Source organism: Notolepis coatsorum (genome assembly GCF_963971535.1).
Source record: "Notolepis coatsorum genome assembly, chromosome: 1".
Lineage (NCBI taxonomy): Eukaryota > Metazoa > Chordata > Actinopteri > Aulopiformes > Paralepididae > Notolepis > Notolepis coatsorum.
In genome coordinates this window covers 130140773-130212861 of record NC_140165.1, presented here as the reverse complement: position 1 = coordinate 130212861, position 72089 = coordinate 130140773, and positions in this window count along the sequence as shown.

The window sequence follows — 72089 nt, the reverse complement described above, 5'->3', positions numbered from 1 at the left end:
CAAGGAGAAAAACTGATGGGATCAAACGTCTTTATCAATGAGCATCTTACAAAGCGCAACGCCGACATCGCCAGAAAGGCTACAAGGCTGTAGCGGCTCCACCATTGACGGGTGCTACAAGCTCATCTGACCACAACTCCATCTTGTTATTCCCCGCTTACAAACAAAGATCACATGACGCCGTCGTGTCACGTGAGACAAAAAAATGGACCGACCAATCAGAGGCCACGTTTCAGGACGCGCTCGCGGACACGGACTGGAATATGTTTCAAGGAAGCGCCAGTGACGTCAGCGAGTTCGCGAGACAGCGTTGTATGCTTCATAACAACACTCGCTGACAGTATTGTCCCCATGAAAAAGGTGCAGGTTTTCCCAAACCAGAAACCGTGGGTGGACAGTACTATCAGAGAAGCTCTGAACTCTCGCACCACTGCTTACAACCTGGGCAGAGAGTCAGGAAACATGGAGGAGTACAAGGCTACAGTCTATACTCTGCGCAAGTCTGTAAGACTTGCAAAACGGACATATGCTGATAAACTGGAGACACAAATGGCACAAAATGACACAAGAGGCTTATGGCGGGGACTGAGGACAATAACTGACTACAAAGTCAGCGCCCCCTCAATGGGGAGCGACGACGCCTCTCTCGCGGACAAACTCAACTCTTTCTACGCTCGGTTTGGTGTAGACAGTGGCGCCGCTGGCTCAACGGCTAGTGACGTCACTGGCGCGCCGGCTGTTGTGGAGGGGGGGGGGGGGGGCAACCGCGGGGGGCGGGGACGCTCTCTCGTTGTCGGAACACAGTGTGAGAAGAGCATTTATGCAGGTGAACACCAGGAAAGCGGCTGGCCCAGATGGTATAACAGGACACATACTTAAGTCCTGTGCCAACCAGCTAGCCCCTGTGTTCACCGCCATATTTAATCAATCCCTGGCGGAGTCAGTGGTCCCTGCCTGCTTCAAGATGTCTACCATCATCCCTGTACCGAAGAAACCCTCCCCAACATGTCTCAATGACTACAGACCGGTGGCATTCACCTCTGTGGTCATGAAATGTTTCGAGAGGCTGGTCAAGGATCACATTTGTGCCTCCCTCCCCAGTGATATGGACCCTATGCAATTTGCATACAGGACAAACAGGTCCACTGACGACGCGGTCTCCCAGGTACTGCACAGCACCCTCTCTCACCTTGACCGCCAGAAGGGGGGCTATGTGAGACTGTGGTTCATTGACTACAGCTCAGCGTTCAACACCATAGTCCCCACCAGACTGGTGGACAAGCTGATCGAGCTGGGTCTGAGCTCCGCTCTGAGCGCCTGGGTACTGGACTTTCTGAGTGAAAGGCCCCAGACGGTCAGGGTGGGGGGTCAGACCTCCAACACCATCACCCTGAGCATCGGGTCCCCCCAGGGCTGTGTTCTGAGCCCCCTGCTGTACTCACTCTACACACACGATTGTGTGGCCAAGTTCAGCTCCAACTCCATAGTGAAGTTTGCAGACGACACGGTGGTGGTGGGGCTGATCTCGGACAATGACGAGAAGGCCTACCGGGAGGAGGTTGAGGTACTGGAACGCTGGTGCCAGGACAACAGCCTGCTCCTGAACATTGGTAAAACCAAGGAGCTGATCGTGGATTATAGGAGAGGACAGCAGGAGACACACACACCACTGAGGATAAACGGGGCTACCGTGGACAGGGTGAGCAGCTTTAAGTACCTGGGGGTCCACATCTCAGAGGATCCGACATGGTCAACACACATAGACACAGTCGTAAAAAAGGCGAAGCAGCGCCTCTACCACCTGAGACAGTTAAGGAAGTTCAGAGTATCTGGGAAGATACTCCAGTCCTTCTACTCCGGAGCTGTAGAGAGCATCTTGACTGGAAACATCACTGCCTGGTATGGAAACAGCACGGCACAGGACAAGAAGGCCCTACAGAGAGTGGTGCGCTCAGCCGAGCGTACCACGGGTATTGCACTACCTCCCCTGCAGGTTCTATACAACAAGAGGTGCAAATCGAGAGCCTGCAGAATCATGAAAGACCCTCACCACCCCAACAACAGCCTGTTCCAGCTGCTGAGGTCAGGCAGACGCCTGCGAACCCCAGCTACTAGGACAGAGAGGCTTCGGCTCAGCCTCTTCCCCCAGGCCATCAGAGCCTTGAACACTGAACACTGAGTGCCACAGAACACTGAACTCTCCACACACAAGCACACATGAGCACACACACGACACGCACGCTGTACACGCTCGCACACTAGCAGCCACTTTAACATGAGCAAGCACACACTCATGTTGCACACGCCCACACTTATGGCCACAAAGGAAAGGTCACTTTAAAAATAGTATAGCAACAGTAACAGTGTATTGCCCTACCAAAGGACCTAGCATGTCCTCCATGCTCTGTAAATAACTTATGTACAAATACCGAGATGCCCCACTATGTTACCTGTTTATTGCACAATGTTGTTTTATTGGATTCTATTATATGTTGTACTACTGTATTGCACATCATTGCGGGCAAGACCACCCGCATTTCATTGTATACTTGTATGCCGTGACAAATAAAACTCTTGACTCTTGAAAGGCCCGATACATGAGGAAACAGAAATCAATTTAATCTACATGGACCTCTAGCTGCAAAGTATTCATCAAGCTGAATGGACCACCGGAGGAGGCCAACGTGCTACTCATCAGAAACATGGACGAGCTGGACAAATACCAATATTAAACATCATGACGGGACTGTAAGGTAATAGAGACACACTGGACACAATTACACAACTTACAACCATGACGCATAGGCCTACGGAAATAATCAATTCACCTACATCTGGAGATGATGTGGATTTGACACAGTGGATTCTTGAACACGAAAAAATGAAACTTAAAACATTTGAATACACTAAGCACAATCTACAGGATATAGAAAATGATATTGACCCAGACAATAATCTATTCTTCAACATCAACGACAACTGCTGCTACTATACTGAAGATCAGTACAACCGGACAATTAAGACAGTTAACAAACTATCAATAATTCACTTCAATTCAAGAAGTCTGTACGCAAACGGCACAATTAATGTATAAAGCAAAAAGTCATGCACTTCCAAGAAACATTCAAGAACTGTTCTTTGATAGGGAGGGGGGTTATAATCTGAGGGGAGAACTCAATTTAAAAGTGCTAAATGTACGCACTACCATGAGAGGACACTGCATCTCGATATGTGGAGTGAAACTGTGGAACAGTATAAATGTGGTGCTAAAGCAATGTCCAAACATGAGACAATTCAAACTGATGTATAAGGAAATGATGTTCACAAGGTACAGGGATGAGGAATGGACTTGATATTCACAGGTGTTTACATTTTATTTGATTTCTTTCATGTTTTACATGTTTTTGTTTTTTTGTTTTGCATATATATATATATTTTTTTTTATGTTTTAAAATAGTACACTCATTTGAGTAGTGGAAAAGGGGTAGGATTAAATAAGTGTATACTTCTTCCTACTCCTTTTCGAACATGTAGATTGAGTTGTGTTTTGCTTTTGTTATTGTTTGTTTGTATTCATTGCATGTATTTGAATGTTTGAAAAATTATAATTTTTTTTATCCACTTTTTCTCCTCCTATTTTTCTTGTATTTTCCTCCCATCCCAATTTAGTCGTTATGCCAATTCCCCCCCTCCCCTTCCTGGTCGTTGCGCGCATTTGAATAGAATAGAATAGAATAGAAATACTTTTATTATCCCGTGGGAAATTTGACACTGCAAATCGCTCAACATTTAAACATTTAGACAGGACAGGTCACAAATTAGAATAATAACACAAATCAAATCAAGTTGCCTAGGATAAGAGTAGAGTAAAATAGAATAAAATGAAATGAAATAAAATATACAGAAATAAATACAGTAAGAATATACTGAGCATGGGGGAAGCAGTGTAAACAATTTGGTCAATATAATTATAATTTAAATCTAACTAAATGAAATATATATTCCAGTATTCACAGTGTCACAAGGTGCAGTATGCTTCAGGTAGTGTATTGTCCTCCTTGGGTTCCTATAAGTCCTAGATCAATGTCTGGCAGCCGTCGCTGCCCCCTGTTGTGGAGCCTGGTCTGTGCTCAGTGATGCAGTGAGGCACAGTGATGCATTATATAGTCTGATGGCTGTTGGAATGAAGGACTTCCTGTGCCGTTCAGTGCTGCATTTGGGTAGTGTGAGCCTAGCACTGAACATGCTCCTCCTGTCAGCCAAGTCTGTGTATAGTGGGTGGGTGGGGTTTTCCCTGATGGCCTGGAGCTTAGCAAGGCTCCTCCTCTCCGCCACCCTCGCTAGAGAGTCCAGCTCCACCCCAACCACGCTGCTGGCCTTCCTGACCAGCTTATCCAGCCTGGTTGTGTCCACTGCTCTCAGTCCGCTGCCCCAGCAGGTCACAGCGTACAAGAAGGCGCCCGCCACCACCGACTCATAGAACATCCTCAACATCCTTGTACAGACATTGAAGGATCTCAGCCTTCTGAGGAAGTAGAGTCGGCTCTGGCCCTTCTTGTATAGTGCTTTTGCCCCCTACTTGCCGGTCTAGGGAGCCCTGAAGTCTATCACATGCTTACTCCGATACATAGGAGACAGCCAGCAGCCTCTTTTCACCTGGCAGCGAGGACTCTCATTGGGTGAGTGTAACGTGTGGGAGGTCACACTACCTTCACCCAGATCCCTTCCTTGCTGTGCAGGCGCCCTGACCGACCTGTAGGAGTCGCTGTTTACAACGACCAGATTACCACCCACCGGCTTCCCTCCCGCTGACACTGCCAATTGTGTCAGTATGACGACCGGCCAAACCGGAGGCACCACTGACAGCTGGATTCGATACCAGTGGTATCTCTTCGGTGGTAGACAGACGCTTAGTCCGCTGCGCTACCTGGCCGCCCCTATATTTATTATCGTTATAATTATTTAATTCCGCGGATGTCTGTAGAATGTAAGTGACCGCAATCCTCAGGGACCTGTAAATAAAGGCGTTAAAAACACGGGCGCACACTGGACTGTCCGACTTACGACCTTTTCGAGTTCATAAATCCTACAAACAAATGTACAATACAAAGCCATTTGAGAATGCCAAGTTCGTTAATCGAGTTACGAAGGAATTTCTTGGTAACTTATTCGTATGTCCGTTGAAGAATGAGGACCATTATTTGTAAATAAAAATAATGGTTAAAAAAAAGCAGTAATAGCTAAATGATATAGGGCAAAAACTAGCAGAAACAATTGACACCAGTTGGAGTATTTTGGCAATTATTTTTACTCTTTTAAAATATGGCTTGATATCTGTATGGGTTCTTGAATTATAGCTTGGTTGGATCTAAGTGCATGTTGGCTTACTTGCCTGTGCATGCACGGGTGTCATCTTTCAGAAGAGAGACAACAGTTTATCTTACCCATCACCCCCCGCGGTGGTCGACCCAGAACGGAACAGAGCAGAAGCAGAGGCAGGCTGTTTGAGCCTTACAGGCACCTCTCCGCAGGCGGTCCCCAAGCCTGCACCCACACTGATAAGAGGGGATGGATAGAAAAAAAGGATGGGAAGAGGGGGAAGAGAGGGATGAGGGGTATGCAATTTTAATCACCCCTGCGCTCTTTTCAGCTCGTCGTTCTTTTTCTTTTCTCTTTCTTCCTCTCCCTCTTTCTCACTGTTGATCTTTCCTAGCTCTCTCGTTCACACTCTCTCTGACTGTTGTTGTATCTTAGTTCTCACTCCCTCACTCGCTTGCCTCTCACTCTCTTTCTCTCTCTCTAGCTTGCTGTTGTCGGATCTTATTCCCACTCCCTCACCTCACTCACTTGCCTCTCACTCTTTTTCTCTGTCTCTCTCTCTCTCTAGCTTGCTGTTGGATCTCATTCCCACTCCCTCACCTTGCTCACTTGCCTCTCACTCTTTTTCTTTGTCTCTCTCTCTGCCTCTCTGTTATTGGATCTTAGTTCTCACTCCCTTACCTCACTCTCTTTCTCTCTCTCGCTTTCTCTCTGCCTCGCTGCTCTTACAGTAGTTCTTACTCCCTCGCCTCACTCACTAACCTGCCTCTCACTCTCTTCCTCTGTCTCACTCCCTTGCATTGCTCCCTCGCCTACCTATCACTCTCTTTCTCTGCCTCTCTCACTTTCCTCTCAACATGAAAGGGGAATTAGATGAGTCAGGGCACTTTAATTCCCCCTTCCCACCTCTTTTCTCACCCCCCCCCCCACTCTCCTTTCTTTTTCTACCTTCCTCCTCTTTTCCAACTCTCATCCGGCCTTCCCCTTCCATCATTGAATATGGTGTTGTTGTTGTTGTTGTTGTTGTTGTTGTTGTTGTTGTTGTTGTTGTTGTTGTTGTTGTTGTTGTTGTTGTCATACCTTGATTAAGTCAACACTGAAAGTGCTGACCTTCAGTACCTTTGTGTGTGTGTGAGTGAGAGAGAGATAGAGAGAGAGAGAGAGAGAGAGAGAGAGAGAGAGAGAGAGAGAGAGAGAGAGAGAGAGAGAGAGAGAGAGAGAGAGAGAGAGAGAGAGAGAGAGAGAGAGAGAGAGAGAGAGAGATAAAGAGAGCAAGACTGGGTTTGACCTTCAGCAGGTCATTGTCCTCTCTGGATAGTTTCTTGGAGACTACCGTTATTGGCAGCTCTGCCAAGTGCTGAGAAAAGATTGAGAGAGTAAGAGAAAGAAATAAAAAAGAAAAGATGGGAAGAGCTTGGGGAATGAAGCCTGAAGATCCGTCTATATCCCTCAAATTGCCATAGCAACTTCTCAACATTGAGCCAGCAAAAACTCTTTTGAGGATGCCTCAAAAGTTGTTTCTTTTTCTTTATTTTTTCTTTGCACTTGTGCATTGAGTAGGCCTAAAGCCATAGGTTGAATTTCCGGTGCACTTGTTTCCCTGAGTGATTATAAAAAAGTAAATGCTGTGTTCTTTGTGGATGTGACCTGGTTTGAGGAAATTCTTTTTTTGAGGAGTTTCCCCTATAGCTGTGTGCCCAGGACTGTGAAAACCAACTAATCAGTGAATGAGTAGGCCCAACTGTGTGTGTTTTGGATTGACCGTCTCTCATAGGTGCACAATGAGATAATGACCTACACACCTACAGTACAGTACACACATCCTCTATCTACCGACGTCTGCCATCTCCAATCCATCTATACTGCTACAAGTTCAGATATCAAGACTGGGGTCCCCTATGCATCATCTTGCCCACAGTTAGATGCTACTCTTTGCTACTACATGCAAATGATTGGATGTTAAACACGCCACCTCTATGAGGTGGACTTACGCTGTGGGACTGACCAGATGTGGCCGGAACCATAGGCAGGACCCTTCTGTTTCGACAGAGCCTTTTTTGCTGCATAACTGTTGTTTTGGATGACTGCCGTGTGTGTCTATATGTGGGTCAACTGTGGCAATGTTGGCCAGTATTTACACCACCCGGGCAGCGGCATTCATTTAATTTCCCTATCCCCATACCATTAAGCTGTCTACTCCGTGTCTGTGTTTTTCCCTGTCCCGTTTACTCTTTTGTTGTGTTTTTAACACTTTCCGTGCCAGCCATGCGGTGCCCCGGAACCCTGTTGCGTGCCACCACCCACTTCAATGATAGAGCTCTCATATTTGCGAACGCATAAACTATATCTTAAATCATGGCTATGTGTCTAATATGGCCGTCGCTTATCAATGACTTGTTTGCAGTCAACATTGTCGAAACGGATTGTTTTTTAATCGGTTCATTTCCGTTTTATACAATTTTGAAAAACTCGGTTTTTGAAAGTTTCAGGAAGATATAAAGATTCTGTGATAATCGCCCTTTAGTGGAATACACTGGAATAAAAAAAAAACGTTGTAATTTTTCGGCCTATTTATGAATAGTTTTCAAATAAACACTAGATTATCGATAGTATATGTGTACTTATGGACGCTATAGAAGCGGGCTGAAAAATCGATTATCCATTTCCTGATCACGCACACACACACACACACACGCACATAGGGCCCACGTTGATATATCTGTGAAAAAAGCTCTGATTATCCCAAGACTGGTCAAATAGATTCCTTAACTCAGATCAGATGTTCTCCAAAAAGATTATTCCAATTCCTGATCGCCATTCCAAATATCGATCGCGTTTATTGATCCAACGCTGGGTACTGGAAACACACATTATCCGCTGTTCTGGTGGTCGGCAATGACTTTGATCGTCTCGGGTTACTTGTCTGACAAGTAAAATGTGGAAGCAGGATTTGTTTTTCTTCATGCGTTTCATTCAATCCAATCCAAAGGGGTGCAGTACCATCCGGAGAGACGATAGGGGGCGTTATTTTCCCAATGGAGCTCAGAGAGTTCCAGTGGTTACGTGAGGCTAGATTGATGAAATATGAATGGAAATCGCTAATAATAAAATAACAAAACCAGATCTCTCGTCGTTGGCACTGAGCGGTTGGCATGAACTAACGAGAAATCTCGTCGTTGGCACTCAAAGTGTTAATGTAGGTAAATGTTTATGTCAGGTAGTATATTTTAGTTTCCCAGTGTTTTTTTCACCGTAGGGTGGAGGGCACCTCCGTGACCGTAGCAGACCGTAGTAGCATTGTTATCATTCACCAAGCAGAGTTTGTTTTGCATGAGAGTGTAAAACCTTCGATATCCTCGACCTGTGACATTAACACAAAACTATAAATAAACAATCTCTACAGCTAAGCCAGACCAGGCAGGGTTGAATACAAAACATAAAGATGTGCAGCAACTATCCCCCTGGATTTCTATTGGAAACCGTGTTTAGACACAAGGTAAACAACTAATATGGGCAGTCATGGGACTACCAATTGACCTCATCAATACCTTCCTTTCTGAATACTTGGGTGACACTAAAGCTTTAGACTGTAACCTATTCAAATGACTAAATGAAACACTGCTTATTATTCGTACTGTTGTTATTGTTTTATTTTATTATAAAACAATTATAATAAACGTAACCTCTTAGGACAAAGAGAGCATATCCTGCATACTGTATTCAGCTTGCAAGTACAGTACACTGTAAAGTTGAGTCAACTAGAAAGCTGTATTTTACATATTTAATTTAACTACTTTTCATGTAAGTTGTTACAACTAGCGATTCAACATCAAATCCTACAGTATAGTGAATCAGGATTCATCTCTGAAGTTGAAACTATGTCAGATCGATGGTTGAACCTGTGCATTCCTGCCAAGCTCAAAACACAGTAGAGGTCGCCATTAGACACATTAAAGGGGAATGCTGCCAATTTTCAACATTGAAATAAATAATTTACTTACCTTCGGGGGGTATTATGATGATAAACAGAAAGTGTGACTCGGTTCCAGAGCTGAGAGATTTGAAGGCCCGCTGGGTCGGGTCACTTGAGCGTCTTGCACACCTGGGAGGTTATTTTCACATGCCCACTCTCTCACTGCAATGCAAAGTCAATGGGAGTTTAGAATACAAGATGTGATATGTGCGATTTGAGGGCAAACAATGTTTATTTAAGTGTTTAAAACATAAATGAATAAAAATGGTGCGTTTATATAGCTTTTATCCAAAGTGCTTTACAATTTTGTTCTTCGCGTTCACCTATTCACTCACACATTCACACACCGACGGCAGAGGCAACCATTCAAGGTGCCAACCTGCTCATCGGGAGCAATTAGGGGTTAAGTGTCTTGCTCAAAGACACTTCCACACGCTGCACGTTTTCTTGCTTTTAATCCCAGGAACAAGATTACGTTTACACAATCCCCCGCCTTTTTAGCCGGCAAGAAAATGGCATGATTACCCTCTTCAAGGATGTCTCACCTTATCTGAGCCAAGCAATCCTTAGAAGGATGTCATAAGGAATATAACTTGTTGAAAGAAAGACAATCTTCCTCAAGTCTCTACAGCAAACCTTACCTCCACTGTTTCAACACTCACAAGATCAACTTTCCGCATAGACTTTCAAATTAATGTGATGGTGGGTGTAAATTGTGAGGTTTTGCCCGCTGCTCACCACCTTTTCTCTGTTTCTTTAAAGCCTACTGTTAGAAATTCCCTTCTCACTCACTCTCTCTAGCCCCCACCCTCTCGTTCTTTACTCTCGTTTACTCTCAGTGGCCACACCTGGACTATTATCAATTACCTCTCGCACCTGTGGTGGCAGGCTAATTAGTTCCCCTGTGGGCTTTAAATACCAGGGCTCTTCCCCTCGTTTCGGGGTGGGGTCGTGTTGTATACTTGCCGAGTCATATTCCCTAAACATCTAGACTCTTTCGGGAGATCCTCTGTCTGCCTATGCTGTTTTATCTCCGGCGTGAGACGAGGTGCAAGCTTTGGCCACCTGTCGCCGTTTGCCTGGAGGGAGACATTGTACTGCGCTCTCTAATCCTCTACGGGAGGTATTCCAGTGTTCCACTCCAGACCAGCGCGCCAGATGCGCTCAAGCCTTCGTCTGCTGTCGCCGTAGCCTGTGGAGGAGACTGTTCTGCGCTCCCTGTAACTTCCACGGGAGGCACCCCAGCGTTCAACTGCAGACCCCAGCGCAGCTGTTCGTCCTGACGCACATCCAGACCAGCGCGCCAGATGCGCTCAAGCCTTCGTCTGCTGTCGCCGTAGCCTGTGGAGGAGACTGTTCTGCGCTCCCTGTAACTTCCACGGGAGGCACCCCAGCGTTCCACTGCAGACCCCAGCGCAGCTGTTCGTCCTGACGCACATCTAGACCAACGCGCATCTTCCGGACCCTCGGGCTTGGCACGCTCTCCAGTCACCAGCGCGCATCTGCAAGGGCTTGGCACGCTCTCCAGTCACCAGCGCGCAACGCGCATCTTCAAGGGCTTGGCACGCTCTCCAGTCTCCAGCGCGCAACGCGCATCTTCAAGGGCTTGGCACGCTCTCCAGTCTCCAGCGCGCAACGCGCATCTTCAAGGGCTTGGCACGCTCTCCAGTCTCCAGCGCGCAACGCGCATCTTCCAAGGATCCTCGTGCTTGGCACACTCCTCCTCGCAGACGCACCCCGAGGCGTCTCTCGGTTCCGACGCGCACACCAAGGTGTGGCGCGCACTCTGTTCCTCGGCTCCGACAGCGGCTACCCGGTGGACGACACCCTCGCCACCGCCACTGTTCCGACGCGCACACCAAGGTGTGGCGCGCACTCTGTTCCTCGGCTCCGACAGCGGCTACCCGGTGGACGACACCCTCGCCACCGCCACTGTTCCGACGCGCACACCAAGGTGTGGCGCGCACTCTGTTCCTCGGCTCCGACAGCGGCTACCCGGTGGACGACACCCTCGCCACCGCCACTGTTCCAGCACTCTGTTCCTCGGCTCCGACAGTCGGCTACCCGGTGGACGACACCCTCGCCACCGCCACTGTTCCAGCACTCTGTTCCTCGGCTCGGACAGCCAGCCACCCGGTGGCGATGCCCTCGCCCCGCTGCTGTCCCTGTACCTTTACGCATACGCCTGGGTGAGTTTTGATTGTGATGTCACTCACCCAGCGTAGTGCCCTTGCCCCCGTTCCCGCTGCTGTCCCTGTACCTTTACGCATACGCCTGGGTGAGTTTTGATTGTGATGTCACTCACTCAGCGTAATGCTTTTTGCCCCCCGTTCCCGCTGCTGTCCCTGTACCTTTACGCATACGCCTGGGTGAGTTTTGATTGTGATGTCACTCACTCAGCGTAATGCCTCTTGCCCCCGCCTCGCTGCTGTTCCTGTACCATTACGCATACGCCTGGGTGAGTTTTGATTGTGATGTCACTCACCCAGCGTATTGCCTCCTTTAGTTCTCACTTAGTTATTAGTTTTGGACATTTCATCTCCCACTCTGTTTTGTTCTCTCGTGGATATTATTTTGGACATTTCATCTCCCACTGTGTGTTTGTTCACACGAAGATAGTATTTACTTTGTTACTTTGTTATTTGGACTGTTCTGCATCTGCTCTGTTTGTTCCCTTTGAATATTAACCCTCTCCTCTGTTCTGCAGAGCGGCCCAGATGTTTTCCCACCAGTCCCCAGTTCCTCCCTGTCCCCAGCCCGCCTCCGCGGTTCTCTGTCCCCAGTTCCTCCCTGTTCCCCAGCCCGCCTCCGCGGGCCTCAGTCCCCTCTGTCCCAAGTTCTCCCCTTCTAGTTCCACCTAGTCCCTAGTCCTCTATCCCTAGTTCTCCTAGTCCCTAGTCCTCTTTCCCTAGTTCTCCTAGTCTCTAGTTCCTCTTTTCCCTAGGCGTTCCCTTAACCTTCCCTTAGGCGTTCCCTTACCTTCCCATAGTGTTCCCTTTTCCTGCCCGCCTCTTAAAGGCACTTTACCTTCCCCTCTTGTGTTATTCCAGTGTTTTGTGTTTTCTCCCTTAAAGGGACAGTGCCCTTTTTCCCTGTTCTAAATAAATATCTGTTTCTTGGCAAACCATCATACCTGTCTTGTGTTGTGCGATTGGGGTCGGTTACAAACCACAACATAAATAAACAGATGAGCATGCAGATGGGTGAACCAATCTTCCACAACATCACCACATGTGCTCTGCCGTGTCAATGTGAATGTGAGTGTGGGCTCATTTTCCCTTCAAGTTTTCTTTCACAGATGAATATTCAACAGTTGTGTGTGTGTGTGTGTGTGTGCGCGCACCCATGTGTATTTTAGATGAGTTTGTATCATAAGCAGTCCATTGTTTCTTTTAACTTTTCCCCCTAGACTTAGTACACATGAAGACGTGTTGTTTTCAACATTGTACAGTGATAGAATACCCTGGTCTACTGAAATTTATTTCCCAGAATACTGGCGTGAATCCCAAAACATAAAGCACATATGCATGCACATGCATAGAACACACACACACACACACACACACACACACACACACACACACACAAAATGGCCGAAGCTTTGGGTTTTGTCATTTTATTTTGATCCTCCGCCAAGGAAAAATTGTTCAACCAATGCTAAGCAATGGACATATTTGCTTGCTTTCTTTCAACATCCATCCATGTGATTTACCAAAGAGAACAAGTGCAAAGATTCACGCAACAGTAATCTGCGTTCTTCATAGTGACATCATAGTAAAATTATACAGTTGATTCAATGTCCCAACATAAACACTTTCAACTGGGCCGTCCACTAGGGGTGTAACGATATGTGTATTCGTACCACGACTTCACGGTACGGACGTCACGGTTCGGTACATCCAGCCATACGACGAATACGTCTCATACAACACTATGTAACCCAGGTTTCAGATTCATAACTATTTAGTCATAGGCACATAGATAGTTGATGCCATTGAATAGGAACATAAATAGTTAATGCTATTGTGTAAGAACATAGTTTTGTTTCGTTATGGATCTCGCTCAGCATCATACTGCACTGTACTTCACTTCGTGCACGAGCACTGAATAAAAAATTCCACCATGTACCTTTACATCCCAACATTCGTCTGGCCACACCCCCATCCGCTTACCTTCATAAGCAGGTGTGTGGTCACCTACTCGCCTCCTTCTTCACTTTCACCACAAGGAAGTGCCTTCGGTAGATCCCCACTTGACGAGGTTGTTAGTAGAAGAAAGTTGGAAAACAAAAAAACGGGAAGATACATTGACATCATATCTTTATTTTCTCTCTCACTATTTCGAGAAAATACAGCAATATTGTCTTCGTTACTGGAGTGTCTGGAAGATGATGATCATTCTGACCTTCAACGGCTTTTTCATATTAGGAGCTCACGCCGCTGACATGCTCCCCAGCTACAGTCCTCCTTGCTGCGGCTGGATGGGGTTGCCCTCCGGCCACACAGCTGGACTGTGGGAAGCACCGACTGTTGTGAGAAGCGGTTGTTTCCAGAATGGGGTACGTACTGTTTTGCTTGCGAGCTCTGGTTGTTGTTGATGCTGTGGGGGTTAGCTGACAATTTACGAAAAGCCGACTCCAGGCTGGGGTCCTCTGCTCGGCTTAAACGGCGGTCGGAGGATCTTGGTCTGATGCCCATGATGGTCAATCTAGTGGGCCGCGACCCGGTCCTGGTGAACCCAGGATTCTCGAGCGGATGCTTCTCTGTCCCGTGCAGGCCCCACCTTTCATATAAAAATTAAATTCTTTATCGGGAGTTCCATGCTCAAAGTCGGCTGCAGCCCGAAATGGGAACTGTGCTGGCCCCGCTGTATGTCTGGATCACCGTTGAAAACTGTGTTTGACATTCTTTTTCTTTTCCCTCTTAGGGGAGGGACTTGGACAGCGGCCTGTCTGAAGTGTGGCTTGTTATGTCGTTGTGTACAGTTCAGGTGATAGCTGCTTAGCTGGCGTGCTAGTTGTGGCCTACTGTGTTAGCCAGTCAGCTGTTAGCTGCGGCGCTAGCCCGCTGTGTTTACCAGGCTAGTAAACGTTAGCTTGTTGCTATCAGTCGGATAGCTGCTTAGCTGGCGTGCTAGTTGTGGCCTACTGTGTTAGCCAGTCAGCTGTTAGCTGCGGCGTTAGCTCGCTGTGATACCAGGCTAGTAAACGTTAGCTTGTTGCTATCAGTCGGACGGCTGTTAGCTTAATGCTACACTGTTGAACGTTTTCTATGACTATAACATGCCTTAAACACTCTGAAGAGGTAGAGAACACTCTGAAGAGGTAGAGAACCTGTCACAGTGGTGTCAGGAGAACTGCCTCTCCCTGAACGTCAGCAAAACAAAAGAGATGATTGTGGACTTCAGGAGGTCGGGGGTCAAGGACTACAGCCCCCTCAGCATCGACGGGGCACCGGTTGAGAGAGTGAACAGTTTCAAGTACCTCGGAGCCCACATATCCAAGGACTTGACATGGACCACACACATTGACAGTGTTGTGAAGAAGGCACGACAACGCCTCTACTTCCTCAGGCGCCTAAGGAAGTTCCAAGTCAGTCAGAAGATCCTTAGGAACTTCTACTCATGTACAATAGAGAGCATCCTGACCGGCAACATCACCTCCTGGTTTGGGAATAGCACTGCACAAGACCGTAGCAGACTACAAAGAGTGACACGCTCAGCCGAACGCACAATTGGAGGGGGGCTTCCCACCCTCCAGAACATTTACAACAAGCGGTGCAAGGGGAAGGCTAAGAGAATTATTAAGGACTCGAGCCACCCGAACAACTGCCTCTTTGAACTGCTGCGGTCAGGCAAGCGATACCGGAGTCTTAAGGCGAGCACAGAAAGACTCAGAAGAAGCTTCTATCCCCAGGCCATCAGGCTGCTAAACGAACAATAATCGCTAAACGAACAATAATCACTATGCAACAACCATCAAATGCACACAGCACACACACCCACACGCACACACTCACTCAAACAAACAACACACTGCAGCACCCACTCTCCACACTTTAGATCACACAAACACACTTACACTTTATATTTATTGATAAAGGATTTGCACTGCAACTCGTACACCTACTGTGAATTGTACCTAAATTGCACCTCGTCCCATTTCCCCATTTCTGCCTTGCACTATATATTATTGTATATTAGTACACTGCACAGTATTGTATATTGTCTGGTAGCTACGTCTATTCTGCATCGAGCATTGTACATATGTCTAAACTGAACACTGTGACCTCTTTTTTTTTTACTTCTAATTTTACTATGTTTTTATTTCATACTTATCTTGTCTTGCACAGTCTCTGGAGCGCAACAGTAAGAAGCATTTTGTACAAAAGTATTCTGTACTTCTGTATGACAACTATTAAAGAAACACTGAAACACTGACTACAACGTCATCTTTTACAGAGGATGTTAGTTGAACCTACACCGGGAGCCCTGCCAGCGAGGACTGCGGCAACATGGAGAAACGTAGCGGCTGGGTGGCGCAGCGACGCTACCCTCGTCACCGACACAGGAGATGCTGTGTTCAACTTCGGTGTCCCGTTAGCCAGATTGCAGTTCTCTTGGCCTGCGCTCAGGGTAGGAAGGTCCCGACCGGACTTTAAACACTTCTTCTTTCCTTCCCTTCTAAATGTTTTGTAATAACGATGTTTTCCAAAACGTGTGTTGCTGCAATACATTGAGGATACGACGCGTGTTGTGTGTGAATTGTCTTGTCACTGGTATAGCTTCTCTCTCCTTAGAAATCGGGTTGTTGTTTACATGTGTAAAAATGGTCTGGTTAGTTGTGATGAGAACATGTGTGTTCATGTAACGTGAACTCACAACTAAGGGGGTTAATTAACCTATGAAGCTATGCTTAGTGACATGTGATTGAGGAATGAATTCTTTTCTCAGCCTGTAATGACAATGAACAGTGTGTTCACATATTAACAGGGTTACCTGTTCAACTTGGTCGTATCAAGGGTAAGGAAGGAGGGGTGGTCCCCCCGGTTTCCCTGGGGCTTCCCCACCCTCCTCTCAGACATGTTGTTTACAATATATTGTGTCACTGTGTTTGTGGGGATACGATGTAACCCTCTGCTTAATTGCTGGGGTTGTGCCTTCCGCTTGAGAAACTATTTTTTCCTAAAGACAAGATTGTTTGGTCACTTATCATGTGTGCTTGGCAAGGCCTGTGGCCAATACGTAATCGAGGATTCTGTATTCTCTCGTTATGAAAAACGGCGTTCCTCTGTAGCAAGAGTGTACTTTTGCCATTTTTTGTTGTGATGAAGGGTTGTGTGTGTCTTGTGATCTACAACTCGGTTAGGTTTGGCCCACAGAAGCACATATGTAAGTCTGGTACCGGGGCTCTTAAAGGGGGCCCTCTCTGTTCTGTGTTTTTTCCTTAGTAAAAATCAGATAGCAGGTTAGCACATGAGTTATGTGAGGCTTTTCGATGCTTCATGTAGCGGGCTATGACTGTGTCATGCTCTACTTGTCATTACATCGTATCATGGGTGTGGGGTCGTAAAGGGGTGAACTGGTAATCCTTTCCTCCCCTTTTCTGATTGGTCAGGGGTTAAAACCTCCTGTCCTTCAAGGTTCCTGTTACGTTGCTGTTCGGCACGTTACAGGGTAAGAGGGGGGGGGGGGAGTTTCCTGGTCCCACGCCCTGGAAGATTGGGCGTGTGCACCGCGGAAATTCCCCCGCCATAGAGTACGTCACTGAGCATGTCTCTGTTGGTAAGACTTCCGTGGGTTGTTCAGGTCCATGTTATGATATGTTTCATGGAGTTGTCAGAGCTCCTCCTCACGAAGCTCCTCCTCGGGCCTTCTGTGAGTTCGGACTCTCCTTCCCTGTGAGGGAGCCTCCTCAGAGTTCAGAGCCTCCTCCTCAGATTGTCAAGGTGAGTAGAACTTCAAAAAGGAGTTCTGCTCTATTGTGTGTGTATTCGATTCAATTAGATGTGCAGCGATAACACTGTATATTGACTGTAGAACGGGAGCTCTCTCTCGCTCTCTCGCTCTCTCTCTTGCTATATGTTGACTGTATCATGCCCAGCCTCGGGCAGCGCTATTATTTAAGAATATGTTGACTGTATGAAAAAAATAATATATATATATATATATATATATTTTTTTTACCTTTTAGGGGGGGGGGGGGGGCCTCACGTTTAAATCTCGCACAGGGCCTCGCATTTCTCCCAGGCGGCCCTGGTTGTGGAGTAACGTTACACACACACGTTGCGATCGAGGTGAAGTCATGGTTGGATCAAAGCAGGATTGATATAATTTAGTCCTTACCTTCACTAGGAGGTACCCCAAAAAGAATCTTCCAATTGTCTGATCGCGAGTCAAAGTATTGGTGTCCATTGTGTTGCCAACATAATCCACCACAACAGATACATCGGGGGAATTTGACGTTTCTCAATGCGATCGGGATACCCGCTCGACTAGCCTGACAAATAAAACTGCACCCGGAGACATTTGAACGTTGCACAGGCCAAGATATAAGGTTTCAAAGGGTGCTCGATAGTGCCACCTGGGAGGATGTGGCCGGTATTGCACTTTGGCATTCTCAGGATGATTCCCCATGTTAACCCCGAGTCTGTGTGCCTGTAATGAATAGAAATATCAATAAAAGAAATAACGATGAAAACCCGACTATACTCGGTTTTCGGGGGTCCTGGCGCTCAACGCATGGCGAGATAACCCGACTATCCTCGGGTCTGGCGCTGATTGAGTTAAGAGGTTAACAGCTCTGCCCAAGACAGCTAACATTTTGACCAAATCCGGATATTGCGACCAAATTAGAAAAAAGAAGCAGTGAAGCTGGACCAGCACTCTCAGGTTCAAGTATTTAATTGCAGCCTGAAACAAACATGTTTCGGAATTCTTATTCCTTCGTCAGTGTTATAGCTTGCAATGCAAATGCAGTCAAGATGGTGGTTATATACACAGGTGGTTAATGACTTGGCAGGAAATGGCATCACGGTGCAGGTGTGCCTGAGTCTATTGGTCCTCAATGACCAAAGGAAAGACCTATCAAAATAGAGTCTGTTAGTAAATACAAATTATACAAATATACAACATATATAAAAACTAAAATACATTACATTACCAGAAACTTGATATGTAACATGCCCGTAGTTTATAGGGCTAATTGAGCCCCTTTACTTATTTAAATAAAATATTTCTCTATTGAGAATCATAGGATAAACATACCTCATGCGTGAAACAACATGAATTAAACCAAAATAATAATATTATAGGTAAAAGGTACTTAAAGGAAACAGGTTAACACGTTCTCTTCATTCATTCCTCTAGGTTCTATGCAATTAAACAGGTGGATATAATAACATTCCCGTTGCAATAGTAACTTGTGTCTGTCTCCCCCTCTCGCGGGCCTGTGGACTAACTCAAGTCCCATGTATCTGAGTTCGTTAACGGTATGTTTACACCTGGAAAAATGTCTAGCTACTGACGACTTTATATCTGAATTTCTCACAGAACACTTGTGTTCACTGATTCTTGTTTTAAAGGCTCTGGTTGTTTTCCCCACATAAGAAAAATTACACTGGCATTTTGGCAGATACACCAGATTGGATGAATTACACGTGATACGCCCTTTAACAGGTTTTCGGGTGCGTGTAAAATTTCTCTTTGATCATGCCTTGACACTGTACACAGGCTTGACAAGGAAAATTTCCATCAGGGATATTCGACAAAAAATGTGTAGGTTTCCTTACGGGCAAGTCGGTTTTGACTAAAAGGTTAGATACATTCGCTTGTCTCTTATAAAAGTAATTAGGCGAATGTTGAAACGCTGTCCCTATTATTGGATCAGACTGTAGAATATGCCAATATTTATTGACGATGCTCCGTATGCCTCTCGTAATGGGGCTAAAAGTGGACACGAAAGATACTTTGTCTGTGTTTTCTTTTTTCTTTTTGGGGATAAACAACGTGGCCCTATCGATCAGATTGGTTTTGTTCAGGGCTTTACGTGTCAAATCGACACTATAGCCTCTATCGTGGAAACTGCCACGTAGAACTTCTGCTTGTGCAATAAATCTATCTTCCGTGTCACAAATTCTCCTATAACGGAGTATTTGGCTGAAAGGTAGACTATTCTTCAAGGCAGGGGTGTGGTAACTGGAATAATGTAAGAACGAGTTACGGTCTGTCTCCTTTTTGAAGACCTCTGTATGTAATGAGATACCATCAGGGGCTTTCTTGATCAAAACATCCAAGACAGCTAACATTTTGACCAAATCCGGACATTGCGACCAAATTAGAAAATAAATGCAGCTACAGTATAACTTTGAATTGAGTGCATACGGAGTATCACAAATAACAGATTAGAATGTCAAAAAAGTAAACGGATAGTTCTACGAAACCATGACTTTATGGCTGCGTTCATCATCATTTCCATGGACACAGTGAATAAATAAGGCTGCACAGATGCTGTGAAATTCTGTCAACAGTCAGATGTGAATCCCACCACTGTATGCATTATACTGTCCATGCGTGTAGGCCACAGTACATTAGAACGCTGCAATCCCACTACATGTATCCTACTGCTCCACAACAACGACAGTTAGCTAAACATCAGTTCTTCTGTACAGTCCTTACCAGCATCTTCACCATCTCAGAACGAAGCTACTATGACATGAGCACCACCTCCAAATGCAGAACTACCCGGCTTCCCCTGTGTGATAAATCAAACATGACGCTCCTTAAATAGGGAAATTAATTATTTACACATCATGACAAAATAGCTTGAAGGAGAAGGAAGAAGGAGAAAAAAAAACTGTGACACATTATAACTCATTTTCAGGTCTGAGAGATTGACTATTCTATTACCATAGTTATTAGAGATTTATAATGTTCCCATTATTTGGCCGGGTTGGAGAGTTAAGACAGTACAGTGCACTAACTTTTTCTGCAGGTTCTTAAGAACAAAATTATACATTTGCAGAGAATACAAAGCTCTGTGTTGTGAACTAGTGGGATTCTGCACACACTCCCATTGTTCTATGATCTACATTTAGTCATTTAGCTGACGCTTTTATCCAAATCAACTTACAAATTGTGTCAGCAGGAGGGATACACCTCTGCCAGCAAAGGGTAAGTGGTATTGTTCGTCAAACAGTACCAAACGAAGGTTATCCTATAACCCTAGTTACAAGTTTCAAGTTTCAAGTTTCTTTAATAGTTGTCATACAGAAGTACAGAATACTTTTATACAAAATGCATCTTACTGTTACGCTCCAGAGACTGTGCAAGACAAGATAAGTATGAAATAAAATAACATAGTATAGCATGTAAATTAGAAGTAAAAAAAAAAATGAGGTCACAGTGTTCAGTTTAGACATATGTACAATGTTCGATGCAGAATAGACGTAACTGAGTTACCATATAATATACAATACTGTGCAGTGTACTAATATACAATACTATATAGTGCAAGGCAGAAATGGGATGAGGTGCAATTTAGGTACAATTTACAGTAGGTGTACGAGTTGTAGTGCAAATCCTTTATCAATAAATATAAAGTGTGTTTGTGTGATCTAAAGTGTGGAGAGTGGGTGCTGCAGTGTGTTGTTTGTTTAAGTGAGTGTGTGCGTGTGTGCTGTGTGCATTTGATGGTTGTTGCATAGTGTTTATTGTTTGTTTAGCAGCCTGATGGCCTGGGGATAGAAGCTTCTTCTGAGTCTTTCTGTGCTCGCCTTAAGACTCCGGTATCGCTTGCCTGACCGCAGCAGTTCAAAGAGGCAGTTGTTCGGGTGGCTCGAGTCCTTAATAATTCTCTTAGCCTTCCCCTTGAACCGCTTGTTGTAAATGTTCTGGAGGGTGGGAAGCCCCCCTCCAATTGTGCGTTCGGCTGAACGTGTCACTCTTTGTAGTCTGCTACGGTCTTGTGCAGTGCTATTCCCAAACCAGGAGGTGATGTTGCCAGTCAGGATGCTCTCTATTGTACATGAGTAGAAGTTCCTAAGGATCTTCTGACTGACTTGGAACTTCCTTAGGCACCTGAGGAAGTAGAGGCGTTGTCGTGCCTTCTTCACAACACTGTCAATGTGTGTGGTCCATGTCAAATCCTCGGATATGTGGGCTCCGAGGTACTTGAAACTGTTCACTCTCTCAACCGGTGCCCCGTCGATGCTGAGGGGGCTGTAGTCCTTGACCCCCGACCTCCTGAAGTCCACAATCATCTCTTTTGTTTTGCTGACGTTCAGGGAGAGGCAGTTCTCCTGACACCACTGTGACAGATTCTCTACCTCTTCCAGGTAGGCCCTTTCGTCGTTGGCAGAGATCAGGCCCACCACTACTGTGTCATCAGCAAATTTGATGATGGTGTTGTTGTTCCGCTGTGCTACGCAGTCATGTGTGTACAGGGAGTAGAGGAGGGGGCTCAGAACACAGCCCTGGGGGGCCCCTATGTTGAGCGTGATGGATGAGGAGGTGCAGTTGCCTGCTCTTACCACCTGGGGTCTGCCCGTCAGGAAGTCCAAGACCCACTGGCAGAGGTCATAGTTCAAGCCCAGGTCCCTGAGCTTGGCTATGAGTTTGGAGGGGACTATGGTATTGAATGCTGAGCTGTAGTCGTTGAACAGCATTCTCACGTAGTTCCCCTGCCTCTTGTCCAGGTGTGATGCTGCTGTGTGCAGCACATGGGCTATGGCGTCCTCCGTGGACCTGTTGGGGCGATATGCAAATTGCAGAGGGTCCAGGTTGATGGGGAGGGAGGAACAGATGTAGCCCTTCACTAGCTTCTCAAAGCACTTCATGGCTATGGAGGTGAGGGCTACAGGGCGGTAGTCGTTGAGGCAAGCGGGCGTAGATTTTTTGGGTACAGGGATGATGGTGGACTTCTTCAGACAGGTGGGGATGACAGCCTGTTCCAAGGACAGGTTGAAGATGTCAGTGAATACCGGGGCCAGTTGGTCGGCACAGACTTTTAGGACGCGGCCGGGGATGCCGTCCGGTCCTGCTGCCTTCCTGATATTCACTTTTTTAAAGATCCGTCTCACCTCATGCTCTGTTACCCTGAACACTGAGTCTCCATCAGCAGACCCCCCCCCCCCCCCCCCCATTGCCGTGGTTTGTAGGCTGGTGTTTTTATTCACAGCCTCAAACCTCGCATAGAAGGAATTGAGATCATTTGCTAAGGAGATGTCACTGTTCAGTTTGAGGGAGGTGCCTTTGTAATCTGTCATTGTTCTGAGGCCCTGCCACATGCCTCTAGTCAGCCTGTTCAAACTGAAGTTCAACTTTATCCCTGTAACGCCGTTTTGCCTCTATTTCTGCTCTCCTGACGTTGTATCTTGCCATCTTGTGTTCTTCCATGTTGCCTGTCACCAGCCCGGTGTTGTATGCTGATGTGCGCACATTCAGAGCCTCACGGACGGATTTGTCTACCCAGGGCTTTTGATTTGGGTAGATTTTAATTGTGGTGGAGGGGATTGTTTCTTCTACCAGAGTACAGACATAGTCAAGCACCGTTTCAGTGTATTCGTTAATATTGGCTGTGTTATCACGGAATACACTCCAGTCTGTGCATTCAAGTACAGCTTGGAGTGACTCCTCTCCTCTGACTCCTCTGACGAGTTCTTGTGAGCGTCCTGCTCTAGTGGGAATCAACCTCATGACCTATATATCACTGAAAAACTTTCGCTAGTTGCACCCATCATTTGCCCGGCCACGCCCATTTCCGCCTATGGATATAAGCGAGGGCCGTGACTGTGCTTCATCCTTCCAGTCTTGACCTTCATTCGGAAGACAGTCAGGGGTCCACAGTGAGTAAGAGCAGGATGCTCACAAGAACTCATGTAACTAGGGTTATAGGATAACCTTCGTTCCATTTCGCTCTTGTATCACGTCGTGCTCTAGTGGGACAGAGGAACGGAGCAGGACGCGGAGAGCCCGACAAATGCACCCGCTGAGGTCCCCTTACAACCATCAGAACACCGGGGAGCGTGATTACATATGCACGCCGCATTTCTCGCAGACGCTCTCTGATTGGCACTGACTGACACTCTCTGATTGGCCACTGACGCGTTTGCCCAATCCGTGACGAGCTGTGTCTTTGCCCATTTCCTCGTCAAACAGCCTGCAAACTACCTGGCGTTCTATCGCCATGCTCTAAGACAAACTCTAACCTTAACCAACTTCGAAAGAGTGCCTAAGCTTAACCAGTGTAGAAACAGGCATCGGCCAATCAGAGAGCGTCTCCGAGAAATGCGGCGTGCATATGTAATCACGCCACCGGGGAGGGTCCGGGCCCCCCCACCCTTCCTAGTGAGGGGTGGGGGGGGGGGGGGGCAGGACACCGACTGTGCAAAAGGGGGGACAGCACCCAACAAACGCACAGGGTGAGCAGACAGCAGGACAGAAGGGCCCGCGACTACCCCACCGTGCGCCCCGCTCGCTACCAGGGAACGTACGTGAAGCATAAGCCCGTCTTACCGCTTCCACACCTTGTGGGGTCGGGGTTGTCATGCACCACTCAAAGGCAGGCCTGCCGCCGAGTCCAGGAGCCAGGACCTGACAGAAGGGACCTGGTAAGGTCATGCAGACCCCAACTCACGGGCATACCCCTCGGGCCAATAAGAGAACTCGAGCCCAGTGACGTCGTTATGGCAGGGGATGGAGAGAAGGGGGCCCACAGACTAGGCTCGGTCCCACGACCAACACCTCCTGCCGCGGGACACGCCCCATCATATGGGGGTCCCCGGGGCTTTAGCACACTCTGAGGAGGAAGCTCCGAGGAGGAGGCTCTCCCACTGAGGGGGAGACTCTGAAACTCTCTGAGGAGGCTCTGAACTCCCTGAGGTGGAGGCTCTGAAACTCTCTGAGGAGGCTCCCCGCGCTCATAACGCCACAATAATAATTGACAAATGTCATAACCTCCCAGAGGAGGGATCTGACATAACTGACACAAGCAGTGCTAGCCCAGCGATGCCCACAAAAGGAAAAAACATACGCCCCACGGCTTCATTTCACAAGATAGACAATTGCTTACTTGACATGAACTCATATAACTAGGGTTACAGAATAACCCTCGTTATATCCCGTTTCAGGTGCACATCCAAACATATTTGAGTGACATCGCTGTATATTTTTTTCAACCAAAAAACAACCTGGGTATCGGTCTCTGTCACGAGAAGTGACATGTCGGGCTGCCTACGCTTCCCCACAGGAATATTAACGCAGCCCAATGCCAGAGGGGGAACAGAGCTCTTAATTTAGCATCGCATACGAGCAGGAAATGCCAATGCCTGCTCGATGCTACGGATGCCGAGGGCGCCAGCCCCAACCTGACAATCCCATGTATGTGCGTCACCACGCTGAGCGTACCGGGGAACTCTAGTGATGGGAGCATTCGTTTTACGCTACATTGGAATTTTTTAATATAGCGTGCAGTGGCGGCCGGTGGGTATTCGCCACTAGGGGCGCTATACCAAATATTTTGTACAGTACAGTACAGTACCACGCAACACTCATGGCAAGACGTGAGCGATTCGACTCACGCTCACGGCAATGAATCGGCTCTTATGAACGAGTCGCTCAGCTGTTACTACAACAACACACAACCAGTCAAATAAAGTATAGTCTAGACTCTAATTCACAACTTGAAACACAATATATAAATAGAAAAGTTAGAAACAAAACTCGCCCGTCTACAAACACAGGCAGATCTCTCCCTCTCTCCTTCTCTCTCTCACACAGCGCGACGTGGAATCGATTCGTTACACAATCAGACCTATTATATACCAAGAATAACTTCAGTATGAGTACAGGGCTGTACACATATTTTGCATATTGTTAAACGAGCCAAGGCTAGCTATTAAACTATCGATATGAATCGAAAATCTGGGACCCTGATGTAAACAAGACAAACGTCTTTCTCTGGTCTGCATCCCCTTAACAATTGTGTGTATTGAGCCGTACTGTATTGTACCCATTCTGCAATCTGTTAATAAAGTTCTCATTCATTCATTCATTCAAACATAGACGATCTCTCTGTCTCTCGGATCAATCAAATCAAATAATTAACACATGTATGTTGTCATTTTAAACAACTCACCATTCATTCATTATGCATCAGCAGCATCAGAGAGCATTTTAGTAGTTACATTTTCAACAAGATTGCTGCTATTTAAACACTTCATGGAAACGGGGTAACGTTAACCTTATGTCGACTGTAGTATTGTATGACCTCGACATAACGTTTAAACGTTAACGTTACTCCGTTCCATGCACTAAGTGGCCAGCTAAGCTAACGGAGCTAACAGCTAGCAGTACAACGGCATCAGTAGACAACGTATCATGTATTAAACTAGAGTTAAGATCGCTAATCTACCTTGTTGTTGGCTTGTTGATAAAGTATATCCACTCCATGGCATTGTCCATCCAGCCTGTGTTGATGTCCATCCATTGTCCATTAGGGGTGGGACGATACATCGATCCAGATCGATACATCGATGTAATTATCAACGATCGAATCGGATCGATGCGATGTAATAAGATCGATTCATATCGATACTCTTATTTTGAAAATCCTGTGGCGAGTCTCATAACTGATTGTGTTAAATGGGCATATGATATCATCTCATATCGATCGCAGGCACCTGAATCTAATCGTATCGTATTGTATCGTGAGAGACTTTGTGATATCGGCAAATATCGTATCGTTGTCCAAAGAATCGATATCGTATCGTATCATGATGAAACTGGTGATTCCCACCCCTATTGTCCATACATGTCCCTCCACACTGCCTCCATAATATAGCTTGTTGTTAGTTAGCCAAGAGCTGTGTCTTTGTCCATTTTCGCCTCGAACAGCCTGCAAACTACCTGGCGTTCTATCGCCATGCTCTAAGACAAACTCTAACCTTAACCAACTTTGAAAGAGTGCCTAAGCTCAGTGTAGTAACAGTTGCTGTTGTTGTTGACGACGAGTCGACTGAGTTGCATTCTCTCTCTAACCAACCCGAGAAATGCGGTAATGGAAAAAAACTGGCATCGCGCCGGCCAATCAGAGAGCGTCTCCGCGAAATGCGGCTATGGAAATTCTTCACGGAAGTTCACACGCTGCTGGCTAGACCGCTTCAAATCGCGCTCGGATTCCAACATAATAGTCATATTTCAACGCACAACGCCGTATGCACTGATTGTCTGTGACGGAGACAGCGATCAAACTGTGACGCGCACGCAGAGCGATATCGCTTCTTGCCCGGGCGAGAAATACGAAAAAATAAAAAAAAACGTCACTTCCTGCCCATGAAACCGATGTTTTTTTTATTTAGATAATAACGTTATATTGTGCATTGGAAATACAAACATACTTAAAATGAGTAAATATTATTAATTTTAAACATGTTTATATTATTTATAGGGCTATAAAACACAAAAACGAAAAAGTTTTATTGTCTTGTTCTCTGATTTAACAGCAGCTGGCCAGCAGGTGGGTCGGCGCCCTAGCGCCCCTAGTGGTAGAGCCGCCACTGATAGCGTGTATAGGAAAGAAACGGCAATCGATAATCTATCATATGCTTCAGGGCCTATAACTCGCGTTTTTGGAATTACAGCAGAAAACCATAAAAACATACTTATATTCTCGACGGTATTAACACAACAATGTATGAATGAAAAAATATAACGTTCCCACATCCGGAACGATAGATACCCGATGTTGAATGGGCCATAGTAATGTCGATATAGCTATAATATTAAAAAAGTTATAGCCCTGCAAAGAAGGTAAACATCTCCATAGGCTTACAGCAATAATTTTTCAGATCGCTAAAAAAAAATAAAAAATTAAATCCGAGAAATCTCGTGAGTGGCTTTCAACCACCTATAAAAAAAACACGAGAAATCTCGTGAGTGGCACGGAAAGAGTTAACAACTGTTAGTAATTATATATATATATATATATATATATATATATATATAAAATAAAATAAACATTGTACAAAAAATGGAGGCTGTTTTTGAAGCCAGGGCCGCAAGGTGTTGATGATCAATGTGTCTTGTAAATCACATTCGTTCTCACAGCTAGCTGTGTTCATTTAGCCCAGTGATTCACTGCTAAGAAGACTTGTACTCTTTTTTGTTTTGGGGTTTTCCAGTTTCACAAACACAGAATGGTAGGAAAACGGGGTTGTACCCATCAGGCGCTCAGACCCCTGCATGCACCACTGGCAATCCCCCTGGGGAGAAGTGAGTTGGGAACCCGACAGAGCCCTGGAGACTAGCTGTTTGCTTCACACCTCGGGCAGAGGAGAGTGGGGCCCCCCCTCACGGGAGGCTCCCAGCTCCGACCTCCACCCTCGGCGACACTTGTTCTCAACCTCCCACTAAGGGCTTGCGCCGCACGGCAGAGAAGGCTACATCATTAATGATTGTATAATGACATGGACAAGTCTATACCCTGAAAATAAGAGAGATTTTCAGATTTTTGGCACAATACGGTAATGACTGTAGACCAGGGGTCAGCAACCTTTTTGACATGGAGTGCCTGTTTGAAATATAGTTGTAACTAGTGTGCCTCAACAATATTCCATGCATCGTAAATTTTTTTCTCATAATCAGGTATTTTTAATGATAATTTTTACATTATTACATCATTATTGTTATTGTTATTATTAACAATATTATTATGATGGTTGTATCAACCCTAAATCTGAGTTGGGGGGGGGGGGGAATGCAATGCAGACAAACAGCTGCATACAGTGCGACCATTTCACTCACATTTGCCCATTCATTTTTGGACACATCACACACCATCGGTGTGTGTACTGTACGTGTGCTGTCATAGCTCCACCTACAGGCCTAATGGAGAACACCAGGAAAACACCAGGATGTGAATGGAGGGTGAATGTGAGGTATATCGTGTAAATAAGTTTTGATTGATCGCAAGACTACACTGTACAAAATAAATAATAATATGTTACCAGAACTTAAAAAATATTGAGTTCAGTTACTGTGCATTAAGGTTTTCAGTTTTCAATCCATAATAAGTTAACAGAAAAATAAGTACACAACCACATTATTTCAACCTAATAAAACTATGTTTATTGTCATTGTTTTAAGAACACAAGTTGACTTGGTAATACTCACATTTTGAGTAAAAAAAATGGCTTTTAACATGTGCAAGGTTCAATGAAATAGAAAAATAAATAATAAAATGTGTTGATTAATCCCACTGGTCACAATGGTGACCGTAATAATGTTTTTGTTATAAGGCTCTGCAAATGTTACTGAATGATGTAGCAATGTATTTCCAGCTAAATTGAATTAATAAACAAATAAAGGGTCTTAATTAAATATGTGGTAGTAAAAAGAACCTGTGGGAGGATTTCAACAAGATAAATGCGACAACAGTGCAAAATATTTCACTATAATATTTCAAAGCAAAAAAAATAATAATATATATATATATATATATATATATATATATATATATATATATATATATATATATATATATATATATATATAAACTAAAAGGAGAAAACCTTCAAAGGAAAGAAGGGACCGCACACTCCACAGGACTCGTTTTTGCTTATTTATTGTTTGCACAACGCGTTTCGCTGTCGCTTCCTCAGGTGCTATGCAGCAGGTGTCATCAATGATCATCATTATGTATAGCATGCTCCACCCCACATCGTAATACATCAAGCCCATTGGCTACTCAATTATCACATTTAATTTGATGATTTTGCAGGATGTAATGCATACAACTCTTAGTATAAAAATGATGCATAGACCACATATATACATACTCATTTTTGAAAATTATATAATACAAAATGAGAGAAGTGACAAATCTTAACATATCAAGCCCATTGGCTACTCAATTATCACATTAAATTTTATCATTTTGTAGGATACATATCACTTTTATGTATAGAAATGCCTAGATACCACATACATACAGACTCATTTTTGAAAATTATATATAATAAAGCAATATGAGAGAAGTGACAAATACCTAGGTCATTAGACCTGATAAATAGTTTAAAACAGACTTAAAACCACACCCATATAGGTTACACAGAACGGATAGTGGTTACAAAAATGGATTCAGCTCGAGGGATTCATTTAGACCATGGGGTTCCACAGAATTCAAAGTAAAAATCCAGTACGCTTCCCTTTGTAAGAGAAGCTTTACTATATTACCGCCCCTCGGTGGTAGGGTGACTCTTTCGATTCCAATGAACCTTAGAGAGGCTGTGGAACCATGATCTCTCTCCTTATAGTGTCTCGCAATGGCATAATCCATATTGTTGTTCCTAATGGCTGCCTTGTGTTCTGCTATTCGCACCTTCAAATTTCGTTTTGTTTGTCCAACATAGACCTTACCACAAGGGCATTTCAGCATGTATATCACATGAGTGGTGTTGCAATTAATAAGGTCCCTTATTTTATATTCCTGCCCAGACTGTGGGTGGTAGAAAACTTTTGTTTTCATAGTGTTTGAACAATGGGTACATCGACCACATGGATGGTTACCACACAGCTCTGTTAGCCAGTTAGAGTGACTTACTACAGGGGATTTATACATAGAATTGACTACAGCGTCCCTTATGTTTTTTCCCCTTTTAAAACAAAATCTTGGTGGTAATGAAGAAATGTTTTTTAAAAGAGGGTCACATTTGAGTATGTTCCAGTGTTTGTCAATAATGTTTTTAACAACTTGAGATGAAGTACTATATTCTGAAACGAATGTGACTCTGTTACCAGGGGTGTCGCTTTTGTCAGATTCCAAAATAGTTTCCCTCTGTACATGTTTTGTCTTATTTCTGGCTGTGTGCACCACTGATGCCTTGTATCCCCTCTCTTCAAATCTGTTACTCATTTCATCTGCCTTCCTTTCTAGGTCTGTGGGATCACTACAGATACGTTTAAGGCGCAGGAATTGTCCGTATGGGATATTCTCTACCATACGTCTCGGGTGATGACTCTGTGCATGTAAAATAGTATTACGGTCTGTTGGTTTACGGAAGATAGTAGTGTTCAGGTTTCCCTCATTGTCAGCTGATATCCGTAAGTCTAGGAAATCAATATGTTCTCTGCTGTGTACCATCGTGAATTTTAAAGTGTGATGTGTACCATTGATATACTCCCTGAACTGGAATAACTCATCTTCCGAGCCAACAAACACCATGAGAATGTCATCTATGTACCTTTTCCAAAAAATTACATTTTTCAAGAGGGGCGAGGCATCTTGGTTGTGGATAAACTGGGATTCCCAGTGGCCCATAAATAGGTTGGCGTAATTAGGTGCAAATGCAGAACCCATGGCAGTACCCTGGATTTGAATGTACCATTTATCATCAAGCATGAAGTAATTAGATTTCAAAATAAAATTCGTCAAGCTGAGTAAAAAATCAGAGGAGACTTCATCATTTGTACCCAGAAAAAATGACATAGCCGCCAGGCCGTCCTCATGTGGAATATTAGTATAAAGACTTTCTACATCAAAGGATACTAGATATGCATTCTGTGGGATGGAAGTCTTTAACGACTTCAACACATCCCTAGTATCTGCAAGGTATGAAGGTAATGTCTTTACAATATCTTTGATAAAATAGTCTACAAATTGACTTAGAGGTTCTGATAAAGAATTGTTTCCTGAGACTATGGGGCGTCCTGGCGGGTTTGTCAGTTTTTTATGAATTTTAGGTAATAGATAAAAAACAGGTGTGACAGGGAATTCAACTTTTAGGAACTCGTATTGTTTTTTTGTGATGTTCTTACTTTTAAGTGCATCATCTAGTATTTTATCTCTGTCTGTCATTAACTGTTCAACAGGGTTGTGAAGAAGAGACTTATAAAATGCAGTATTGCTAAGTTGCCGTGTGGCTTCATACATGTAATCATTGACATTTTGTATTACAATAGAGCCACCCTTATCTGCCGGCTTGATAATAATTTTGTCATTTTTTCTCAATTCGTTTAGAGCTCTTCTTTCAACCTCAGTTACATTTTGATGCTTGATTGTCTTGTCTGATGATTTCACAAATGTCTGGATGTCTCGCTCAACTAGTTTACTGAAAGTGACCAAGGTAGGATTCAGAGTACTAGTGGGACAATAAGTTGATGATTTCTTCAATTTATTCATAGGATTAGTAGATATAGTCTGATCAGTATTTCTAAAAAGGTGTTTAAGGTGTAACAGTCTGAAAAATTTGTAGCAGTCCACTTTTAATTTAAAGACATTCACCTTATTTGTTGGAACAAATGATAGACCTTTACCTAATACCGATTGTTGGGCTGGTGTGAGGGGACAGTCCGAGATGTTGATCACGGCCTGTTGCTCCTGCTCCTGGTGACGACAGATGGCGGGTTGATGTCTTTTCTTCCCCCGCCTCGTCCTCTTCCCCTGGTCCCTCTTCGTTGGTTGTTGTGTCGTGAGTCGTACCGTGGACGTGCGTCTAAAAAAGGCGCATCCTGGGAATGGGTCGAGTCACTTGACAGGGCAGGATCAGACTCCTCGGTTGTGTAGTTTCCTCGGTTCCCGTCGTTGCGTTGGAATCGCTCCCTCTGGCGTGAGGCTGCTGGACGTCGTTCTTTCCACGCCGAGTCACTTGTCAGGGCAGGATCTGACTCCTCGGTTGTGTAGTTTCCTCGGTTCCCGTCGTTGCGTTGGAATCGCTCCCTCTGGCGTGAGGCCGCTGGACGTCGTTCTTTCCACGCCGGTTGTTGCCACTTGTAGACGGTCCCTCTCTTGAAGTCCTCAGCATGTCGTTCGAATTTGTTCCTTTTAAGAGTTTTAAGTTCACTCTCAAACTTCTGGAGGTCATCTTTCATCTTGCGTTCCAGGTTTGTGAATTCATCAGAGCTCAGTTTCACAACCAGCTCGTCTTTAATACGTTGAGCCTCTCGTTTGGCTTTGTCAGCTTCATTTGCGGTTTGTTCAATAGTAAGCAATATCAAGTCCATGGAGCATTTATTCAGTACTTGCTCCCATTTTTTTATAAAGTCGGGGTCCTCTCTTCCAAAAGCAGGTTGCTTGTGGATTCTCAGGCCGCGTGGAATCTGCTTGGCTTTCCAATATTCAGAGAGTGCAATCGAATGCCACTTTGATCGACACTCTTTAATGTATGAGTCCTCTAAAGCAGTCTTTAACTCACTTACGGCCGAGTAGTCCATGTGTCTGTCTTCACCATCAAATAGAGACTGCTGTGACAAGATCTTTTGAGCCTCTGTGTCACTAATCGACAGGCATTGAGCCTGAGATAGTTCTCCGTCAAACATCATGGACCCTTTAGAGTGCGACGAGACGATGTGGTATCTTGCTGGGGATCCACGCGAACAATTAAACTAGATAGGACTCGTGCACATCTGGTTGGACCCCGACTGGAGGTGCAGGTCAGCGCAAGAGAGATAAATAAACTAAAAGGAGAAAACCTTCAAAGGAAAGAAGGGACCGCACACTCCACAGGACTCGTTTTTGCTTATTTATTGTTTGCACAACGCGTTTCGCTGTCGCTTCCTCAGGTGCTATGCAGCAGGTGTCATCAATGATCATCATTATGTATAGCATGCTCCACCCCACATCGTAATACATCAAGCCCATTGGCTACTCAATTATCACATTTAATTTGATGATTTTGCAGGATGTAATGCATACAACTCTTAGTATAAAAATGATGCATAGACCACATATATACATACTCATTTTTGAAAATTATATAATACAAAATGAGAGAAGTGACAAATCTTAACATATCAAGCCCATTGGCTACTCAATTATCACATTAAATTTTATCATTTTGTAGGATACATATCACTTTTATGTATAGAAATGCCTAGATACCACATACATACAGACTCATTTTTGAAGATTATATATAATAAAGCAATATGAGAGAAGTGACAAATACCTAGGTCATTAGACCTGATAAATAGTTTAAAACAGACTTAAAACCACACCCATATAGGTTACACAGAACGGATAGTGGTTACAAAAATGGATTCAGCTCGAGGGATTCATTTAGACCATGGGGTTCCACAGAATTCAAAGTAAAAATCCAGTACGCTTCCCTTTGTAAGAGAAGCTTTACTATATTACCGCCCCTCGGTGGTAGGGTGACTCTTTCGATTCCAATGAACCTTAGAGAGGCTGTGGAACCATGATCTCTCTCCTTATAGTGTCTCGCAATGGCATAATCCATATTGTTGTTCCTAATGGCTGCCTTGTGTTCTGCTATTCGCACCTTCAAATTTCGTTTTGTTTGTCCAACATAGACCTTACCACAAGGGCATTTCAGCATGTATATCACATGAGTGGTGTTGCAATTAATAAGGTCCCTTATTTTATATTCCTGCCCAGACTGTGGGTGGTAGAAAACTTTTGTTTTCATAGTGTTTGAACAATGGGTACATCGACCACATGGATGGTTACCACACAGCTCTGTTAGCCAGTTAGAGTGACTTACTACAGGGGATTTATACATAGAATTGACTACAGCGTCCCTTATGTTTTTTCCCCTTTTAAAACAAAATCTTGGTGGTAATGAAGAAATGTTTTTTAAAAGAGGGTCACATTTGAGTATGTTCCAGTGTTTGTCAATAATGTTTTTAACAACTTGAGATGAAGTACTATATTCTGAAACGAATGTGACTCTGTTACCAGGGGTGTCGCTTTTGTCAGATTCCAAAATAGTTTCCCTCTGTACATGTTTTGTCTTATTTCTGGCTGTGTGCACCATGGTCTAAATGAATCCCTCGAGCTGAATCCATTTTTGTAACCACTATCCGTTCTGTGTAACCTATATGGGTGTGGTTTTAAGTCTGTTTTAAACTATTTATCAGGTCTAATGACCTAGGTCATAGGTGTCAAACTCACGGCCCGCGGGCCAAATCCGGCCCGCCACGTCATTTGATGTGGCCCCCCAAGAGCTCAGGTAAAAAAAAAAAAAAAATTTTTTTTTTTTTTTTTTTTTTTTTACATTAATATTGGGTGTAAAATAGCAGTGTTAAAATAATTGTGGGTTAATGCGTTAATAAAGCTTTGACTTTGACAGCCTTAGTTATTACACATTCTTACACATACATGTATGTTGAACATCTGAGGTATTGATGAAGTAACAAAGGAAAAAAGCCAAAAGCACTTACTCCTCAGACATTCTTTGACAATTTTACAGCCCAAAATACAAAAAAGATCCAGGCGGAATAGGTAACAAAGGGTTGAAGAAATATTGTCTGAACTGTCAGATGCAAACTGGCTGTGTGACATAACCGAGCATCTCGCTCAATTGAATAAGAAGCTGTAGGGACGCAAACAAGTCCCACCCAAAACTTTACCAATATAGTTGTGAACTGAGACAACCCTTATTTTGTTATTTTTGAGTACAGTTACAGTTGTGTGTTCATGCAGACACATAATAGCAATTTCATTACGAATTGAAAATGGGGGACCCTGATGTAAACAAGTCGAAAGTCTTTCTCTGGTCTGCATCCCCTTAACAATTGTGTGTATTGAGCTGTACTGTACTGTACCCATTCTGCAATCTGTTAATTAAAGTTAATAATTAATCTTCTATTAGTTGGATGTATGGCCTCTGCAAGGTTGTGTGCAGCCATTTGTTTTTGTAACATCTGCTACATCTGTCCCACGTGTTCTTTGCAGCTCACAGTTGTTAGTTCTGCCCCTCTTGACTGTGACAAAAAGGTTTTGAACAAACTTAATGTCATAGCTTGTATTTGATGATATTCTTCTTTGTTATTTACTTGAATGGTTTGATCATTGATTGATGGAGTAATATGGGGTTCTGATAAACTAAAATTATTTGTTAAAATAACATAAGCTAACATATTTTTACATTTATGCAATGCATATGCAATATGTATAACTTGAATAAGTAATAAATACAGAAACAACATGTTTAACAATATGTAAATGAGTAGCTACATTTATTTTACATTACATTAACATTTATACGGTCTTTGGCCCTTTGAGGGCAACCATAATGCTGATGTGGCCCTCTGTGAAAATGAGTTTGACACCCCTGACCTAGGTATTTGTCACTTCTCTCATATTGCTTTATTATATATAATTTTCAAAAATGAGTCTGTATGTATGTGGTATCTAGGCATTTCTATACATAAAAGTGATATGTATCCTACAAAATGATAAAATTTAATGTGATAATTGAGTAGCCAATGGGCTTGATATGTTAAGATTTGTCACTTCTCTCATTTTGTATTATATAATTTTCAAAAATGAGTATGTATATATGTGGTCTATGCATCATTTTTATACTAAGAGTTGTATGCATTACATCCTGCAAAATCATCAAATTAAATGTGATAATTGAGTAGCCAATGGGCTTGATGTATTACGATGTGGGGTGGAGCATGCTATACATAATGATGATCATTGATGACACCTGCTGCATAGCACCTGAGGAAGCGACAGCGAAACGCGTTGTGCAAACAATAAATAAGCAAAAACGAGTCCTGTGGAGTGTGCGGTCCCTTCTTTCCTTTGAAGGTTTTCTCCTTTTAGTTTATTTATCTCTCTTGCGCTGACCTGCACCTCCAGTCGGGGTCCAACCAGATGTGCACGAGTCCTATCTAGTTTAATATATATATATATATATATATATATATATCATTTTTTTAATGCTGCCCCCTGTGCCTATGAAAATGCCCCCGCGTGCCTATGCAGACACGCGTGCCTAGGGTTGCCTACCCCTGCTGTAGACTATCATTCATCTGATTGTCACCATGTCCAGATTTCTACTGCTCTCATGCTGCCAATTATGGTGAGAACTTGCTGTATTGTCATTTCCTTGTGAGACGCAAGCCTTGTGTTACAAAACGTCTGTTCAGTTCTGCTTTACAACAAAGGCCACGGCAGCCTTTTCCTCCAGTCTGCAGTACCGCAGGATGAATACACGATGAGGGATTCAGGCACTGGCTCACACTGGAGCTTGTTATCTTCCCTCAAATGTTGTAATGGCTCAGTAGGCCGCATGCTTTGTATGACCTTGTGACCAGTGGCGTCGCGTGGGTAAAATAACAGGGGAAGCCAAAAAAATGTATTAAAAAAAATGTATTAAATATTTTTATTAATTTTTCTTTTTTTTTTTTTTTTTTTTAAGTCAAGTAGTCACCATGTACACTACAGTATGGCTCGGCGGCCAGTCAAACTTTCTTAACAGATTGCAGAATGGGTACAATACAGTACGGCTCAATACACACAATTGTATAAGGGGATGCAGACCAGAGAAAGACGTTTGTCTTGTTTACATCAGGGTCCCCCATTTTCAATTCATACTAGTGACATTTATGACATACAAGACATCATGACATCAAATATACAGTACTGTTACCCCTAGATCCTGACAGAGTATATACATATGATGGGGAGGGGACTGTACATTAGGAGGGGGTGGGTGGGTGGGAGAGAAATATACATACGGCCGGTGTTGTTTTCGAGGAGGGACTCGGGAGTAGGATTCCGCAGAACACCGGGAGAGAATATGACTGTCTATTAGACAAACGTGACAAGACAAACGTATTTCTCTGGTCTGCATCCCCTTAACAATTGTGTGTATTGAGCCGTACTGTATTGTACCCATTCTGCAATCTGTTAAATAAAGTTCTCATTCATTCATTCATTCATTCATTCACGTGTCTGTTGCGCCGCGCGCCCAGCCATCAGAGCGCTCCTACTGTAAAATGCGGAAGCAGTCATTTCAGCCTCAGTTTTACTCGTTTATAAAAATTATTTAAAATGTTTATTAGCAACGCCGAGCTTTCAAACCCCGCCGCATCTGTGTGTGAAACCCTAATGGAACGCTGGGTACCTTTGACATTTATATCCGATATATTTTGGACCCACCGCTAGCTTTTAAGCAGTGCTTGATGGTGCACATTAACCTGGCTACTACGGAGGAATAAATTACTGCGTATTCCAGCCCCTGGCTTGCATTGCAGTCATGAAAGGGTATACAAGCTTGCCTGATAACGTTAGTTAGTCCTTAGTCAGGCTGCTCAGTTCTTACCTGGTCAATAATGTGGTCCTCCTCTTGCCAGATAGATTTGTTAAATCATAATATCCACAGTGGTGTGCTCTGCGCTGGTCCTCAGTACTAATGGGATGTCACGTTAGGTAGTCAGGTGGAAACGTGAACTTCTGACCTGCCCCGCCTCCAGGTGGAACATTATGCTGAACGTCTTCCTCCCAGCTCCGTTTTAAACTTTTAGGGTGTGGCACAGTGGCAGTCAGCTCGAATCTGATTGGCTAGGATCGGATTTGGAGTTTGGACTCACTCTATAATGCTGGAAGCCTGGAGAAAGAGACCTACCCACTGCTTCTCTCCTATACTAGCTGCAGTAGTGAGCACAGTCTGACAGTGTGTTAGAGGGAGTGAGAAGGAGAAGAGGGAGACATTAAAAAAAAAAAAAAAAAAACACAGATGCACAGATGAAAAAGAATGTAAACTATATTAAAAAAAAATTATATTTTAAATTTTTTTTTTTCTTCATATTTCATAATTTGATATGAATTGATATGAATATAGGGAGGCATGGCTTCCGTTGGCTTCCACAAGGATTCGCCACTGCTTGTGACCTGTAGTAATTTTCATCTCTCCCATTGGTTACACTCTCCAATGAATACTGTAACATAACCAATTAAAAACAAATAATAAAAAATAAAGTTATCGGATAGAATTACTGATTTTTTACCCAGGGTAGGCTTGCGGAGTACAGATGCTCTTTTTCAGCAACATACTACTTCACACTCACTCAGTTCCACATTCTCCTGTGAATGTCACTGTCGCCCACTACTACCACAAATGACACTGTTGGCCACTGACCAGCTCCACAGTTAGGGGTTCAGTACCGCCCCCCCCCCCTCCCCCCTCCCTATGATGCCTGCATTTCTCCAGGGGGATCAATAAAGGAATATCACAGGCTTGTCTTATAAAAATAAATCCAACTGCAAATTTTGTCCCCAACGGAACACTTCTGTCAACATCTTCATATGACCGCGCCCAGCACTTGTGACAAAATGTCGGCTGCGGTCAAATCATGCAAATCACACCAGAATAATTTTTTTTAGGTATTTTTTATATTATCACATATTGAATATTTAAGAACATATGTGACACGGCACGGTCTAGGCCGCCATATCTTGGTGGAGAAGATTCTTCAGAAATGCCGAAAACGTTGCGCGATTCATAAATAACAACATTGAGATATTGCCAATTTTTTGTGCTTTGAAATGTTCCCTATCTGTTTCCTTATTTGCAAAACTTAATATGTGTCGTAGGGGTGTGGCTAAGTACTTTCAGTCTCAGGTGTCAGAGACGGAGAGATGCGCAGAAATGACAGCTACCAAATCCATTCTGAGACAATGGACCCAGTAGGCTACTTTGTTGGCGGTAAGTATTGTGTTACAGCATGTTTCATAAGATAAGAAAAGTATCCGTCCGATTTGTACAAGTGATGGCTTATTTTGAAGGTATGAACCTGTACTTTCATATAATGTAAAAAGAAAAATGTAAGATCCCTCTAAAGCAGCGTTTCCCAAACTCTGGGTCGCGACCCATCTCGTTTTTATTGGGTCGCCAATCAAGTTAATTTTTTATTTAATTTTTTTATATAAAAAAGCTGTAGATGTGTTGATTCAGTTTGGCACCACATACTTATGTGAATCTGGGTTTTCTACTCTAGCATACATGAAAAACAAATACAGAAACAGACTAAATGCTCAGCATGACCTCAGAATACCACTTTCAAAAACCAAGCCCAGAATAGATCTGCTGGTTGAAAACTTCAACCAGCCACATACCTCTCATTAGATTTCATTGTGCCATAGAAGAAATATTATACCCCTTCTAGCATGATGTCAGGTCAGTAGAATTTTTAAATAAGTCAGTACAAATTAATCAGAATGTTGCTCAATGTTGGGGTTTAAGGTTGAGGGACGGAGGGAGGGGGTAAGAAATGGAGAGTTGAAAAAGGTGAGAAATAGAAAGGAGAGTAGAACATGTTTGTTCATTTAAAAGTGTTACAAAATTGTATGTACATATGTTATGAGGTGGTGAGCAACTTAACATTACACTCTGATTATTGCTGTGATGTACTTTTATAATTAAATAAATACATTTCATATACATTTGAAATGCATGGTTTGTTGTGTTCTTTATCAGTAGTTTATAAATGTATGTTATGGCAATTCATTTTTTATCCACTTTTTCTCCTTATTTTTCAATTTTTCTCCTATCCCAATTTCTTATTGCCAATTCTCCCCTTCAATTTTCCCCTCCCCTGTCTTGAACGTTGCTAGACTATGCCTCCCACTGGTCGGCTGTAGTGAGGATAGAAGCCTTGCATCACATGTCCCCTCTGGTACACGAGGAGGCAGCCTGTTGCATCTTTTCACCAGACAGTGCGGCCTCTCAGTGGCGAGGTTTGGGTCCCGGGGAAACACCAAATTTCTCTTTTGGGTCTCGAGCTGAAAAAGTTTGGGAACCCCTGCTCTAAAGGACCCAGTGTCCTCTAAAGGAACAGTTATAGTATCTCTAATAGTACAATTTCTTTGTTTAAAAAAGGCTGTTTGTGTGTGACTTTGGTCATTGTGTGGGGGCGGAGTTAAATCTGTGAATCAAGACGAGTGCAACTTGATTATAACTGGTCTGAACTGAACAATGGGCTTGTCAGTTTAGTTGTCAGAGCAGAATGTCTTACTTAAATGACTCATATGAGCAGCCTCTCAAAGTTATTGTTCCTTCCTTTCATATACACATATAATCACTGGCGGAAAAAGCTGAACATGTTATACAAAATCAGTATTTCTGCTCGAGTTACAGACAAATCTCAAATAAAAATCACGCATTTACAGATCTATGTAAGGATTGTGATATAGTTACACACCTCTCCACACAGATTTTCAAATAATATTGAAACAACTGCCCTGAAAGTGGTGAAAACAAGAGGACATGCCCTATTGGCTGCCCTTAACATGGGAAAACATAGTGTAGAAGACACATGAATGTGTCTGTGAACAGATATCACAATCAACACAGACATTCAACAGGACAACAGGACATGCTGGACCTACAAAAGGCCTTCGACACTGTCAATCACACCATTCTGATTGACAAGCTAAAAGCAATTGGTTTTGATAGTTTATCAGTGAGCTGGATACAATCCTACCTGGAGGGGAGGGAACAGATGGTGGAAGTAAACGGTACCCTATCCCCCCCCCTCACAGTGAGCTGTGGTGTTCCACAAGGAAGCATACTAGGACCGCTACTATTCCTAATTTATGCAAATGACATGTCGTCAGCTTGTGACTGCAACTTGTTCCTGTTTGCGGACGACTCAGCCCTGCTGGTCTCTGACAAGAACAAGTTACAGGTTGAAAAAGCCCTCAGCTCGGAACTAGGCAAAATCTGCATATGGCTCGCCGACAACAAACTATCATTACACATGGGCAAAACAGAGTCCATTCTCTTCGGTTCAAATAACAAACTCAGCAAGACCGACGGCTTCTCGGTTACAGTGGGTGACAATATTATCACAAGGAAAGATGAAATTACCTACCTGGGTTCCATCCTAGAGGCTAATCTTTCCTGTGACAAAATGGCATCCAATGTAATAAAAAAAGTCAACCAACGAACGCGGTTCTTGTACCGGATCTCCTCTCTGGTAAACAAGAATACCCTGAAGACTCTAGCAGGAGCACTCATTCAAGGGTACTACGACTATGCTTGCACCTCATGGTACCAAAGCACCTCAAAGGCACTAAAAAACAAATTACAAACATCTCAAAACAAGCTAGTCAGACTACTACTTGACCTGACTCCTAGAACCCACCTCACCCCTGCCCACTTTGACAACCTAGGATGGCTTAGAGTAGACGACAGAGTACAGCAACTTGCAATGGGCCTGGTCTACAAGATACACTACGCGACCAAGGTACCCATGTACATGTCAAAATACTTCCCAAAGGTCAGTGAATACCACGATCACAACACCAGAGGGAGCTCCACAAATCATGTAAAACCCAGATTCGGCTCAAACAAGGGACTAAACACGTTTCGCAATTATGCCACATCAATGTGGAACGCCCTACCTAAAGCTGTAAAGGAATGTGAATCACTACCCACTTTCAAAAACACAGTCAAAAAACACCTACGTGAGACTGCAATTCGAAACTGGCCCCTACAAATGTCCTAACCTAGTTGTACAGTAAATGACCAAGTAAGGCTTTGTCAGTATTCCAATGTACAGTGTAAAATGTGTGTGTGTCCCCTACTCAACCCCCCCCCCCCCCCCCACCTCCAATGTACAGCCCTCACCCAACCCACCCAACCCCACCCCACCCATCCAACCTCCTCCAATGTACAGTTTCTACGCCGAATGTATATACACTCCTTTTCTGGACACTTTTGTATCACAAACAGTACTGTATTTGCAAATCTGATATGTCATAAATGTATAGATGTAGCAGTACTGTCTATCTGTATGTCATGTATGTCATATATGTTATGATGAATTGAAAATGGGGGACCCTGATGTAAACAAGACGAAAGTCTTTCTCTGGTCTGCATCCCCTTAACAATTGTATGTAATGAGCTGTACTGTACAGTACTGTACCCATTCTGCAATCTGTTAATAAACTTTTCAATCAATCAATCAATCACTTTGTGATATGTTCCCTTGGCAGGACGAACACTAGGAGGACGATTCAACCCAAGGCTTCTACTGGACGCTTCCAGCAGACCAGCAGACCACCTACTGACTACCCACATCATCCCGGCCGGGGTGAACCAGGTGACAGTCTACAGAGACCCCTTTTATCGCCGGAGGGGCACCGACTTCATGCTACATGCGTGCTAAAGCCAACCACGGCTAGACTGTGTAACGTGAACTTGCCATTGTTAGTTAGCGCCGTGGCGGCGAACTTTGCTAGGCACGCGTGTTCATTAAAGGGACAACCCGTGCTTTCTCCTGGTCTCTGGAATACAGCCTTTTATTTGCTCAGGCTCTCAAGGGAGTGAAAGGGCCATTGTGTTTGCGGCCACAACGTCCCCAAGCTACGACCGGGCGCTCCAACAGGGTTTTCTTTATTCTTTTCTTTTGATAGTAACTTTAATGTGCCGGCTTAGTACAGGTGTGGGCCCACGTTGTATGTACACGTTCTACGTTACCCGCGGGGTTGAACCGTGATTTGTACCAGTTCTGCATTGTGCTGCTGCAGCACCTCCTTAAAGGGAACGTGCACCATTTAATTAACATTGACGATAATTGTAATAACATGTTTATGTAACTGCTCCTTTCCCATTTTTTTCATTAAAGTGAGACTGATAATTGGATTCGCTGTGTGCGTGTGGTGTTATGGTGTCGTACTGTCTAACTACTTTTTTTTTTTTTTTTTTTTTTTTTTTTATCTTTCTTCCCCTCCTTTTTCCCGATTTTTCTCCCATCCCACCCTTCCTGGTTGTTGCGTACTTTCCCCTACTGTTGGTCCGGGAGACCGGAGACTGTCACATGCTTTCCTCCGACGCATGTGCAGCCTGGGGCAGGCCAACCTGGCCGCGCAGGTTCTCACCGGGGAGAGTGTAGCGTGTGGGAGGCCACACTATCTCTCCTCAGATCCAACCCTCGCTGAGCAGGCGCCCGACCGAACTGTAGGGGTCGCTGTCCACAACGCCCAGGACCCACCCTTCAGCTTCCCACCCCCTGATACAGCCAATTGTATCAGCGTGAGAGGACAGCCAAGCTGATAGCAACGCCGGGAGCTGGATTCGAACAGGCGAATCCTAGTGTCTCCCGGTGTTGGTGAGTCTAACTACTTTTAATACCCTGTATTTCACCCAGCAGGGCAGGTGTTAATTTCAGGTCTCTCCACAGAGAAAGGTATGGTACTGCTTTGGGGAGAATTATACCAACCACTACTTCCACCGGGTGTGATGGGGTGTGGAGCGTACTAGGGGAGTGTGGGTGATTAGGGGTTACTGAGTATTGCCCTTAAGAGGCGGGAAGGACCAGTACACCAGTCCTAGTTCAGAAAATCCTAAGGCCCTTATGCTAACCTTAAGCCTAGTACCTCAACACTGCAGTCGGGGTACCGGCTGGACTTAGCTCTGCCGGGTGCCTATACTATCCGGTGCCAGTAGCATAGCACCCTCACCAAGTAGGGATAATCCACCCTTCTACATTAGCAAGACAATTCAATAATGTGTCTTAATGAGTGTTCTGTTAGTGGTTAGAGTGATCTGTTAGTGTGATGCAGTGCCCTATTGGTGCCCTTCCAGTGGTCTAATCTTGTCATACGTATGGATCAAGTGCACTGCACCTTTGATTATTGGAGAAGTAGGATACATTTGCACTCTTATATTGATCACTTGAACACGCACACTGAGGGCTAAAGTGTGTACAGTAAGTGTGATCAAGCATTGGAACAGCCCTGAGGTAATCCTCCATGACCCTGTACCACAACAATGCGGAAAGTGTTCATTTATTGCCCCTCAGAGTGCCAGAACATACAGTACTCTGACATCAAAACTGGACCATTGCTAATTTCATAGCGTGATGTTTGTTCTGAATGTCACCCTCTCGCTACTCTGGCAAAGCATTTGAAAGATTACAACAGTAACCTTAGCACGTTAACGGGCTTGAATAAGTCGTAGTTTATCGCCTGTTTCCATCCGCAAGAATAACAGAAGATGTGGATTTATGCCGATTACCAAACTACTGTCTTGTCGAGGGTTGACATGGATAAATAACATTACTTACATCTACGCGAGCAAGACTGATTAGCAAGGAAGACGTTATGAGCATTACCAGCAGTGAGTTCCAAGTCATGCTGCAGTGCTGGATATATATGTATTATTTAGGATAACAGGCCTTATCGAAGGTCGTAGCTGTGTGTCCTTAGCTAGCATCCGTACGCGCTAATTAAATTAACTAAATGAGGTGAAACGTAACATTAGGCAATAAAGCTGTGCTTCCAAAACCGTGGGTTAGGAGCAAAGTGGTGATTTGGGGAGATGCAAAGAAAGGCGTCGCTAGACGGTCAGTTGACTTCCGGTTTAGCGTTAGAATGGAGTAAGTCGCATGTGACACAGCTGCTCACCCGTTATTTTTTTTTTCGTTTTAAAAACATATTTATAAACCATTAATGCGTCTAAAACTTGACGTATATATCTACTGAGATTATTAACTAACTATATTGACCAAAAGAATCGAGATGCCAAACACAAGGAAAGACACAGCGAGACCAAAAACAGTCGCAGAGGTCCCGCCGCAGGAAGCAGGATTCATGCGGCAAACAGCAGAAAATATAGACTTGACAGTGGCCGCTTCAAGTTCAACCCCTTCAAATACCTCCGCAGACACCGAATATATCATCCGGAGAATGGAGGAAATGGAGAAGACAATAACCCAAAAAGTAGATGCTATTAAAGAATCTATTGAAGGCAAAATAGAAGCGCTGAGAGCGGACGCCGACGCACATATTAAACGCACCGAGGCTCTGGAAACAGGTATGGAAGCCCACCAAAAAAATTCCGTTCGAATCTACAAAGATGTAGAGGATATCAACGTTAACCTAACTGCTGAGATGAAGGGAAACTACAAAGAAATCAATACGGAGCTCAGCGATATAACGATGGAGCTTAAGCGAATCAATGAAGAACAGAAAGCCAAAATATTCGAGATGGAATATCAAAAACGCAAGCTGAATATTCGTATAGTCGGTCTGGACGAGTCAGTGAGATGTGCTCACCCTGAATAGTTTGCCACAGAATTACAGAAAATCTTGGGAACAGAGATCCTTCCTAAAGTACCAGAGGTGGAACAGTGCTACAGATTGGGGACCCGATCCAGTGACAATAACGCTAAGCCCAGAGTGATATTGGTTATCCTGCGCCAAGTCAGAATAAAAGAAATGATTATTCGTGAAACTCGCAGGATGAAAGGCAATCTGAAATACATGGATGTACCAATACACTGCTTTGAAGATTATTGTCGTGATGTAGTGGACCTGCGTGCCAAGTTCAAGACGGTGATGTCTCAACTCTATCTGGAGAAATACAGACCCCTATTAACATACCCTGCAATACTTCGCATTGTCGATAAAAAAGGAGCAAGGGTTTTTTTCCTCAACTCGCCTGAAGATGCAGCCAAATACTTGTCTGCACAACACGCAGGATAGTGTATAAATGGCCTTTTAATCTCTGTTATGCAAGGTCACCATATAGTATAATCTTTAATGAACCGAGGATTTGGGACAGAGAGACCTACGTGCTCAGAGTTATTGAATGCTTTCCCCGTCGGGATTCTATTATTGCGGACATATTGGATTCAAAATTGGAACACTCCAGAACATACTGGAACATTCGAACAATGTAAAAACGACATATTGGAATAATCTAGAACATCTAAAGCATTCTTTGATATAGGGAACATTCTGGAATAACAGCAATACGTGGTCAGTCATTCTACCAGAAGCCCCTCGGGGGAATAATCAACAGCATCTAGATGCAGAACCACAGAACCATCATAGCAGCGGCCGGCTGAAATATCATTCTACACAACGGATCATCGCCCACCCCGGTCAGGGGAAATGCTGCTTATACGTATTTAAAAACTGCTTTTTATTAATTGGAAATATTTCCACTACTTCTCTCCAATTTATACTTTAGATGTTTAAGCATAGCAAAGCTCTTTTAAGATCTAAGTTAATGTTCTCTTCCTTTTACTTGTTTTTTTTCATCCGTTTTCTCTGATTTATTGAGGCTCTCTCTTCAGTTCAATACCTCCATATTATTCATGGGTTACTATAAATTACACAAGTTCATATAAAATGTAAGTGATTAGGGCATGATAATTGAAGCTTATTTTTGGTCTTTATTTTTAGTTTTATCTTATTTAAATTTTTATTTTACGGGAAAGTGGCCAAGCCACAGTCGACATTCTACTTATGGTAGAATTTAGAGTGTTAGATCCTATGGTATACATAGGAATGTTAAGGATAATTGGATCATTCTGGGATATCCGGTGGTGCAAGGGAGGGAGTCATACGCAAAGGTTGTGTTCATGGAACACAATCCTGTACGACTCTCGGTGGGAGGGAAGGGTAGGGGATTTTTATTTGTATATATGTATGTTTTTAAGCTCGGCTCTCAACGGGACCTCACTAGTGGGATGTATATCTATTATTGCCTCGCACTCTAGAAGCATTACCAAAAATTACACTACAACATGTATAGATTATGGCTAGTTTGAATATAATGATATGGAACACCGGGGGAATAAATAACCAACTCAAACGCAAAAGCGTGCTCACACTGATGAAAAAAGAACATGTGGACATTGCTCTGCTAAGCGAAACGCACATTCTAGAGAAAGACATAGATAAATTAGCGGACAACACATACCATAATATTAGTCACTCTTCTATTGGTACGAGAACTCGGGGTGTAGCCATAGTCGTTAAACGTAAGTTGAATATTGTACTAAAGGGAGTATGGTCTGATGTAGAAGGTCGGATAACTATAGCTAAGATTGAACATAAGAACAGGAAAATAGCGTTGGTAGCGGTATACGCCCCAAATTTGTACGAAGAAGATTTCTTCACTACACTAACCAATGCAATGTTAGACATTCCCGATTACTCATTTATAATAGGTGCGGATTTTAATGCCATCTGGAACCCAAGGATGGACAAATCTTACCTCGCCTTTTCCAGCGAACAAAAGAATTCATCGAAGGCATTAAAGGATTAGTCGAAGATTACAGGTGTAAATGACTTATGGCGGTTACTTAATCCCACAACCCGAAAGTACTCTTGTCGATCTGCGAGACATAATACATTATCCAGAATAGATTATGTCTTTGCATCACAGAGACTATTTGATAATTATGAAGTGGAAATGATACCCAACGCACTATCAGATCACTGTTATTTACTCATTAAAGGTACATTTGGTATACTATCCTCCCGAGCCCCAAGATGGCGATTTAACTCGTTGCTGCTTAATAACAAGGAATTCATTACACAACTCAAAGAAGCTCTTATTGTAACTGTGGCCATTATATGGTTTCATCATTTATGTTATTTCAGTTTGTAAGTGTAATATTTGAGAATGTATTTATGTTTCATTTCTTATTTTCTTTATTATTTAATTTGCTACAATTTATAATATATTCATTTTGACGTCTGGTCATATGTGGTGTCCCGTTAGGCTGCTGTTGTGTTGTTACATTTGGGTCTGATTAAGACACCTGCGAGCAAGCGGCAGGGATGTTGGGAGACTGGGACTCATTAAGACACCTGCAGCGGCAGGAATGGTGAGACGAGTTGTACAGGCTCTCTAGATTCGAAGAGTGTACGACTATGTGTAGTGTACCACTAAGACTGTTACCAAGAACAGAAGAACAAGACCCCTTTTTTATGTAGCATGCAGCCAACGAGGTAATTAATGTTTATTTGTATTTTGCTTTTCTGATGTATTGTTTTCATATCGTGTATATTATTGTTTGTGTTGACCTGACGCAACGTATATGTTTCTGTTTAAGTTTTCACGGTGGATTGGAGGACCAAGCCTTTAATAAACCCGTCGAAAGGAAACCACTTGTGTCTGCAGTGCTTGAAGGAGTTACACTTATAGTATTCCAACGGGAGAATGCAAACTCGGTGCAAGACCCCAGAATATTATGGATGTCGGTAAAGGGAATGATCAAAGATTTCACGGATAGCTTTTCCTCCAAAATGCGCAAGAATCAATGCACAAAACTGGCTGAGCTGGAAACGCTTTACTCAACGTTATTTAATTCTCTAAAATACAACAACTCAACTCGACTAGAGAATCAAGTTAACGCACTAAAAATAGAGATCAATGCCATATACAGACAACAATCGGAAATACAAATACGCAGCACAAGACAACAGCAGTACTCCCATGGTTCCAAACCTAGTCACCTATTAGCCATGCGATTAAGAATTAATGCAAAATTTTCAGATATAACTACCATTAGAGCACAACAAGTACTTGCAACAGATCCTGTAAAAATAAACGATACATTCAAAGAATTCTACTCCGACTTATATAAATCAGAAACGACCTTCGATCAAAACAAAATGGACACATATCTTAATCAAATTATTCTCCCTAAACTTTCAGAGGATGACGCTAAACAGTTAGAAACACCGATCACACTAGAGGAACTCAAGAAGGCCATAACCGCAATGCAAAGTGGTAAGGCTCCTGGAAGAGACGGTTTCCCATCAGAAATGTACCTTTCTTGTTGGGACATAATTGGTCCCTTATTACTAAATATGATCTTATACTCAGTCAAGGAGGGGAACTTCCATAAGAATGACAATATTGCACTCATAACAGTCCTCCTTAAAAAAGACAAAGACCCCAACGAGTGCGGTAGTTATAGACCTTTAAGCCTTGTGGTATAATATCTAATGTTCTCATGTAAATATAGTCCCCTCCCCTATATCCCCTTACCTGTGCCCCCCCCCCTCTCTGTGGAATAAGACACTCCCCTCCCCTGTGTCCCCATTACCTGTACCCCCCCCCCCATCTGACCTATCAAATGGGACCACACCCCCCCCTGTTAACTATATAGATCTCCTCTTGAGATCTATCCTGGTCTTCTTACCTGGGTAAATTCAGCTGATCACCTGGGGGGAAACCCTCAGCCATTCTCTCTATGTATTCTATCTGTTTGGTTAATAAACCCTTGTTATTATCCAAGCCTCGGTTGACTGAGACATTCTTCATCAGGATATCTACAAATATCCCACAATTGGCGTCTACGAACTTGTGACGGACTTTTTGCGTCCTCCCGGCGTGCTGTATCATTTCAACTATACAGAGAAAAGTGAGTATAATAGACTGGTCGACCAAAAATGTATGGAAAGGAATTAAAACCTTCCCGCTTTTCTCTGTGCCAGGTGAATATTACAGAATGTTGTCAAATATTGAGATCATGGCTGAGTAAGAATAATGTGCATTAATATATCTGATCTGTATTGAGAATCGTTACCAGGGCGCGCGTGCACCTGGGTCCTTATCAGGCGGTTCTGAGAGGATGGGTTATATGTGCTAATCCCAAAAGTTTAGGCACAAAGGTTGAAGTGCTATTCCTGGTCGAGTCGGAGCCGACCAAAAGCTAAGGCACACAGTAAGGTTGTCGGATTGCTAACCCAAGTCTAATTCAGACTAAAAATATAGGCAACAAAAGAAGATACGTGAGTTTATTATGATGCGATATCCTTGAAAACGCTACTCTGTTAAAAACGTTCTGTGATTCCTTTGCAAAGAGGCGGGAAGTTAGGACCGAGAAGCTGATGGAATCATAATTAAATTACCAGAGTAGCGTCATAATATTCATAATTGTTTCAACCTCAAACTAAGCCCACAATCTCTTCCATTCCTGAAAACGATGTATTTTGGATTCAATTAACCAATTGATCAATACAGATAGCGGGAAGATGATCACGCGATGTCCTAGTAGTACGGAAAGTACATTAAACAGGACATTAGTCGCGAGTTCAAGAGACCGAGAGTATGATTAAACGGTATATTCACATCTAATATATCGCTGGTAAATTTCGAAGTCAGGTTCGGTCGTTATGACTTTAATAACGATGTATAGATATATCAAGGGATAAATGCCTTGTCGCAGCAGAGTGCTGGCCGACTAAACGTACAGCGATCCAATACAGTCAGATATACACGCACGTTAACTTATATGTATTATTGTTGTTTTGTCTGTTTAAAGTCTCGTTTGTATTTGCGTGCGCCGAGCATTGAGAGACTAGTACCGTTATATTAGAGAATAACATTGAAGTGCAGTTCACGCGACAAGCTAGGATAGTAATTTCCGGAATTAACAAAACGGCCCACGGGAACGACCATTTGGGGAAGTATAGTTTTATCGTTTCAGTTTGTTTACGTTTTCACATATGCACAGGCGCGTTCATTCGGTAACAAAACGCTGGTTTAGGAATTCCAGGCTATTGAGAGCTCGTGGAAAAATACTGTATGAATTGCAAAGCGTTATTTCCGAGGCGAATGAGAACGCACGAACGTCGCATGGAGCGATGACGTCACGCTATGCGCGCCGTGAAGCTATGATTTTATATTAAACTATCCATAGGCGAACGTAAAGTTTAATGTGCCCAAGGCCGAAGGTGCGTGAAATCCACTTGTAGTATATGTTTTATTTGTATATGTATGTGCGCGCTGCTATTGGAAAATGTTGAGTTGCGGTGGCGAGATGCGGGTTGCATTATCCCAGACCACCGGAGAAACGAACCGAACATTGCATTGACGACACGTAACGGATCCAACGTCAACACAACAGCTGTCCCCGGTGAGTATGAAAATCATAAATATAGATGCTTTGATTGATTGATTTAAAACTTTATTAACAGATTGCAGAATGGGTACAATACAGCACAGCTCAATACACAATTGTTAAGGGGATGCAGACCAGAGAGAGACTTTAGTCTTGTTTACATCAGGGTCCCCCATTTTCAATACCAGATTTGTTTACATCAGGGTCCCCCATTTTCAATTCATCAGAACATATTAGGACATACATGACAGACAGATAGTCAGTACTGCTACATCTATACATTTATGACTTACCAGATTTGCAAATTCAGTACTTTTTGTGATACAAAAGGAGTCAAGAAAAGGGAGTCATTTGACGTAGAAACTGTACATATACACAACTATCATCTCAGTTACAGCAGATTACAACTATCTCAGATCACTTGAGTGTTTATGTTGCTTTAATTTACACATTATAAGTCACATGAAGCTAATTACAATGTCTGTTTCAGAATTATAATACATCTGTGGGCGTACCGGCCATACTGACCAAAACGGAGAGTTAAACAAACACTCCCGGTTTCCAGTATACGGCAGTACAGGAATTGTAGTCCACATAAACAGCGTTAGATTAGGCTATATAAGCTTTTAATGTTGAAAACTTGAGCACAAACAACATAGATCATGTTTAAAAGTAAGAGGTTTAGGTTATATTCACTTGAGTTAATGTGTTTATCTAAAGAACCAATGAAAGATAACAAGCCCTTTCCATTGTAAGACATTTTTAAACATGATTCAAAATGTGTGGTTCCACATTCATATGATGCTTGTGTACATATGCGATATGATTGATAAATGATAACACTATCATTACATCCTAGGACGGGATGGATGAGAAATAGCTGATGTTTTGTTAAGCTCACAGACAATCAAGGAGAACCCACTCAGATGGTCTTAGAAAATAGTGGAAAATTAACATGTGTTTGTATTTACAGATCTGGCTCTGAGGCGAGATGCAAAACAGTGCATGACTACACCCAAATTGTATCACAAAAGACAGAAAATCCAACAATTTGCATGTCAACCGAGAGACAGTGCAGAGCTGAGAGACAATCGATTGACCATTTGGAACAAATCTACATCCAAACACCCACATGTAAATTTCTTCAGAGTGGGCACTTGGGAGACAAAGCAATGCAAATGCCTGCACTCGTGACCACAAACTTGGTGGACTCACCTGGCGGTGGATGGCAACAGAGAGCCACTTAATTAACATGAATTAGACACAGGTGATGAATTTGCAGTTATGAAAGGCTACCATATTTCCCATACTAACAGAATAACTAACCAGTTGTTTTCATCTCTCTCTTTTCAAGAAGGCACACAAATTAGAGATATGATGTCTGAATAACACCAAACAAAATAGAAGTGCCTGAGATGAAAGATCAATGATGAAAACAATTTAACATATTCCCCTCCTTCTATTCTCTGCTTAACCACTAACTCTTTGCAAATTTCAAGTACTTTCCATGACTGCAAATTATCAACCACCAAAATTGAAGCACAATTATCTAAATATACAAGATATCAACAACATTGATCATTTAGCTGACACTTTTATCCAAAGCGACTCACAAGTTCTGTACGACAGGACATCAGGCAGGGCACACCTCTATCAGCTGAGTAACAATGGTCATCAAAGTGTTGAGTGCTACAGTGTAGATTAGTTTATTAGGACAAATGCATGACAGTAAGGTTAGTTAGGGTTAGATGACAAAACGAATGATTGTTTTTCATGCAAAATTAACTGGCTGCCTAGATTTTATGTTTTTTTCCCCATGCTAAATTATGACGAGCCACACTGAGACATGAAGAACGCCAGAGAAGGCGTGGCGAGGTAAGTATCCTGAGGTACACCCAACGCATCCTGAGGTAAGATCAAATTAAAATTGACATCACAGACTATGAAGAAAAAGAGCTATTTTATCTGATTCAAGACTTTGGCCATTCATTTACAATTTTATTTAAAGCCTAATGCTGTAAGATCTAGTTAGATACAAGATCTGATAAGATTGTAGTGAATGTGACCTTCTTGACACAAGGAATCACTGCTAATGCAATTGGCTTGCATTTCCTATTTTCAATTAAGTGATTTTATTTACAATAAATTGAATTAACCCTAAATTATTTTCCTCTGTAGCAGAAAGGCGTTGAATCATTTATGTGAGGAGTTTTCTAAGGCAGTTTTTATCATCCTCAGATCACGAATTGGTGAGAGGACAGGACGAGGAACACAACCCAGCGACCTGAGCGACCCACGACAGCATACTACCACCAGGGACGCCGCCAAGGAGCTGCGGACACAACCAGAACGACGACAGCAAACGTGGGAGAACCGCCACCCAACCCAGCCCACAGACATCCCCAAGAAAGTGGAGCAGGGGACCACGAAGGAGACTGACCAAGGAGACACTGACGAAGAGGAGATCAACCTTTGACGGCCTCCACCCCGGCACTGCAGACGACGGCAGACCAAACCCATCACCTGCAGATGGGAACCAAAGCCCCGACCATCAAGGTGGATTCCCATGACAAGATTGTCATCCGTGTGAGAGAGAGCGTCCTACAGACAAGCCACTACACCAGCAAACCCTCGCCCCTCTGGTACCGCGATGACGGGGAGCGGGGGACCAACCACCAGACAGCACGTTCAAGACCACCCTACCGCCATGTCTCTGGGCCTGATGGGGGCCAAGCGTGAGCACAGTGGCGGATGTGCGGTGGTGATGGAGAGTTGCAGGCTCTAGGAAAAGAGTCTGCAAGACCACTATAGTTGACTGCCACAAGTGACCCTTGACAGGGAATGGACGGCGACCAGTGAATATTCCCGACTGCATCGTCAAGAAGAGACACATAGCAAATGAGACCTGTGGACCAAGAGACTTCTGAACGCCACATTGTCCAAATTGTTATGTATTTATTTACTTTTTACTGTCTTACTGCCACACGACAGGCTCACAGAAACATCAACTGAATGTACGATACGTTCAACACACAGCAGGTCACCACAGAAGGACACATCCCTGGCAGAGAACAGATGGTCAACAGCGACGCAGCAACTGTCAGATTCACAAACAAGAGCTGTTTCACAAAGTTCATATGTATCAAGAAAATTATGAACTAAGAATATGATGAAATACAACCAATAAGATTTCAATAACCAATTTATAATAACAATAAGGAATGATCACAGAGTCACATTGAAAATTATATTGTTAACAAGACAGAACCAGTTGGTTTATTCCAAGACACCAAGTTTGTTTTGACCATTGATAGTATACACCACAGCAAAATACTAGAACAATGCATAACGATTATCATAATCACCTTTTATATCAGTTTTTTATACAAACCACTAGATTAACGGTTTAAAATGTTTTTGTACACATTAGCCACTAAGTTAATCCATTTTTGAACAGTTTCCCATAATCAATCATGTTAGTTTTATTAACCACTAGGTTAACGGTTGTTTAAATGTTTTTGTACACATTAGCCACTAAGTTAATGCTTATGTGTAAATCCTATTCCTAATAATTATGCACACAATTTTGTTTTTTTTCACCCTGTGCACTCTGACCACACAGAGACAGTGCATGTATTTACTTGGTTTATTACGATGCCTGTATGCACAACAATCACATTAGCTCCCCGTCAGTCACGACATGAACGACTGAAGGTATGCCAAGATATTTGCACAGCGATAGCTTCTAATGATTATGTTAATTGTTGTTTGATATCAGAGATGAGGACCACTCATTGATATAGGTATTTTGAGCGATTAATAAAAGAAAAGGGTGATATCTATTCCCACATCTCTGATATCAAAATAACACAGACCGCAGTCCAGTCGATCATGTCATGAATCATGTATGTAAATAATTCTATTTTTAACTATTATGCCAACAACCAGATCACATTGGCCAAAATTTTCATTATTTTAATTGTTTTCTATTTTCACTTTTACCTGTTCCAAACAATCCTGGTATATTATACATTAATCTCACCCACATTATAAGAAAGAAAAGTGAGTATTGTGGTATAATATCTAATGTTCTCATGTAAATATAGTCCCCTCCCCTATATCCCCTTACCTGTGCCCCCCCCCTCTCTGTGGAATAAGACACTCCCCTCCCCTGTGTCCCCATTACCTGTACCCCCCCCCCATCTGACCTATCAAATGGGACCACACACCCCCCTGTTAACTATATAGATCTCCTCTTGAGATCTATCCTGGTCTTCTTACCTGGGTAAATTCAGCTGATCACCTGGGGGGAAACCCTCAGCCATTCTCTCTATGTATTCTATCTGTTTGGTTAATAAACCCTTGTTATTATCCAAGCCTCGGTTGACTGAGACATTCTTCATCAGGATATCTACAAATATCCCACAGCCTCCTCGGAACCGATATCAAACTGTACTCTAAGGTATTAGCCATCAGATTACAAAAGCATATGACGTCTTTAGTTCACCCGGACCAAACTGGCTTCATAAGAGGCCGCCTGATCACTGATAACATAAGACGAATACTGCACGTACTAGATGCCGACAAGGATGACACCATACCTAAGGCGATGCTGTCCCTGGATGCTATGAAAGCCTTTGACAGGCTGGAATGGTCGTATCTATGGGCAGTATTAGAAAGGATGGGGTTAGGAAAAGGATTCATTGATATGATTAAAGTATTATACAAAGACCCATCGGCCATGATTACAACAGGCACAATCATCTCCAAAATCTTTCCGGTATCACGCTCTGCCAGACAGGGTTGTCCTCTTAGTCCCGGACTATTCAATCTATCATTAGAGCCTTTAGCACAATATATAAGACAATCCCAATCCATAGAACCAATCGTAATCAAGGGCACACAACAAAAAATTTGTTTATATGCGGACGACGTAATATTGTTCATGCAAAACCCCAACACCACATTGCCTCATCTGCTCAAGTTGATTGAGGACTTTGGTGATTTATCGGGATTTAAGATAAATTGGCCGAAGTCGGCTTTCCTTCCACTTAACACCCCTGCAAAAAAAGATATAACCCTCCCAGGAGAGATACCGATGGTAAAACATTTCAGATGCTTGGGAGTGGAAATATTCCCCACCATAAGACAAACGGTGAAGCACAATTACACAAAAATCCAAAACAAAATCAAAGACGACCTTGATAGATGGGCAAAACTTAAAAACACAGTACAAGCACAGATATCAATAGTTAAGATGGATGTACTACCTAGAATCAACTTCTTCAGTTCAATGCTACCGTTACCCCCTCCAGAGGGTTACTGGAAAAGATTACACTCCTCCACATACAAATTTATTTGGAATAACAAACCACCACGTATAAAAAGATCCACCGCACAGAGAAATAAAGCAGATGGTGGCATGGCATTTCCAGATTTTTTCCAATATTTTAAGGCGTACACATTAAGACCATTGACAACATGGTTTGACCCCCAAGCATTAGTATCCTGGAGAAAATTAGAAGAAAACATAGTAGCCCCACATAGACTGAAGGACATAGCATACACTAAACTACCAATCAAGCACTGTGAATGAAAATTTGGCCCCATAATTACTCATGCGATCCGGATTCAATAACAATGCACTCTTAATTGAAAAACGACCTATAAGATTCCCTATATGGGAAGAGCAAGGCATACACTCATTAGGGGATGTTTTTAACAAACAGGGTTTTTGTAGTGATAAAGAAATACGCAAAAAATTGAATCTCACCAAATCCACATGGCTTTTTTACAAACAGTTACAGCTATGTTTGAAGTCTCACAGTGTTCCATTAGACAGACCAATTGAACACCACAGATACCACAAATTCTTCTACGAAAGAGAGACATCGAGAGGTTTTGTTTCAGAATTTTATCATCAATTACTAACGTCCTCGTATGAAACCCTCCAACTAGACTCTGTCTGGAGGAGGGATATACCAGACCTGGAAAATGACTTTGATTGGCAAGGAGCCTGGGCAAATGTCCGACTTACATCAAGGAACCCGGATCATCAACAAATCAATCTTAACTATATTCACATGACATACTTGACTCCTATAAGACTGTGCCGAATGGGGCTTAAACAAGACTCCAAATGCTCCCAATGTACAAATGGGGATGAAGGGACATTTATGCACATGTATTGGGACTGCCCACCTGTTAAGGCATTCTGGAAAGATGTGACCCAACAATTATCAAAACTCGTATCTTGGAATATACCTGTACACCCCTCGGTATTACTATTGAATGATGTTTTTGAGTTTGCAGTGAATCCACAGCTAAAGAGATTGGTTTTATCGGGTATCACAGTAGCTAAAAAGCTGATCGCATCACGCTGGTTTCAACCGGAAAAAATTTGCCGTAAAGTTTGGTTTCTTACATATCTCGATGTGATTTATCAAGAAATATCTACAGCAAGAATTCTGGGTCTCAATGAATCCAAAATGTCAATGTGGTTAGAAGTGGTGGAGAGAATAAAAGCTAGCTTATAATGGTAGTGTCTGGTTAGGTGCGAGGGATAGTGGAGGTACTTCTCAAGGTGGGGTCCGGGAGGGGGGGTTCGAGCTGGAGCATATGTGTGTAGGTTTTTTTAGATAACAGGTATTAGGGGTATATCCTATATAAGACAATTAACTAAAATGTGATCTCATTGGATGTGCTCTGACAATTAATGCTTGTATATCTTATCGTGTGTTGTCATGTTTGTTTATGTGTTTGTTTAAAAAAAAAAAAATACAAAAAATACAAAATAAAAAGGCGTCGCTAGAAGCAGCAGCTGTTAGTATTTTGTGAGTGAAAGAGGGATAACGGCAGACGAGGTGATGATTTCTGGAAATGCTAAAAAATATGTTGCTAGAAGCACCAGCACACTAAACTAAACACTATTACTAAACATCCTTGCCAGATGCTCCAGGAGTGAGTGACCACAATTTGCCATGCATAGCCCAAGGCGGAAGTCCTGCATGCTGTGGGAAAGCAGCTCTGTAGTACTAATATGTAGTGTCTTTTGGTGAATGATATCTGACATACAGTAATTGGGGTCCTGGTACTTTAAACAGTATGCTCAGGCTCCTTTTAATTAAATCACTGTTGCATGGGCACATATTCCAGTTGCAATTAATATACACAGGAATCCTGGGGCCTTCGGTGGTCTGGCTTCCCAGCGTGTCATTTGCCCGTTAGGTAACCCAGGCATGCTGTCACTTCTTCAGTTGGATTCCGAGTGTGACAAACACTTCATTCCTGTAATTGCTCTCACTGTTATCGTGCACATTCTAGTTCCATGTTGTCTCTCTGGCCACGGATCTGCCTGCTTCCCTTAGGGGAATCTCACTCCATATAACCATGCATCATCTGGAACTCTATGGCAGCTCTGACTCCAGCCTTCCAACACTTCCTGTGTTCCTGACAGTCCACCACCCTCCGGCCACGACTGCAGAGTGGGGGAAGGTCCAGGAACTGCTCCAGTGAAACTGCCGTAGAACCAGACCAGCGCACTTGTGGCCGTTGTTTGCCGGGTCAGTCAGCTTGTCCATTTTGCCACTTGTGCCGTTGGATTGTTTGGTTCCATGGTTCATTATGTTTAGGGCAATAAATAAGACACTGCCAGAAAAGTTACAAAATCTTTTTCATTTAGAAAGTGAGTTTAGTAGGAGGCAATTTTAGTTTAAACATCAGTTTGCACGTACCACACTTAAACAGATGTGTCCTTCAGTTATTGGTGTAAAGTTGTGGAATTCTCTCCATAGTGAGCTTAACTCATTCAGGGCCAGACCCGAGAAAAGTCGGCTTTTGCTCTTTATTTCTTTTATTCGATATTTCCATTCATTATCCATCCAGGGAGCCTGATGTTATCATAGGGAATGAGTCTGAGATCCCAAAAGTGCAATACCGGCCACATCCTACCAGGCGGCGGTATCGAGCACCCTTTGAAACTCTGTGTCTTGGGCTGTGCGTCGATTATATAGGTCCGGGCGGACTTTTCCATGTCGGGCAAGGGGAGCGGTTGTCCCGATCGGCTTGAGGAGTGTCAAATGCTCCAGATGGATGATGTATGCCGGATTATGTTGGCGACACGATCAACACCAATACTGGGACTCGCGATCAGATAATTGTAATATTCTTTTTGGGGCACTTCCTAGTCAAGATAAGAGGTATATGATATCAATCTTGCGTTGATCAAAGCATGCCTTCATTGCGATCCAAGCATATGTGTGTAACGCTAGTCCATAACGTATTCTGTTGGTGACGATCCAAGCATAAATAAACGCCCCCCCCCCCCCCCCCCCCACCCTTTCATGCATTCATGATGGAACATAATACCTATCATATGCATTTGATTTTTTTAATTGTAGCGTGTGTAGGGACGGAACACCAATGCATTTAGTATAATACACGTTGGGGACTATTACCAGCCTCCCATGAATTACCCTAAAACCATACTTATGTATAAAACGGGAATGTATGGATGAAGAAATTATTTCTTTTTCACATATTGAACGAGATACTTGATGTCAAATGGGCAATAGTATTGTATCCATAGCTATAATATATACTATTACCACACAGTACACAGCACCCTCTGGCGCTGAATGAGTTAAGGGATGTAATAGTGTTTGTCAATTCAAAAAGAATTATAAAAAAAAAAAAGTTTAGTCAGTATGAAATTCAAATGTGAATCTGAATAGTGAGATCTTTTATTTTCTTGTTTATTATTATTATAATTTTTTTTTGTTTAATCTGTGGATTGTTTGTTTCTTTGTATATGGTATGAATAATTATTTTGTGTAAATTAGGTTGTATGCCGACCATCAAGTAATACTTGTTTAGTTTAGTAATAGGGGGCAGGTAACTATAAGAATTCTTCTTCTTCCTGCTCCTTTTGCCCATGGTAGAACGTTATTTATGATTTTGTATGAAAACTGTATGATTGAATTGCTTCCATGTGGCAAATAAAACTCTGAATCTGAATCATTTGTGTTGATGCTCACTCAGAAAACATGATAAGCTGTGTGTGTATTTTTCCATGTAAAGAAATGTTTGCAGTTGGCCTGTTACTGGGTGAAACTCTCCAATGCAGCATGTGCACGTTTGGCCTTGAGTGTGTCTGTACAGTATATCCCATTAACTAACTGAGTGCTCGCTTAGCTCCGGCAAGAAAAACTCTCTGGCGCCATCACTGCTTTATTCTCTCTCAAGTCACAACCCGTTTCTATCTAGAGAATATATATTGCTCTTTAAGAGTATGCACTGAGAGTATGTGACTACTTTGCATTGTGCCTGGTTCACAATTTATGTTTTTTTCTTGTAAGTATGCTGTGTGCCAAGTTGAATATATGCAATATGTACCATGACATTGAGAGATCACTGTTTCCATGCATCCCAGTCCGGCGTGATAACATTTTTAAGAAATACTTGACCCCTCCTATTCCATACCACCACGCATGAGGAAGTATTGTAGATGCGGCTATGATTGAAATAGAATCACCGTACATTTTTCACAATGCCTGTTGAAGAAATGAATTGGTTTTGTACAATTGTCTCATCTGACTCTCTTTGCTTCTCTTTCCCTCTTTCTCACCAACACATACGGTCACACACATGCAAGCAGACAGTCTTTTTATGTGAATTTATGCAAAGGAGAGTAAGGGAGAGAGGCTGATTAAGAGGTAAAGTAACAGACAGCACAGCAAAACACACACAAAAATTTCCTTCGGCCTTTGGTGTCAAATTTTGCTTAGAGACAACTTCAAAGCTGCTTCTTTTTTCTCACGTTTTCTCAAGTTAACCTCCTGTCACTGTTAATTTTGTCAACGAAAATTATGACTAAATATGGTCGTCAACGAAGCTTTTCCCCCTGACGGCAACGAGACGTGACAAAGCCAGCAGTAAGCGTAAAGGTGGCGGGATGGTTATTTTTGTTAACTCCAGAAGTGGTGTATGTTTCAGTTAACGTCGGTATCACATACAGCCGTTGTACCATTCTAGCTCATGCCGAGCTTGTTTACATTCCAATACCGTAGAAGAAGAGTGACGTCCGGTAGTCCTCCAACCGAGCATATTACCAGCTGGAGGAGTAATGACATCACCATAACATCACCATAACAGTGTAATCCCGGACATGTTACCAGGGACGTGCACAGGACTTTAGAGGGGCAGGTGCTCAAATGCTGAAAAGGGCACTGGGCCTGTGCTATTTTTGGGGGCCCTTTTTGGGCGGGGAGGGGCCTTTTTATGCTTTTTTGGGTTTTTTGGTGATCAAATATTGAATATTGAACTATAATAATCAGTGCAGGAGCTCACTTATCCTTGAAAGACACTTTTATCACTGACTTAAAAGGCCCATACATCTCCATAAATGTTCAGGGCGGAGGGAATAAGTGCTTACCCTACAGACCCCAAGTCTGTTAGGACAGCAGACTCGGTTGGCACTGCTCAAAACTTACCTTTTTAAAATAGCTTTTAAATGAATTGTAACTGAGGGGTACAATTCCCTGACTGTATTACTAGATATGATACTTACTACCACTACCTTTGTACTTAATATTCGGCCACCCAGTACACGGCATAAATATATTATCATGAACACTCTCACGTAGATGAAACGGATCCAACACAAATGTACGAATTAGAAACAGGTCTTTATTTTCCTACACAGCGATGGTGTGTAGAATAAGCACTTAATCACTTAATTACATTTATGAATTGAAATAGTATGCACTTTTATGGCAAGGAGTATTCGTCTGTATATCAATAGATAATGTCCAATCTCTGAAGGCGCAGGTGGTAAATATACGACCTGGAATAGTTAAGGAATAACAGCAATGATACTTTAATGATTATAGGCTGGATACACTAGAGGGGGTTAATCCGGTCGATTGTAAGCCGACAGGAGTAGGAGGGGGGGGGGGGGGGGTAGAATCCAGCTGCCTCGTCCGGCCAAGGGTATCCCAGGAGAACCCACTGTAGTGACGTTCAATGCGCCGGCGATCCTTGGACCACAGATGAAAGCAGGTGGACTCTTTGTGGGCCGGCTCTCTCCGGTCCACGGGGGAGAGATGTGGAGAGACCTCGTCTTGCAGAGCGTCTCCTCACCTTGTGTCCTCTCCAGGGGGGGGGTTCCAACACACGGTAGTGTCGGGGGTCTTTATCCATAGAATAATCAAAGTATCCAAAGCATAATCCGTGCCTGGGAAGGCGGGCTGTCGTCGGTAGAATAATCCGGTATACAGGTCCACTCGCTCGTCGGCTCTGGGGCTCCTCGGGTGCAGCTTCACATAGGGTCAACCACCCTGGGTAAGCAGCCAGTTCTCTGCCCGAAACGATGGGGTACTGACTACGGTAGTATTCTCACCGCACGAAGCACTATATATTAACAGACTATTATTAGCTTAATAGACTACGTCCAACTCGACGATATAGTGCCAAATATGACTATTCAAATATTAATATACACGATGTCTCAATACCGATGGTAGGCGAACTTGGCCTTACTCCCACACGTGGCATCGCGGGGAGGCTTTACGTCTGTGACTCTATTGGAGGGTAAGAAACTGGACTGAAAAAGAAAGTCCTACTTTAGTAGCGCAGTATATATACGCACTATGAACAAATAGTCCCATTAGTGGTGCGGTAGCCAAATTCCTACGCGGAACTAGGACTTGTTCGTACATGTCGAGCGGTACGTTTGAACTGGGTCTGAGGGGTATGGCAGCCTGGCACTAAGGTCTCGACCAATAGTAGAATGGAGACTATTATGGGATGTTCAGTAGGCTAGAATGGATATTCAATGCATATTGTACAAGGAATATACAAGGGATATCAGGGAATATTAGAGAATATACAAATACAATTAAATATATATATATAAATAAATATATATATTCGGTTTAATCTGGCCCTTCACAACAGCCACCCCCTGAATAGGTCCCGGACCTAATCAGTTAAACGGAGACAGATTAATCGCGTTGTCCATTTACACATAAGGGTTTGCTGTAGGGGTCAGTCAACTTCACAAAGTCATAGGGTTGTAGGGTCATGGTCATCATCGATTGTGTCTGGGAGTCGAGGCAGTTCTATGAGCCTTGCCACGGGACGGGTGTAAGTGCGACCCTGGACGAGCACTTCAGCTGCTCGGACCTTGCCGTCGGCACCGGTGATCACTTTGCTTACGCGGCCGGCCGGCCACATAGCTCTGGGCAGTGATTGATCAATAATCATGACGACTGTTCCTTCTGTCAAATTGTCTCTCTCCTTTACCCACTTCTGGCGGGTCTGTAGAGACGGTAGGTAGTGCAGTAGGAAACTGTTCCAAAACTTGTCGGCTAATACTTGGCTGTACCTCCACATTCGTCGGCCGTTCGCTTCTTCAGGCCGGTACATTGTCTGGGGTAATGTGGGATCTAGCCGCCCCATCAGGAGTGTGTTGGGGTCTGCTTCTGCGTGATGTACATCCTCATCGTATTTCTTTATAATCAGCTCTGTGACCTTGTGTCGGCTGTTCAATACGATCGGGTATTTAATGTCATCCGGTAGATTGGGGGCTCTGCGTAGGCGACCACCCACTCTGATGAGGGTGTGAGCGTCGCTCTCGGGGGCCAGATGAATTAATCTGCTGTCGGATGGGACGGGCTTTCCTCCCTGTAGACAGGCCAATTCATCGGGGAACGAGTCTCTCTGGGCTCGCTGCAGTAGAAGCAATTCTGCTTCCTCGTAGTTAGCTGCTGACATATCAGCGGGGGACTTGCACTCCGGGTGGTACCGCAGGAATGTTCTTTGTTGTGCACTCTCTATGGACATGTAATCGTTTATGTTAGGGTCGGTGGAGGCTACGGTGCTCAATCCACAGAACACAGACTTCTTAATTTCCACCTCCTCTGGACTGGCTTCCCTCGGGATAGGCATGGGCCACTGTCCTTCCGGGAGTCTTAGGAATGCGGGGCCGTCATTGTAGACATTGCGACGGGTGAGGTCATCCAGGGGCATCCCCCGGGTGATGACGTCAGCTGGGTTCTGTTTTGTATCAACGTAGCGCCACTCTGTTTCTCCGGTTAACTCTTCGGTTAAGTCTTGAATCTCGGTGACTCTGACTCCCACGAAGACTTTGTACTTGCATGAGTCCGATTTGATCCAGGCGAGTACCGTCATGGAATCTGACCACAGGATTGTTCTAGACACCGGTATGGTGAGCTCACGTTGGATGAGCGTGGCTAGGTGCGCTCCGGCTAGGGCTGCGCAGAGCTCTAGACGTGGGATAGATTGTTGCTTGCGTGGGGCTACTCTCGAGCGGGCGAGGACAAATGCTGTGTAGATCTCTCCCCCTTGGTCTTGGGCCCGCAAGTAGGCTACTGATCCATATGCGACCTCTGAGGCGTCACTGAAGACGTGCAAGTCCATTTTACATGTCTCTGGCCTCACCGTGGGTGGGAAGTAGCTTCGGCGCATATTAACGCCTGGGAGTGAGTGGAGCTCCATCTCCCACTCTCTCCAGGTGGATGCAAGTTGTGCGGGAATGGGGTCGTCCCAGCCCTGGTCCTTGTCCCACAATGCTCGTACAATCATTTTTGCCCTGGTGGTGTACGGTAGAATACATCCTAGCGGGTCATATTGTCGGGCGAGTGTTGTGTACACACTCCGTCTGGTGGTCGGCGCCGCCGCCGGCCTTCCCTGCTCCGTAGTCAGGGGCTTGTGTCTGTAGTGAAGCGAATCTGTTTTGAATCGCCACACCAATCCCAGGGTCATCTCCTGGGCTTCTCCCGGGATTGTAGCCATCCAGGTCTCGCTGCTGGCTGCCTTGTCCTCGGAGGAGAGGCTGCGCAGTACTTGCGGATCGCTGCTGGCCCACTGCCTGAGATCAAAGCCGCCTTTGATCAATGAGGCGCGGAGTTTAATCAGGAGAGCCTCGGCTTCTTCCTGGGTTGAAAGGCTTTGTAGACAGTTGTCTACGTAGAAGCTGTTCTTTACGCTGTGTCGGACCTTTTCGTCCGCTGCTGGGTCCTCTGCTACATGTTTCTGTAGTGCAAATGTCGCACAGCAGGGGCTGCACGTCGTTCCGAAGGGGAGGACTTCCCATTGGTAGATGGCTGGGTGCTCATCTCCTGGCTTCTCTCTCCATAGGAACCGTAACAGGGGCTTGTCCGCCTCTACTAATCTCACCTGCAGGAACATTCCTTTAATGTCCCCGCTGATGGCCACCTTTTCCTGGCGGAAGCGGAGTAGAACGCCGAGTAGGGAGGGGCCGAGTGTGGGACCGGGCAGTAACTCTTTATTCAGATTTTGGGATCCGATCTGGTAGCTGCAGTTAAATACTATGCGGTCTTTACCGTTGTGATGGACCTTGTGGTGGGGCACGTACCACGATTCAGTGGTCTGGTCAGCCTCTTTAATGTCCATCTTTGTGACGTGTCCCGCTGTGATGAGCTTCTCAATCTCAGCGCGGTATACACTCTCTTGGGCGGGGTTCTTGGCTAAGCGCCGCTCCGTGTTCAGCAGGTACCGTTCTATGGCGTCTGTCTTGGCGTGGAAAGTAGGCATTCCTTCTCGCCGCAGGAGTGGCGTGGCGTATCTCAACACGCCGTTGACCGGGACTCTCTTGGTCCCTGTCTCGAGGAGGTGAATGGTGTAAATGTCATCTTTAGAGCGAATGTCTTTCTTTCCATTCTTAAAGGGCATTTGTTCCAAGCTCCATAGCCGTTCTACGTGTTGCAGGAGTGCGGTTTCTCCCTCTGTGACTCGGGAGTGGAGACATCTAGTGGCTGTACTTCGGTTGAGAGATTTGGCGAGTGGGCCTTGGAGAGTCCATCCCAAACGGGTCTCGACTGCTGCAGGACAGCCTCGGGGTCCGGTATGAACCCGGTCTATCGGGACAATGAGGTCTGCATGGTCGGAGCCTATCAACAGGGTCGGCATAGCATTGTCTATGAGCGGGATCGGTAACTTGCGCAGATGTGCATATTTCTCCATCAGCTTGGCGACGGGGTATGTGTACCGCGACAGTCCTATTTCTTGGCTGGTGAAAGCGTCTGCAATCTGGTACCGTCGCTCAGGCTGGCCGCTTGCTGCGATAGAGAATGAGACATTCTCGCCCTTTATCGTCTTCAAATCTCGTCTTATTGTCCGAATTGTCATTTGGGTTTCGCTTCCCCGCAGCCCTAGCTGGGCCGCAGCGGAGGCGAGCAGCAGGGTCTTCTCTGACCCGTCATCGAGGACGGCGTAAGTGTCCAGGACTTTATTCTGGTAGCTTAGTGTCACACGCACTACTTTTAGGAGTACTCGGGCTCCACTGCTGCTGGCGGGATCGATGTACATGACGCTCGCTTTGCGGCTGGATGGTGCAGGTGAAGGGCGCCGTCTGTTACTGTCGTGAAGTATGTCCAGATGGGCTCCATCGCACTTGGTGCACCTTTTCTTTAAGCGGCATTCGGCTGCCATGTGTGAGCGCGCACAGCGAAAACAGCGCTTGTTGGACTTTATCCATTGACCTGCTTCCTCCGCGTTCAGCTTGGGGAAGGAGTCACATTGCGCTAGCCAGTGTTCTTTCTCACAGTAGGGGCACACTATCTTCCACTTCTCCGTTCTGGAGGGGGTACTGTGGCTCCTGCTGCTCGGTACTGACTCCGATTGGTGCATCACAGTCACCGATCTTCTTCCATCATTTAGTCGTCTGGTTCCTTCTCTGGAGCCAGGGGTGCTCCGTTCGAATGTATCTAGCCGTAGGCTGCTGACTTCTCTCGCCAGGAAGTCTGCTAGATCGAGGAGGTTCGGTTCGGGGCCATTCGGGTCTCTGTGGTCCCTCTGCCGCCTAAAGCGCTCCTGACGAGCGGGCGGCAGCTTCTCCAGAATCCTTTCCACATTTGAGTTGGCGTAAAGTTCATACTTCCCCTTCTCTCTTTGCGCTCCCAACATCCCTACCAGGGACTGCACTCTGATGGACAGGTCGTCCAGTGCTCGATTGTCTATTGCTGGGGGTAAGCGGTCGATGTGTCGGATCTCCTGGATCACGTAATCCCATATGCGCCCATACCTCTGGTCCAATGCTACCAGCGCTGCTGTGTATGGGGTGGTGGAAGTCGCGTAGGCGAGCGCTATATTATGTGCGCGGGGCACCTTTAAGTGCTGCAGTAGGATGGCGTATTTGTGGCGTTCATCCAATACATCCACCAACATGGTCTCCAGACACATGCGGATTTCTGTATACTGGGCCCGGTTCTCTTGGGTGAAGTCGGGTACCATAGGCGTGCCAATGTATGACGCTGACTGTGGATACATCGGCGAGCGTTGGGGGAGAGGCCTCCTAGGCGAGTCTCCTCCCGCTCCTTGGTATGGGCTGGTACCGGCAGTGTACCATGGCCCGCTTGTCCAGGTGCTGTTCCTCGGTGCGGGTCGTGCGTCTTGCTCACCCGTGTATAGAGTCGGGGGTCTGTAGCGCAGCTCCGCGGGAGTATAGCCTGGGCTGTACCGGACCTCCTGGTCCGGTAGAGTACTGTGCTGTCTTCGGGCGCGGTTCTCCTCCTCTTCCTCTTCGTCTTCAGTTAGGTCATCCAGTGCTTGTAGTCTCTGGTTTAGCCTCTCCACAGGATATGCTGCTCCTTCCCGGTTGCTAGGTCTCGCTTGGACCGGTGGGGGGAGGTGGTCTGTGGGGGGTATAGACCTCGTCTGTTGGTCAAGTTCAGGGTTGTTTACTCGGCTAGGGGATGCCGCCCTGGAGGTGTGTCTAGACGAGTTCCTGGAGCCTCTGGCGGAGGGAGAGGGTGTTGTCCGTCTGATCAGCTGTTCTATTAGTTGCGCTTGCTGTCTGTCGCGCTCTGCGTCCCGTAGAGCACCAGCAGCTGCTCGCTGGCTGTCTGCTCGGTCTCGGGCCACATTCTCTTCCATCTGAATGCGTCTTATTTCCAGGCGTATGTGCTCTTCTTCGCTCCGTTGCTGTATCTGCAATCGATCGCGTTCAACCCTGATCGCGTTCAGTAGAGGCTTTCAGGCTGACGAGGAATGCCTGCTGTAGGGTCCTCTCTGCCTCGCTGGGAGAAGGCGGTTGTATAGGGGAGCCTTCCCTCGGGGTACTCCTTGCGGAGCCTTGGAGCTCTATCTCCACGGTGCTCTCCCCGTCTTCTTCCGTGCCGAGTTCTCTCTCGGTAGCGTTGTATTCCTCCCGGGACTCATCGGGGACTACTTCTTCAGTACTGGCGGGGTGTGAAGTCATGTCTGGTTCCCACTGGTCCCCACCGTGAACTTGGTCAGTTACATTAGAGCCCGTAGGGGCCTCTATGGTCGGGGTAGTCTGGGCGTTGGGGTTAGACATACTTTTACTTTCTAGTTTTACCGCGTTTACTGTTAGTAGAAGACTAGGTTGTTGACTGACAGCGTAAGCCTCTAAGTACTGAGGGAGCCGTCGTTCGCGCTGCGGGCGTTGGTTAGGAGGATCGTTTCGTGGAGTGTTCATAATAGGCCATTTCAATATTAATAACACTATATTAATATTACACTGATTACCATCCGGCTCGAAGGACCAATTGTAACTGAGGGGTACAATTCCCTGACTGTATTACTAGATATGATACTTACTACCACTACCTTTGTACTTAATATTCGGCCACCCAGTACACGGCATAAATATATTATCATGAACACTCTCACGTAGATGAAACGGATCCAACACAAATGTACGAATTAGAAACAGGTCTTTATTTTCCTACACAGCGATGGTGTGTAGAATAAGCACTTAATCACTTAATTACATTTATGAATTGAAATAGTATGCACTTTTATGGCAAGGAGTATTCGTCGGTATATCAATAGATAATGTCCAATCTCTGAAGGCGCAGGTGGTAAATATACGACCTGGAATAGTTAAGGAATAACAGCAATGATACTTTAATGATTATAGGCTGGATACACTAGAGGGGGTTAATCCGGTCGATTGTAAGCCGACAGGAGTAGGAGGGGGGGGGGGTAGAATCCAGCTGCCTCGTCCGGCCAAGGGTATCCCAGGAGAACCCACTGTAGTGACGTTCAATGCGCCGGCGATCCTTGGACCACAGATGAAAGCAGGTGGACTCTTTGTGGGCCGGCTCTCTCCGGTCCACGGGGGAGAGATGTGGAGAGACCTCGTCTTGCAGAGCGTCTCCTCACCTTGTGTCCTCTCCAGGGGGGGGGTTCCAACACACGGTAGTGTCGGGGGTCTTTATCCATAGAATAATCAAAGTATCCAAAGCATAATCCGTGCCTGGGAAGGCGGGCTGTCGTCGGTAGAATAATCCGGTATACAGGTCCACTCGCTCGTCGGCTCTGGGGCTCCTCGGGTGCAGCTTCACATAGGGTCAACCACCCTGGGTAAGCAGCCAGTTCTCTGCCCGAAACGATGGGGTACTGACTACGGTAGTATTCTCACCGCACGAAGCACTATATATTAACAGACTATTATTAGCTTAATAGACTACGTCCAACTCGACGATATAGTGCCAAATATGACTATTCAAATATTAATATACACGATGTCTCAATACCGATGGTAGGCGAACTTGGCCTTACTCCCACACGTTTGAACTGGGTCTGAGGGGTATGGCAGCCTGGCACCAAGGTCTCGACCAATAGTAGAATGGAGACTATTATGGGATGTTCAGTAGGCTAGAATGGATATTCAATGCATATTGTACAAGGAATATACAAGGGATATCAGGGAATATTAGAGAATATACAAATACAATTAAATATATATATATAAATAAATATATATATTCGGTTTAATCTGGCCCTTGACAACATGAATTATTATCTTTATTTCATTGTCTTATTTTTCTTTATTTCTATTCATTTTACTTAAATATTTTATTATAATTTGTATCATTGTTTTATGTAGTTTTTTTATCATTTTATTTGTTCTTTTTTAATGTCAACATATTATTTATATTATTCAAATGACCTCAAACATGTTCCGTTGTGATGTCACAGTATGATGCATAATCAAACATTCTAGAACATGGGTGATGTCACAGTATGATGTCATAATCAAACATTCTAGAACATTTGTGATATCACAGTATGATGTCATAATCAAACATTCTAGAACATTTGTGATGTCACAGTATGATCATAATCAAACATTCTAGAACATTTGTGATGTCACAGTATGATGTCATAATCAAACATTCTAGAACATTTGTGATGTCACAGTATGATAATCAAACATTCTAGAACATTTGTGATGTCACAGTATGATGTCATAATCAAACATTCTAGAACATTTGTGATGTCACAGTATGATGTCATAATCAAACATTCTAGAACATTTGTGATGTCACAGTATGATGTCATAATAGAACATTCTAGAACATTTGTGTACAGTATATTAAAAATTCTCTCAGAAGGTCTCAGATCTCAGAAGACCAAGTGAAGATATCACTTGTTGTTTCCGGCTACTTGTTTGTAAGCTTGAATATATTCTGTAGATACAATTTAAAATCCCCATATGGAAAAGGAAACAATGTCCTGTACAATCCTTAATGAGCTGCATCTGGAGGGAAGGTTATGTGATGTGGTTATTAAAGTCAACAGCACTGAGTTGAATGCCCACAAGGCCCTCCTGTGTGACTGCAGTTACTATTTCAGGTAAGTTTAGCTTGGTTCAGGTTAGCTTGGTTCAGGTTAACTTGGTTAGTAAACAGATACCATTGATTGAATTGATTGATTGATTGAAAACTTTATTAACAGATTGCAGAATGCTCAATACACACAATTGTTAAGGGGATGCAGGCCAGAGAAAGACTTTCATCTTGTTTACATCAGGGTCCCCCATTTTCAATTCATCCGGACATATATGACATACATGACATACAGAAAGTCAGTACTGCTACATCTATACATTTATGACATACCATATTTGCAAATACAGTACTGTTTGTGATACAGAAGGAGTCAAGAAAATGGAGTATATACATTTGACGTAGAAACTGTACATTGGAGGAGGTTGGGTGGGGTTGTGTGGGGGGGGTTGGGTACATTGGGATATTGACAACCATACTGGGTCATTTACATTGGAGGTGGTTGGGGTGGGGGGGGAGAAACACTGTATAAACAAGCAAAACTGTACATTGAGGGGGGGGGGGGGGGGGACACTGTACAAACAAGCAAAATTGTACATTGGACTATTGACAAAACCATACTAGGTAAATGACTGTACATTGGAGGGGGTTGGGTTAGGATATTTACAGGGGCCAGTTTTGAATTGCAGTCTCCCGTAGGTGTCCCTTGAGAGTGGTTTTGAAAGTGGGTAGTGATCCACATTCCTTTACAGCTTTGGGTAGGGCGTTCCACATTTATGTGGCATAATTGCGAAATGTGTTTAGTCCCTTATTTGAGCCGAATCTGGGTTTAACATGATTCTGGTGTTGTGATCGTGGTATTCACTGACCTTTGTACATGGGTACCTTGGTCGTGTAGTGTATCTTTTTTTTTTTTTTTTTTTTTTTTAATTTTTTTTATTATTGCAAAACAAAACTTATTAAAAGTCAGTACTCAACACACAATGTATAATGAAACTTTCAGTAAAGGTGGTTAAAATATATGCAAGTACAGAAACAGGATAAAACAAAAATAGTCAATAATAACATTTTAACCGTATACCGTGTATATCCAGCGAAGTTACAATTATATAAATGTTAGTATATAATATACCCCTAATACCTATTTTCTAAAACCCTACACACATATGCTCCAGCTCAAATCCCCCCCTCCCGGACCCCCTCTTGGATAGTACCTCCATTATCCCTCACTCCTAACCAGACATCACCATTATAGGCTAGCTTTTATTCTCTCCACCACTTCTAACCACATTAACATTTTGGATTCATTGAGCCCCAGAATTCTTGCTGTTGATATTTCTTGATATATCACATCAAGATATGTAAGAAACCACACTTTCCGGCACATTTTTTCCGGTTGAAACCAACGTGATGCAATCAGTTTTTTAGCTACTGTGATACCCGATAAAACCAATCTTTTTAGTTGTGGGTTCACTGCAAACTCAAAAACATCATTCAATAGCAATACCGCGGGGTGTACAGGTATATTCCAAAATACGAGTATTGATAATTGTTGGGACACATCTTTCCAGAATGCCTTAACTGGTGGGCAGTCCCAATACATGTGCATAAATGTTCCTTCGTCCCCATTTGTACATTGGGAGCATTTGGAGTCTTGTATAAGCCCCATTTTGCACAGCCTTATAGGAGTCAAGTATGTCCTGTGAATATAGTTCAGATTGATTTGTTGATGATCCGGGTTCCTTGATGTAAGTCGGACATTTGCCCAGGCTCCTTGCCAATCAAAGTCATTTTCCAGGTCTGGTATATCCCTC